Source organism: Saccostrea echinata, unplaced genomic scaffold (assembly GCF_033153115.1).
Source record: "Saccostrea echinata isolate AGI-Se365-2 ecotype Australia unplaced genomic scaffold, CSIRO_AGI_Sech_v1 ptg000003l, whole genome shotgun sequence".
In the NCBI taxonomy this organism is placed as follows: Eukaryota; Metazoa; Mollusca; class Bivalvia; order Ostreida; family Ostreidae; genus Saccostrea; species Saccostrea echinata.
Window position 1 is genome coordinate 2,611,050 of NW_026889752.1, and position 51,036 is coordinate 2,662,085.

General features: G+C 31.3%; 2 protein-coding genes across 2 annotated transcripts; one reads left to right on the forward strand and one right to left on the reverse strand.

Moving 5' to 3' along the window:
• Nucleotides 1-8,242: 8,242 nt before the first annotated feature.
• Nucleotides 8,243-13,387, forward strand: LOC133178663 (uncharacterized; the record flags this gene model as incomplete). The annotated part of the gene is made up of 5 exons (XM_061313384.1): nucleotides 8,243-8,462; nucleotides 9,111-9,374; nucleotides 11,203-11,215; nucleotides 11,845-12,116; nucleotides 13,074-13,387. Coding segments are annotated over 5 exons (1,083 nt in total), but the record flags the coding sequence as incomplete, so codon positions are not given.
• Nucleotides 13,388-20,141: 6,754 nt separating this feature from the next.
• Nucleotides 20,142-25,457, reverse strand: LOC133178665 (glutamic acid-rich protein-like; the record flags this gene model as incomplete). The annotated part of the gene is made up of 4 exons (XM_061313385.1): nucleotides 20,142-21,082; nucleotides 24,098-24,104; nucleotides 24,216-24,289; nucleotides 25,406-25,457. Coding segments are annotated over 4 exons (882 nt in total), but the record flags the coding sequence as incomplete, so codon positions are not given.
• Between the last annotated feature and the right edge of the window lie 25,579 nt (nucleotides 25,458-51,036).

The following is a 51,036-nucleotide window of genomic DNA, read 5'->3' on the forward strand; positions in this document are numbered from 1 at the left end:
ATTTCTTTTTGATATTGCTAATGGCTGGGTTGTATTTTGTAACCATGACCAATGGTATATCAGAATTACTGTTAACTTTCTTTTTTTGATTTAAATGGTCTCTTTTGTAGTTTTCTAGAACATTGTTCATTGAACTGTTAATCTCATTTTCATTATATCCTCTTTTCAACAGAGAAAATTTGAACTTCTCGATCGCATTGTGAAAAATATTAGAATCGCTAGTATTGCGTAAATGACGAATGATTTCGCCTTTAATAATTCCCTTGAAAACAGAAGGGCTATGTGCACTATTGCGTTCCAGATACTGGAAAGTATTAGTAGGTTTTATGAAAGTTTTGACATCAAGAATTCCTTCTAATTCAAACCTTTCTCCCTTAAATAGGGTGATGTCAAGGAAGTTCATTTCTTTGTCAGAAATTTCATATGTGAATTTTAAAAGAGGATGATGTGAATTTGCTATTTGGAAAAATTGATGAATTTCATCCATTTCCCCATGATAGATTATAAATCCATCATCTCGATATCGACCGTGATAAACAATATTATGTTGAAATGGAAATTTGTTAAGAATTTCCGAAGTGACTTCATACATTCTGATATCGCACACTTCAGGACTGCATTTTGAGCCCATTGCGCAGCCTATAATTTGTTTATATTTCTTAGAATTAAATTCAAAGACATTATTTTCTAATATTGTTTGTAACAACCACAGAGGATCATCTGTAGGTGGCGAAGGAATTTTAAATTCTCCTTTGTTGAATTTAGAGTATGCTTCACTGACAGCTGTGAGTAATTCGTTGAACTGCATATTTGTATACAGGGATGTTACATCATAACTGACCATTATGCATTCTGCTTGCGGTCTAAGTTTTTCTATTTTTATTATGAAATCAGAGCTATCTCTGATGTAAGTGGATTGTGTTTTGACTATTGGTATTAGGAAGTAATCAACATATTGGCTGATTCGTTCCGTCGCCGACCCGCATTGCGAGATAATAGGTCGTGCCGGGCAAATGATTTCTTGATTGTAGTGGCCCTGTTCTTTGATAAGATCAAACATCGTCTGATCTAATTTGTGAAGTTTAGGTAGTAAGTATAATCTACCTATTCGTGGATACGTAATATCCATTAAAAATCTATATGTAACTTTATCTAGATACCCATTTGCCTTAAGTTCATTGATTTTATTTTCAATATTCCTTTGGAGCAATGATAAATCAAAATCGTCAATTATTTCGTAATATTTAGTGTTCAATTGGCGATCGCCCTCCTTAATATAATCGTGTTTGTTCATAACAACACATATGTTGTTTTTGTCTGCCTTTTTAATTACAATATCGTGGCGATATCGTAACTGGTTAAGTGCTCTTCTCTCAAGTTGAGATAAATTATCAGAGCATTTTTTTATCTGAATTGAGGAAAGTTCAAGTTTGGTCTTATCGATGTAGGTTTCAAGTGCACCAATCATCTTAGGTGGTTCATATCCACTCTTTGTGTAGAAAGGATGAATCTCATCGTTATTAGTCTTGAAATTGAACTTACATCTCATTTTACGTGCAAGTTCATCAAAATCTTTGAGTAAGTCGTTTTTTGCGACTTTTGTCGAAGGTGTTGGGATGAATTTCAGCCCTTTTGCTAATAATAAGTATTCACTATCTGTTAACTTGTTTTTGGTCAGATTGAATACATGTTCTCTTGCATAAAGAACATTGGAGTAGAACTTTCTATTTTTGCGGGCTTTGTATTTCATTGCCCTAATAGATCGTTTTCTTCTTTTGATGTTTCGATCGAAACGACGTGCCATTCTGTTGGCTGTGTATGTGAAAATGGTAGTAAAAAAGTGACTCCCATCAAGCCACGAACCCCGTTTTCACTTAGATCCGACACTAATTTAGTGTTTCGGCGGTGTGATAACAGGCCAAGCAATAAATAGATATTCTATACTAATTATAATTAGTTATATAAGTCCGCCATCATCAGGAATCCACTTATATATATCAATATTGTATATTCATTTTATTTGTTTTATTATATACCGGTATGTTCTTTTTAAATAGTAGAACCGGTAAGGGAATTTCCCAAGGTCACGTAATGTTTAAATAATAAACACAGATGAAAGTTGTTTGTGTAAATAAATATGCAAGAAAGCGATAATTTGTTAACTGTCTCTGACTGAGATATGTCAGTAAATGATATGGTTGATTACATTGTAATTGACCAGCAAGTGAGGCTTTACTAACTTTTATTAAAGTTTAGAACTTGTTAGGAGATCTCCTAAACTCCTGTGTTTTTTATATGCAATAATTGGTTTGTCTTTGAATATATCTTTGAGTTCGGGCTCTCTTGATAGAGTGTGCCAGTATTTTAGCAATTTCTTTTTGATATTGCTAATGGCTGGGTTGTATTTTGTAACCATGACCAATGGTATATCAGAATTACTGTTAACTTTCTTTTTTTGATTTAAATGGTCTCTTTTGTAGTTTTCTAGAACATTGTTCATTGAACTGTTAATCTCATTTTCATTATATCCTCTTTTCATGTAGTAAAAAAGTGACTCCCATCAAGCCACGAACCCCGTTTTCACTTAGATCCGACACTAATTTAGTAGTCCTATATCTCAGTCAGAGACAGTTAACAAATTATCGCTTTCTTGCATATTTATTTACACAAACAACTTTCATCTGTGTTTATTATTTAAACATTACGTGACCTTGGGAAATTCCCTTACCGGTTCTACTATTTAAAAAGAACACACCGGTATATAATAAAACAAATAAAATGAATATACAATATTGATATATATAAGTGGATTCCTGATGATGGCGGACTTATATAACTAATTATAATTAGTATAGAATATCTATTTATTGCTTGGCCTGTTATCACACCGCCGAAACACTAAATTAGTGTCGGATCTAAGTGAAAACGGGGTTCGTGGCTTGATGGGAGTCACTTTTTTACTACCATTTTCACATACACAGCCAACAGAATGGCACGTCGTTTCGATCGAAACATCAAAAGAAGAAAACGATCTATTAGGGCAATGAAATACAAAGCCCGCAAAAATAGAAAGTTCTACTCCAATGTTCTTTATGCAAGAGAACATGTATTCAATCTGACCAAAAACAAGTTAACAGATAGTGAATACTTATTATTAGCAAAAGGGCTGAAATTCATCCCAACACCTTCGACAAAAGTCGCAAAAAACGACTTACTCAAAGATTTTGATGAACTTGCACGTAAAATGAGATGTAAGTTCAATTTCAAGACTAATAACGATGAGATTCATCCTTTCTACACAAAGAGTGGATATGAACCACCTAAGATGATTGGTGCACTTGAAACCTACATCGATAAGACCAAACTTGAACTTTCCTCAATTCAGATAAAAAAATGCTCTGATAATTTATCTCAACTTGAGAGAAGAGCACTTAACCAGTTACGATATCGCCACGATATTGTAATTAAAAAGGCAGACAAAAACAACATATGTGTTGTTATGAACAAACACGATTATATTAAGGAGGGCGATCGCCAATTGAACACTAAATATTACGAAATAATTGACGATTTTGATTTATCATTGCTCCAAAGGAATATTGAAAATAAAATCAATGAACTTAAGGCAAATGGGTATCTAGATAAAGTTACATATAGATTTTTAATGGATATTACGTATCCACGAATAGGTAGATTATACTTACTACCTAAACTTCACAAATTAGATCAGACGATGTTTGATCTTATCAAAGAACAGGGCCACTACAATCAAGAAATCATTTGCCCGGCACGACCTATTATCTCGCAATGCGGGTCGGCGACGGAACGAATCAGCCAATATGTTGATTACTTCCTAATACCAATAGTCAAAACACAATCCACTTACATCAGAGATAGCTCTGATTTCATAATAAAAATAGAAAAACTTAGACCGCAAGCAGAATGCATAATGGTCAGTTATGATGTAACATCCCTGTATACAAATATGCAGTTCAACGAATTACTCACAGCTGTCAGTGAAGCATACTCTAAATTCAACAAAGGAGAATTTAAAATTCCTTCGCCACCTACAGATGATCTTCTGTGGTTGTTACAAACAATATTAGAAAATAATGTCTTTGAATTTAATTCTAAGAAATATAAACAAATTATAGGCTGCGCAATGGGCTCAAAATGCAGTCCTGAAGTGTGCGATATCAGAATGTATGAAGTCACTTCGGAAATTCTTAACAAATTTCCATTTCAACATAATATTGTTTATCACGGTCGATATCGAGATGATGGATTTATAATCTATCATGGGGAAATGGATGAAATTCATCAATTTTTCCAAATAGCAAATTCACATCATCCTCTTTTAAAATTCACATATGAAATTTCTGACAAAGAAATGAACTTCCTTGACATCACCCTATTTAAGGGAGAAAGGTTTGAATTAGAAGGAATTCTTGATGTCAAAACTTTCATAAAACCTACTAATACTTTCCAGTATCTGGAACGCAATAGTGCACATAGCCCTTCTGTTTTCAAGGGAATTATTAAAGGCGAAATCATTCGTCATTTACGCAATACTAGCGATTCTAATATTTTTCACAATGCGATCGAGAAGTTCAAATTTTCTCTGTTGAAAAGAGGATATAATGAAAATGAGATTAACAGTTCAATGAACAATGTTCTAGAAAACTACAAAAGAGACCATTTAAATCAAAAAAAGAAAGTTAACAGTAATTCTGATATACCATTGGTCATGGTTACAAAATACAACCCAGCCATTAGCAATATCAAAAAGAAATTGCTAAAATACTGGCACACTCTATCAAGAGAGCCCGAACTCAAAGATATATTCAAAGACAAACCAATTATTGCATATAAAAAACACAGGAGTTTAGGAGATCTCCTAACAAGTTCTAAACTTTAATAAAAGTTAGTAAAGCCTCACTTGCTGGTCAATTACAATGTAATCAACCATATCATTTACTGACATATCTCAGTCAGAGACAGTTAACAAATTATCGCTTTCTTGCATATTTATTTACACAAACAACTTTCATCTGTGTTTATTATTTAAACATTACGTGACCTTGGGAAATTCCCTTACCGGTTCTACTATTTAAAAAGAACACACCGGTATATAATAAAACAAATAAAATGAATATACAATATTGATATATATAAGTGGATTCCTGATGATGGCGGACTTATATAACTAATTATAATTAGTATAGAATATCTATTTATTGCTTGGCCTGTTATCACACCGCCGAAACACTAAATTAGTGTCGGATCTAAGTGAAAACGGGGTTCGTGGCTTGATGGGAGTCACTTTTTTACTACGTGGCAAGCATGAGAGGCCTAATGAATGAAATGAGTCTATTGGACTTATCTGTTTGTTAAAGATATGTACCAGAGACAGGTTATCAATGAAAAGTATGATTTTATTTTATTTTATTTTATTTTTTTTTTTTTTTTTTTTTTTTTTTTTTTGCAATGTATTTCCCCAAATCAAAAAAAAAAAATACTATTGGCACCAATTCAAAAAAGTGATTTTTTTTTAATTGGGGTATTAATCCAAGTAGTAGGCCATGGCAAAACATGACACTGAAAGTAGCACTCACAACCCTGTTTTGTTGACCCTGCACTGTCTGTAAAAAGCTGCAAAGTATTTGGAGTACTCCATTCACAATCAGGAAAATAAACCATACCATTGAATTTATGTAGAAAATCTAGCCATAAAAGCATATCCTTGCGCAATTGACTAGCTATCTAGATGTGGTGTGGTTTTTGCAAAGAAAAATAATAAATAAATAAATAAACAAATAAAATAATTTTCCTATGAGAATTTGCAAATTTTTAAGCTTTATTTTGTTTTGTGACGCCAAATATTGTTAAGTAGCTATGAGGTCACCAACCTTTGAAGTGGTATACTAACCTGCATTTTAACAGTGTCGATGCCTACACCCAAGAAGATTAACACGTAGTAGGTACCTCTGTTTTGTCTCTATTCAAGGGCACTCCAATTTAAGCATGCATCTTGAAAAGACTTCGTAAGCTGATTGTAGTTGGGAGTTTTAGCCTTCCCCGCAAATAAAAATCATCAAAATAGTGATGAACAATTACTAAAACAGATTTATAACGCGTTAGCCACTCTTAGAATGTTGAGAAGGTCTCAAATATTTGAAAAGATGTGTAATATCCAAAGGGTAAGCATTTGTCTATGTAATATCCCCCCTTAAAATATATCCCCAATAGCTCAAAATTCCCAGGACATTGGAATTAGACGGAAAGCGTTCTTTACATCAACTTTAACAAAAATAGTCCCTTTCTCAACAGGCTTATCATTTGGACTACCGAGTCAAAGGATATGTAATTCATTAATGTTAAACTGGGTAAATAATAAATGCAGAAAGCCTGTGGGTAAGATAAATGCATTATCATTCTCGAACCACCATCAGCTTTTGGAACCAAACCATTGAAGGGGATACATGTAAACTGTGCAGAGGTGGCTGTAATAATGGATTACTCATGCAATCTTCCTCTACCTCTTTGTTCGGATTCTCTTGTACAATATCCTCATGTTCATATGCCGACACTAAGTTGTTTGAGAATACAGAGTTCCAAGACCAAAAATCCTGCAACTTGAAAAACTTTTTTTAAGACTAATTGTTAGAAAATTAAACAAGCTGCTACTCTACCTGGATAAATTTATAAGTATTCTGAAATAAACTTAATATTTATTAATAAATTTCACATGGCCCACAACTCTTGGCTGAGTGCGATTTTGCTTTGGGATGTAGGTTTGTTGTTTGTAAATTGGGGGTCAGGTTTTTGATTCACATATAAGAGAAATACCTCACTGTCAACCACACCCCAGTCTAGTGAGGAATATAGTGCCATTTTTTAGCCGAAATCGCTCAACATAAGCAATCCATCCTTGTGACATTTCTACCCCTAAACTTACATCATGCATATTCTTCAGCATTTGATGATTTTTTGGCAGGGTGAGCTGTTGTGTATATGCTTAAAAGTATCAAAAATGCATCTGATCACCTTTCTATAGTCGTTAATTTGTTCTACTGTTTTTGTTGGGCTACAATTAAACCTTGTGCATTCTAAGAAAATTCATCTGAAGCATAATTTGACACGGTATTTATTTTTTTTTAATTAATGAATTTTCAAATAAAATATAACCAATGGATCACAGAATTAGGTCTTTTAATCGACAATTTCCCAACTCTGATCATGAACCTAATTGCTCGCATAGTTAAACGGCGGTCTTCACGAACAGTGTATGTCTTTCAGGTCCTGATCTTTCAGTTTGTCTTCATTTTTGCTGGTCTACCAAAGACCTGTTCTATCGGATAACCAGTCGAGGCATCCTCAAAGCTCCTATACTAGGTATAGACCTGTGTCCGTTGTTTGTTTCGTATTCTCTTTTCCTGTATGGACAGTAATTATATCCTGCTCTACACAGTACTGTTTGATAATTTGAACCTCTGCATCATTGCCTGACGTCACCATTTTTGACAATATCTAAAAAGTGTTTTATAGCCTCATAATATATTATCGAAAGAAAGTGCCAAAAATTATTAATTATGGTAAAATAGTGTGTTTTCCTCGTTAATCGACTGTTGGAAATGTGAGCTTGATAATAGTAGAAAATGATATATAATTTCTATTTAATATGTTATATGTCTGAAAAAATAGTTTAGTTATCTCGAGTAGAAATTTGGATTACCAAGCAGATATTTTTAATAACTCCCAACTGCAATTCAACTCATTTACCTTTACTGGTCAATATGTAAATTGCGTCGATGCATCATTTAGCATGCAAATTTATTCTGTCATCAGAAAATATAGTTTCCTCAACATGTTAAATGACCATCAAATTTAGCAGCGGTACTTTATGCTTACTGTGCAATAGAATGAAATGCATAAAGAAAAACAAACTGTGGAAAAAATTCAAGGAGGAGTGGCATATCTATTCTTATATACCTAGGTGATAGTATATATGTAGTAAAACAAACTGAGTGAACAATGTGGTCTTTAATTTTCACAGAAAGGGTTTTGTTAATTTTTTTCAACGTGGATTAATCATGAACAAATAAAACTTACTGTACATGAAAGGAGTAATAAGTCGCTGATTCACTAATCATTTGTTAAACAGAAACTTGATTGTAGTTGAATCAGTGTAGTACATTGGAAGAAAATCTTTAGATTTTTTTAACGGTCTGAATTTTTATCTATCCCGTCCACAGAAAACCTGAGTAAAAAACCCACAACGATTGTATCCCAGAGTTCCTTGTATGAAAAGAGAAAAGCAACATACGCCAATGACGGTAACCTGAGTACAAAATTTCGTTATTGCGCCCATACTGCTGTCGACCAGGCTATTGCTTGGTTCCAAGTTGATCTAGGAATACCTCACAGAATAAAGGATATCAAAATATATTACAGAAGAGAAGGTATGATTAAAATAAAAGATTCCAATATATATTTGTTTTATAAGAAAACAGACATAGAATTAGTCAATTATATTTGTTTTGTAACAGGATCCTCAATATTCAATGAGTACTGTTCATGTATTTTTTCAAAAAGGCGTATCTATAAAATGATGTACATGTAATATGAAAACACATGGAAATGAGAGCATAAAATATATAAAATTACAACCATGATGACATCTATTTGGTAGCATTTAAGCGTTTTACCTCATAAAAGATCTTTAATTCCAATAATATAGAATCGGCATATGCTTACATGAGTGTTAATCTTCAGATTAAAAGGAAAAAAGGATCTCTGCAAGTAATAAAGTATGTCACCCTAAACTGATCTTTTCGTTTCCTTGGCAATTGCAGTGATTTTGAGTCTTGCTTACATATAATTGTTACTGGTGAAGTTTCATTAAGATTGTCTGAGCGATCTATGAAAAATATCAAGGACAAATTATGTGGAACAATAACACTATGCTTTCCAACCGACTTCTTTCGGGGTTACATTGTTATCGAAATTATATTGCAAATAATGAGCAGATCGACATTTGGTTATCAATGATTGATTGTATGTATAATTATGTTTACACTATGAAGAGATTGAATAATTTCATATTTAAGGTCATGAGCCTGAAGATTGGAAACAATATAGATTTAGACAGTTTTATTTGGATGTTTCTGACTCAACAGCTACTGAAACTAACACGACACAAAGGACTCGCTGCTATACAGACAATACCACAGGACTGGACTTACCTCCTAATATCATTGACATTTCCTGTGAACAATGGGCAAGATACATCATTGTGGAGTCCACTTACACAGCTCCAGAAGATCACCGTTCGACAGGACCAATACTGGAAATTTGTGAGATAGAAGTCTATGGTAAAGAATAACTTACCGGTAGTGGTGCTTTAAGGGGTTTAAAGGGGATTTAGGGGCTTTTTCTGCTTCAATAATGTAAGCTTAGTATAATTGAAAAACTTTAAGTTAAATTTGTTACATGTAACCATCTGCTTTGAGGTTGTACGATTTTTTTTTACTAGAATATAAATACATCAAATCATATTCTTCAAAAAGATGAATTACATAGATTGCTTCAAATATTTCAAATCCCGGGGCCCGTTTCATCAAAAGTCGTAAATTTAAGCCTTAACTTAGGTGTATTTCCGGGGCTTACGCCAAAATTTAGTCGGGCGTAATTTGCTTTTCACGAATTGGCATAAGTCTAGTCCTATACGAAACGCTTAGTCTCAGGACTAAGTCCTTGACAACGCTGCATTGCACATGCGCAAAAAACATAAACATACGTATTGTGTACAATGTATGTAGAACAACACACATACATAAATTTAAATGAAACATTACATGAATTTTAAGGACCTTGTAGAAAACATGCACTTTAATCTAATTATTATAGAATATTAACTTCTTACAACATACCTTCCGATTAAACTCCAAAATTTAAGGTCTGAGAAAAGAAATAAATGTTCTTGTAAATGAATGGAGAGAAAATATTTATTATACCCCCGCTCCGAAGGTGAGGGGGTATATTGTTTTACCCTTGTGTGTCTGTCTGTCAGTGTGTCTAGCTGTCTGTCTGTCATTGACAAATTTTTCCTCACAGTTTTCCCAGCAACTACTCATTGCAGATGCCTAAAATTTTAGCACACACTTTCCATATAATGGGATTCATTTTTGTACGAATCCGATGTTAACTTCCTGTTCATCTGTGCATCTGTCCGTACATACATAACAAATTTTCGTCGCAGTTTTCTCATCAACTACTGATTGCATATGCTTGCAATTTTCGCACACTCTTTGTTTAGGCATTCCATATGGTGGGAATCATATTTGTACGAATCTAATGTCAACTTTTTATTCATCTCGGTGTCTGTCCATAACTGAACTTGTGTACATTCACATCAGAATGTGTATTCACATCAAAGCGGGGGTATTACTAGTGAGCATTGGCTCACATACTTCTTGTATTGGATGTTTACAGTACCCCCCCCCCCCCACCCCTTTTATTTTTGATACAGGAAGAGAAAAAGAGACAGAGAGAGAGAGTGAAAGGTGGAGGGAGAATCCGTTACAATTTTATGTACTTGACTGTATATTTATGTAACTGGGCATATGATGGACTACTAATTAAATTATTAAGAATCGATAAAATAAAACAAAATATGCATCATCATCAGGGTCATCAGTACACAAAAATTCAATCTGAGAAACTTGTTGAGAAGCTAAAAATCGTAATGGAGCACGATATATTTTTTTTTTTTTAAAAGCCTACTTGGTTTTACGAGTTTAAAATTAGTTTTTTTTTTAATATAGACATTAACCAAAACTAAAGAAGATAACTATGCTTTTGTGAAAAAATACTCCCCCCCCCAAAAAAAAAAATATGTTGGGAAAAATAGCTTTTATGTTAAAATTATGGCACAAAATGTATATCGTAAAGTCGATTTACAATACCTTATCCTCGAAATACAACAATCAATTGTGTTTAACTGCAGGATTGTCAAAACTTAGAGATTTTGTTAAAATGAATCCCGAATACGGCAATTTTTTTATTAAGAATTTTTTAAAAGTAAGTTATGTAGCTAAATATTGCATGTCAACTACCTCCCCGAGTGGGTGTAACCCCCCCCCCCCCCACCAATCTTCATATTTTTTTGAAATTAAATAATGCATCGTTTGTATTAAAAAGACTTCCTAGAGCCGTAATTCTTCTTAAGGAATGACTAAATCGTTCTCAAATCAATAATATCGCTTTATTTTATGTTTGCGCCGGAACGTACGCCTACTGTGCCCATGAGAAGACGTAAAATTTCGGCCTAACTCTGGTCCGGTGTAAAGATACGTGTTTAATGAAACGCAAATCTTTGTGCTAGTCCCGACTTTATACCAGCGTAGCGCTACGACTGGGCGTACGACCTTTGATGAAACGGGCCCCTGGTTTCTTTAACTGATTTACATTTCTTCAAGTCCATTGAAGAGTTTTTTCAAAGCTGATTTTAAAAAAAATCTTTTTTACGTTTCAATTTTATTTAAACACTAGATTTCTTTTACCGGTAAAGTCAGGCTTAGTTTTGGATGTCCACTTATATATGAACTTAAATTATCTGCAAACAAAACTTTCATAAATAATTGTTAGTTCTAAAGTACGTTATACAAATGAAAAAATAATTTAGTCTTTAATTTACAGGATGTAATTTCAGACGTTATGGAACTAATTGCTCCAAAGAATGTAGTGTAAACTGCTTCCAGGATATTTGTAACACAACCGATGGTTCATGTATGTTCGGTTGTAAAAGCGGGTTTATGGGCACATTTGTAATGACTCGTGTAGTTTATCATGTCCATCTGAGTGCGACAGATACACTGGCTACTGTGTGGGGATATGTCCTGTTGACTTCTTCGGACATTTTTGTGATAAACTATGCAACGCAAATTGTGTAGGGGGATGTAGCAAGGAAACAGGCCTCTGCGAATACGGTTGTATTGACGGAAAATTTGGCCTGACATGTGAAGAAACTTGCAGTATAGGATGCAATTCTAGCTGTGAACAGTACAGTGGAAATTGTTCCTGTAAAGCAGATTGGAAAGGAGATAAATGTGATGGTAAGTAAGGACAAATGGTGTCGTCAAAACATAAGACAATTTAAGATTTCAATTAAAATGGACCTTAAGAGCAGCATTGAATGCAAACATATTGAAGTAAACCATAGATCCTTTTAAAATCTATTCAATATTATCAGAGTAGGATCACACAAAAAAGAGAAATAGAATAATTTACCTGAAAGTCAAAGTAAATGTTAAAAACATTTTTACTATAGTGAAAACATAATGCTAGTAAGCATGACATCTTGTTGTTTTTATGTCTCGCTTCAGAAGTACATGTAAGTCAGAATAGCTTAAACAGACATCTTGAGACGTTCGTAGGTGCAGGATTGGGAGTGCCGGCATTAATACTCTTAGTAGTTGGCATAGTTACTCGTCTTTTAAAGTAAGAGATTATTTGTAAACTATTTCTTTAATATCTTTGTTATATTTTAATTATATTTTAATTAAAAAAACAAAATTAAGAGTCTTTTCCCATAAGTATGAGTATTTGTCTATCTAGGCCCTATATTTTAAAATTTATTTTCTTATTTATTTCTTTTTTTGCACTTGAGCAAAGTCAGAGTCAAAAGAGTAATACTTGTTCTGGATTTAGTTTAAATCCTATGGATACCTTTATCTTTTTTAAATGATTTTGTTGTCATAGGATGAGAGGACGTAAATTTCGATTCTCTAAAGAACAAAGAATCCAAACAAATGTCGATGATACGATACTTTACGGTAAGCATTTTTCTTTCCTACGAAATTATTTTTTGAATAAAATATGAAGCTCAACAATGTAATAAATCTGAATAAAAATTAGAAGAGGTATGTGATCATAAAAAAATGCCTTTTTCATCATATCTGAAGTCTCTTTCATGTATGTGTCTATACATAAAAAAGCAGCAACATCTTGATAATAGTTACTTGAATAACTAATACCTCCCAAATGTATCATAACTTTCCATTTCATTACAGAAAATGAATCGACTGTCATTAACAGAGAGGAAGACATCCACGAATCCGTTTCACAAGTTTATATGAATCAATTGTTGCCTAATATAAGTACACAGAGTAACGAAGAAAAAACTATTCAGAAAGATCCTTATGTGGAAAATCATGGAATATATGTTAATGATACATTTCAAAGTTCAGAAAGTCAAATGAGTACTAGAATAAATGAAGAAGGGGGCAATAACAGTAGGCATTTCGTCGAGTATGAAGATGTATATATGGCAATTCAGGGTTTCAATCCGGAAGAATCCATATACGAAGAACTCCAAAAAACGTAATTGGGACCCAATTTAATTCTTGTTTTTTTCATTTGTTTCAACCGTGATTGAAATCTTTCAATTCATGTAAGATACATGTACTCCTCCTGCAAATGAAAAAAAAAATGTATATATTAATGATTGCTAGGTTAAAACAAGTGTTTTTCCTTTTCCACACTTTACTATTTAGTCCTTATAATATTGACATCATGAACTTTGAGGCATAAATTGATAGAAAAAATCATGAAAATAACGTTAAGGTTGAATTCCTTTAAACCAAACGTTATGACCCAGATTGACTTTTATAATACCATTGCCTAGCTAGTTGTTATGATTTTAGATCATAAATATATACGTACTTTGTTTTGAACATATTCAAACAAGAATTCTCGAGTTAAGGATCGGACATAAGTTTGTGACGAAACAGGAATACGGTCATGCTAAAACCCATGCTAAAACCCAGTATGTATCCTTCTGTTTATGGATGCATAATTGTAGTGAAAGTGAACGAGGTCTAAATACAATACATACGTACATGTACATCAAATAGTTAGATAAACTTATTCAGAACTCATGCGTGATGATTGAAGAATACATTAACCGAAAATGAATTTCAGTAACTTCCTTGCTATATACGTGTAAAGTGTTTTCAATGTGACACGCCAGAGTTTGTGCATGTCTCATAAGTTCTAAAATGTTAATTCAAATATAAGACATGAATGTAGTATTAAGTATATTTTTTAATATCTGGAGGAGAACAGAACACAAGTCTTGCAATTAAAGTATCTATAGAAAAAAACTGTTAAGGAACTTAAAGATAAACTTGCAACTAGTTAAAAAATACTGACAGTGCTCGTTTTGTTTAAGCTTTTATGTCCTCTTACGACAAAAGATTTTTGTATTTTTCTTACTTGGTTCATTCTGTATATGCAGGGTAAAGTTGTTTTTTTTTTAACCAAAACTCTTCCCAAACAGCATATTCTACCAAAACTAAGAGAGAGAGAGAGATGGGGCACATGAAAATATTTTTTTGAATTTGTACTAAATGATAATCAAAGTTACATTCGTAAATAACTTTTAGGAAGGAAATGTTATGTGTGTGTGTGTTTGTATAAGCTATATATATATATATATATATATATATATATATATATATATATATATATATATATATATATATATATATATATATATATATATATATATATATATATATATATATATATAAAAGAAAATCTAGCAATCTTGAAGTGAAACATGAAAATTGTTATGGTCAACAACATAATGAAATTGATAAATTGATATAAACCCCAATTTTTTTTTCGACATGTGCATGAGAAATGTGTTTGTACTCAGTTTTTCCATACTGATTAATTATATATACCTTTTTATTCTTTATCATATGAGGTGCATTGCTATTGTAATATAAAGACACTCATTACTGTACGTATTATCTGAGATACAATAGATATTAAATTAAGTCCGTTGTTATTATTATATATTTACACTTATTTCCTGATCTATGAAAGTTGTTCACAAAGTTCAAATAATCTTTAATGAGATTTTTTCCCTGCCCTACGTGTTAAATATTATGAATAATACTTTTTAAATGAAAGTTTCTTTTTTGAATCAGGAAAAAATCCAATACATATAAAAGCTTAACCTGACATCTTGTTACACAGTGAAGTAAAGAGTGTTCTGAAAGAGCAGGTCTCCGTCAACTGATTAAATAAAAAACAATTATCTCTCATTCCATGTTACTGTTTAGACAGGACAGATGCAAAATTGATTCAACAAATGAAAAATTGTGTCTCCATCTTTTATCGCCTCCAGGTACAAATGCATTTGAATTTTTCTTCGTTTCTCCATTCCAAGACACATTCCCATATGTTATTATAAACTGCTGATATTTTTGAGATATATAGGAAAGAGAATACTTTATGAAAGCATATGTTTGTTGTCTTAAAATGCACATTTTTTCTGCTATATGTTTATAATTTCCTTAGATATCTTGAAGAGTGACTTATTAGAAGACAATCACCTGTTATATATAATTTTCTATATTACGTGTTTTAGGAAGTATTTATGAATCTAGCCTTATATAATGTGAATAATAAAGACTACTCACTCCACACAAAATGTACTTTGGAACGAAGTTCAGAATGTATTAAGTATTAAACCATCGTGTCAAATTGCAATGAATTCTATTGTTAGTATTCGGCTGATTGACATGAAAAAATCTTTTACCTGTCACTCGGCATTCCTTATGAGATTCTATTATCCAAATCATCATACACCCCCTTATCAGTGTTTATAGTTATGAAACCGATTTTAGAGTAAATATCAACAAGAGATTGTTTTATAAAGATAAGTGTCTAGCATATTTCAAATACCGCTATTAAACTTGTGGTGGATATCACTCGTTGAGTGTAGCTCAGCATTACATCTGTTGACATTATTCTTAATGAAAGTGCGATACAAAATTAAAATAAAAAGTTTAAATATTTTAATATATCTTGGTGATGTATAACACAAAATGTCCTGCGTAAGCGATTGAGTTTGAAAGTTTATATTTCGTGTTTTCAAGGGGTTATGGCAAAATAATGATTTTGAAGAAGACAAACTCATTTGAGATACCTAAACTTATAATCTTGTGATAATTATTTCCTACTCGTTAAAATAGCATATATGCTATCGACAATCTTTATCAATGTCAAAACAAATTTAACTCCCCAAATAAAGCAAATATACAGGAACATAGCATAGATATACCCATCCTTCATTTATGAACTTTTAAATTGAATGACACTTTACCGAGATCCATGGCAACAAAAATTACATTGAAACCTCTCGCCTTTTTCGTGGTTAGCTGCATTGTCGTTGAAATATCTTACTTTAGACGTTTAAAACAAATGGCGCTCCTGTCTACATGTATGGAACATTTGTAACAATATTTCTTCAATTTATCAAATCGTTCTGTTCGTATCCTTTCTTTTTAGTGATCTATCCTATTTGTGAAATATTTCCACCTTGGGCAATAGTACTGACGAAATAAAAGAGGTTTTTTTGTCATATACATAATTATTAAATAAATGGATTCGTTTCCCAACTGGACTCAGATGCATTGAGGGTAAACTACGAATCAAATCAATTTTACACTAATTCTCAAATGAACTTTGAAATATATATAACATCTCATTTCATATAAACCAAATGTAGATTATATTTACCAACAGGAATGCAATTATATCTAAAACATATTAGTCCTGTTTCCAAAGATTTCTTTGATTTATTTATGCAAATATAGGCACTTGATAAAATGCTCGTATGAAAAAGGTATCAATCATGTAAATTTTCTGGACGGAGGTAAATGCTTTATATTAATTTTGGTTATTTTTGTAACCAAGCAGACTTACTTTTCGTACTTTTCTGTTATATAATTACAGAAATATTCGGGCAATAACTAACAAAGGTAAACTTATATAAATGCTCTTAAAGTAAGAAATTAATGACTTGGAAACCAGTCCCGGCTTTGATTCGAATAAAACTGAAGTAATTGGGCAAATATATAACACCTACTCACTACTCGCTTCATCGCACCTACGTCAAGCAGTTAGTATTATAAAGGTTAAAATTCGTATTTGTGACTTCTTTAATGGTAAAATTAATAAACATTTCATGTTATTTTGAATTAAAACCGAAAATTGCTTGATAAATACTTAGAAAGTGTATTTCCCTATATATTAATATCGACCATTGGGGATATAGATTTTTTGTGGGGGGAGGGGGTGAAGAGAAAATTTTTGCTTGCTATAGCATATGTTGAAGCATAGGAATGCTTACAATCAATAAAAAATAAACATTGGTTGAATAAAGAAACTAAAGCAAGATTTTACAATTAACAGCCATGTTCTATAAAAAAAAATACAATTACTCCCATTTGCCTAAAAGGAGATTTTTATTTTTTTATTTTTTTTTTTTTAATGGTTTGGGAAAAGACAATAAGAGAAAAAGTGAAAATTTTTGTTTTAATGCCTCCACCGACATTTAAATCCTTCCAAAGAATTAATTCTACACAAATAATGTCATTTATATAACCTGTTTTCATTCACAATAATTTAAGTATTTTAAATTCAACTTGAAATGCTTAAATTGCTTGTCCTAAAACAGTGACAAAGTTTGACTTTACTTGCGTGAATGTTGAATTGCTTTAAATGTTTCATCCTACGACATCTCTTTTTTGAGGTTTTGCGTTGCGGAAAAATAATGTAATAAAAAGCAAATAAATATGTTTTCCCAAGTTATGAAAATAAGGTTTCCCAATGATCATTTAAAATCTCATGATGGAATGATTTCCTGTATCTTGTTAATCAATTTATTTTTCTAATCTCTAAAAGGCAATCCATAAATTTTCAATATAAGATACAATTTTATTTATAAAGAAAATATGTTTTAAAATAAAAAAGGTACTCTCCGTGCAAATATATTTTTCAACATTAAATTGTTTTTACAATCTTAATCTCATCAACTTAACGATTTCTTGAGAAAAGTTACTCTTATGGTGATTTGGTGAAATTTAGAGTATATTCGAATAGAATTTGCCTTTTGAACCAGGACTTATTGGAATGAAGATCTAAGAGCCCTTTCTGATGAAGCTATATCTTTAGGTGTTCACGAGTGCTTGATCAATTACGCATCCTGTATATATTAGGGTACGTTTCTATATTGCTACTGTTGATAAACTTAGTACAACAAAACACAATGGAAGCAAATAATAGCTTGATTATTAACATGTTCACAGTTGGTAAAATAGATGTTATAATTATGAAACATCTATATAAGGGAACGAGTTTTTTGTTTTTTTTAAATACGAAAACTGGATTTTATATCTCTATGTAGTATAAGAAGACAAGAAAAATGCTGACATTAATTATAATTTATGATTTTTCCACAGGTACTTGTGGACAGCCCCCCCCCCCCCCGATATTCAGCCCCGGGGCTTGTTGGACATTTTTTTCACAAATTATATTTATTGCACATTATAATGTATAGTGGGGTATTTTTGTGTGGAACGATTATTTTGGGGTTTTCACGATTTTTTTCCTATTGTACACATGATGAATAAGTGCAATAAATATAATTTGTGAAAAAAAATGTCCAACAAGCCCCGGGGTTAAATATCGGGGGGGGGGGGGGGTTCCTGTCCACAAGTACCTGTGGATTTTTCAACCTTTTTTTCGTACATTTTAGTTTGAGACTTGTTATCTACTTTGTTCTTTATAAATTAACTTGTGATTATAACCTCTTCCATCTCATAGTTGAAGTTTGAATTATAAATGCTATTTTATAAATTAAATCATTTTTTATCGTATCTTTCCCTTAACAATAGGTGTTGAATCTGATTATGTAATATTTATTTCCTCCCTGATATGATTTTATATCAGTCGATGTTGTAAAAGTACTTTTGGAATATTTTTCGATTATGCCAGGGTAGAATTTAATATAAACCATGAAATATTCTTAAGTCTCATAGACTGCATGTATTTCACTATGTAATATTTAAAATTATACCTTTTCCAAGATTTTTTTTTAAATCTAGGCATGTATGGAGAACAGAAGTTGATTAAAGCTGTACTTATCTATTTTAACTCAAATCTATTTTTAAAAAAATTGCCGACAAAGTTAAAATACATTATATTTGAAATTTTGATTTTTAGTGCTCTTAATTTTTAATTCTATGAGCATTTTTCTTTATTTAATTTCCCAATATTTTTTTCTTCTTGATATGGTTATTACATGTATATCAGTCGATGTTGTAAAGGTTTTTTTGGAATTTTTTTCCTATCATGTGAAGGTATAAATGTAAAAATCATGCTTTTTTTCATTTTGAGTACCGAATTAATTTAGATAGTTCCTTAACAATGCGGAAAAAGTGGGGAATGCCTTGTACATAATTCCGTCAGGCTTTCAATCAAGAAAAGCAATATTTTGAAATTAAAACAAAAAATAACTAAATGAATTAGAATAAATAAATTAATCAAATTTAACTACAATTTAGCTTTGTTCCTCAGAACTGGCTCGACACGATCTATTTTTTTTATTATTGAAAATATGACCACCAGTGTTACTTCTGCATTTAATTTTGTCCCTTTTCTGATTTATTGATACATAGAATATAAAATTTATCATCTAAGAGAAATTAAAATGGGGTATAAAAATATATTGTTATGAATAATATGAATAAACGGGGGCTGATAAAAGTTAAAAAGTGATAAATAGATCATGCTGAGCTCGTGTTGTTCCAATCAAAGTATTCAAATTACGTTTTGTCAATAGTATCCAAAATTGATACATTATTAACAAAACATTTTCCATATGAATCCAAGTGAAAAATGAGTTCATACTTTTGAGCAATTATAACATGTAGTGGTAATATATATAAGTCGCCTCCTCATGTCTCATAGACAAATTGTAATAGGGTATCATCCCCATACCTTTACACAATTTTGCACTGAACATATGCATATATGTTGAAGTTCAAACACTTCATTCAATGGAAGAAGATGCATTTTAAGCAAATTCCATAACTGAGGCTAAAACCGTCATTCAGAACAACACTTATTTCATTCCATTCCCCTGCGTGGGTCTTTATTCAATCAACTAGACAAGAAAAGTGAAAATTCTGCAATTTTTATTTTCAACAAAAATTTAATGTTGCATATTCGAAAGTTGACATTTTTTCAAAATAAATTATTTTTTTAATTAAGAGCAGTTGCATATAGAAGAGTAATAAAAATTAAGTGTATCACACAATCTTGTTGTTCAACTTCGTCTCAATACCTAAATAACTATAATAAAATTAACTAATATTTGTACAGGTTGAGTATAATTTTACATGAAAGTATAAATTTTAAAGTATAAAAAGTAAATGAAGAAGAGATTACTTATTGCTTTTGCAAACAGATGCTCATCCCAGTTTTTGAAGATATCTCTTCAGCAAGTTAGCGGTCCTCTTCATCTCCAGTTCTTCTTCTTCCTCCTCTTCGATTGATTCTTCTGTCTCCGATTCCTCGGATACGGATTCTTCTGAAACGGATTCTGCTGACACGGATTCTTCTGAAATGGATTCTTCCGTTTCAGATCTTTTGACTTCGTCCTCTTCTTCTTCCTCCTCAATTGATTCTTCTGTCTCCGATTCCTCAGACACAGATTTTTCTGAAATGGATTCTTCTGAAATGGATTCTTCCGTTTCAGATCTTTTGGCTTCCTCCTCCTCTTCTTCTTCCTCTTCGATTGATTCTTCTGTCTCCGATTCCTCAGACACAGATTCTTCTGTTTCTGATTCTTCAGATATAGATTCTTCTGAAACGGATTCCTCGGTTTCGGATCTTTTTGTCTCTTCCTCCTCTTCTTCCTCTATTGATTCTTCTGAAACTGATTCTTCTGTCTCGGATTCTTCTGAAACCTCCCCAGTTTCTGATCTAAGATCTTCAAGCAATCTTTCGACATTTTCCTTTAAGGTTTCTTCGAGAATAGCCCGATTCGCATTATCCCTTCGCTGTAAAGGTATGTTCTGGTTTCCTTGCTCGGTTTTGGAAAGGTACACACTTTTTGATGAAACAGTCGCAACAACAACCACAAGAAGTAAAATTATGTTTGCCCTCATCTTGAATTTTGGGCACAATGATTTTTTGTGTTTGCAACAGGTGAATATATCTTCAATAGATCCGGGAAATGAATATACTTGATTTCATTGGTATGAAAGTTAAACCAACCGTAAGAAAAAGCTTCATCACCATGGGTGTTTAAATGCCACGTATCATTTTCTTTAGCAAAAGAAAAGGTGACCTTTCATAATTTTCAAAAAAAAAATCTTAATGGTTGTTCTTCATTGAAGTATAAGATGAAAAGACTAAAAAATGGATTCGACATTGTTACATAAATATATTCAATACTAAATTGCGTCTCAAGTGTTTTCCGTTTTTACTTAATGTAGGCTGAAGGGGCTATAAAAAATTTATTTTATCGATGTCAGACTTCGTTGAGATGATTTAATAATTTCCTTCCCTTCCCTTTTCTTTTCAGATTATTCTAATTTGCTGAATGTGACATAAACAAGCATTTATTGTTGAAAGAGTCAGGACAATTCAGATTGTACATGTATGTACAAGAAAGACAATTACAAAATGATTGATGTGAATTAGAATACTATTCAGAAAGGCATTTATATTGATCTGTAATGCACAGAAGAAACAAATACATTTTTTTAAGGAGTTTAGAATTGACTCCTTAAATTAAATTGCATTTCTATACATCTTAAACCCCTGCAGAAAGGCAAGGTTACCTATCATTTTATGAAATGATACAGTGGCTGCAACGTTATTGTTGACAAACCAATCGTGCAGAATCGTTCGTGAAACGTGTGTGATCTTTCGTGTAACGTGAGAGATCGTGCTTGTATCAGACTCAATGATTTGCGGTTTTAATCGTGCGTGATCGTGCAACATGCAAATTTCGTTTTGTAAGTTTTTATCGGAATGTTATTTGTTAAACAAGTATTTCGTTTGTCTCTTTTTTTAATCCAAATAAAATAAATGAAGCGCGATTTACATAATTGAACGAACTAATTATCACTAGTAAATAAGCAATATAGTAAGTCGTACAAAATTGTATTCTCTTCAAACAGAGTGTCCTTTTTTTATGTTAATTATGTTTACTGCTATATTTGAGGTCAACATATTTTTTATATCAATACATCAAAAATGTATATTTTTACACATAAATGAATAAATAATTCCCAATGCTTACAAAAATATTTAGGCGGCGAATGTATTCTACATGTTTGTAGAGGTTAATTTTATCAGTCTTTATCTCTGACACTTACTTTATAATTTTTATAATTTCTGCAAATGAATGATTTGTAAAATAATTATTGATTTTAGATATTCATAAATGGAAAGATGGATATAGTTTTGATTTATTTTTATGCCATTTTTATTATATCCCTCCTCTTATTGCATATCATAAAATTCAATAGAACCAAAATTCACGGCCCACCTGTATTATCTGATAGAACATGTAGCAATCGATCATGAATTACATCTTTACGTATCGATAAAAAAGAAAAGAAATCAATTTTCCTGAGTCGGACTATTAGGTTAATAATTATTTGTAATCTTAAATAACTAATAAGTTCTACTTAGTTTAAAAAATTTCCATTTCTAAATATTTTTTTTCAGTTTTCCAAAGTCGATGAATTGTATCAATAATTGTTTGAAATCTAAAATGACTATTAAGCCTTATTTCGTTTTGAAAATATCCACTCCTAAATATTTTTAACCATTTTGCGTGAAGAATCGTGTATTTGCGTTAGCAATCGTGAAAGATCATGTAACGTGTAGAATCGTGTTCGTGAAGGATCGTTCGCGTAACAGGTTTAATCGCGCGTTAATCGTGCGGAGTCGTTCGTGTAACGTGATCGTTCATGTAAGTTGTCAACAATAACGTTGCAGCCACTGTACGGCACATTCCTTGGGACCTTTTAAATCTCTTCTAGTGATTGAAATATATTTTTGTAATAAAAATTAATAATTAGTAATTAATCAGTAATCAAGTTATCATCTCCTTCTCTCAATAAATCTGTATAATTTATGACTACATCTGTACCGTAAAGGTGCTTAGCCATAGTCGTTCAGATATATATTTAGGGCGGAGGAGGTATGGTTTTCAGCATCTTAATTTTGCGGTAATTGTTCATAAAAACCCATATTGTTTTTATATAATCAAACGCGTTTTTATTTTTACTGTTAATCACATATGTAATGAAGAAAAAATAATGCAACAAAACTATTCGGTAAATAAGAAATAAGAACACGTAGGATAAAACTGTCCTTTCAGATTATATATTTTCTCTTTTCGTTTTTTGTTTTGTTTGTTTGTTGTTTAACGTCCCTCTAGAGAATTTTTCACTCATATGGAGACGCCACCACTTGCCGGTGGAGAGCTGCAAATCTTGTCCTATGCTCGGCACTTACGGTCATTGAGCAGTGAGGGGTCTTTTTCGTGCCAACACCTACTGCGACACGGGACCTCGGTTTTTACGGTCTCATCCGAAGGACCGGTCTCCACGTCCCACAGTGGGATTCGAACCCGCGACGTAAGAATCTACTCCTTACCTCGCGACTCTAGAGCAGACGCTCTAACCACTGCGCCACGCGGGCGACTTCTCTTTTCGTAACATAATTCATCGAAATTACTGAAGGCGAGAAGTTGTCGAATGGATTAATGTTTAATTTGATAAAGGTTGTATAGTAAAATCAGCTGCATATTAAAATGAAATTAACAAGGTGACATATAAAAAGATGTGGTACCATTTTTATGGAAGTATGTGTGTCTAATAAAAAAACAACAGAAGTGTAGTACCGGTAAAATTCTTCCAGTTGTAGTTATTTAAGACTCTTGAGAAGTAATTTTGAAAACATCTGTGAAGCTGAATAATGCCTGCTTCGTCAAGGTGAATTTTCTCAAATCCCAAAAACAAAGGGAAATAATTTGTATCTTTCAGAAAACTCGCTATTATATTTAGACTATTTTTATGTAGACTAATTTTCCTTTCACAAAAATACATGATTTGGTCACATTTCTTTAAGAGAATTAACACATTATTAAAAAAAAAAAATCACAAATATTAAGTATAAGTATTTATGCTTTTGGTTATTAATTACAGTGTACGTAGTTCCTGTAGCATTAATGCCACTTCTTAAAATGTTAGTACAATTAGAAAGATTAGCATATATATACTTGAAAGAATCAGAAAAGATCATCGGACATTTAATATAGAGAACTAAACTTTTGCGAAAATCAACATTAATGCTGCAATAGGGAAAAAAAATCCTCGTGTTATGATGTCATGTTTTGAAAGCATATAAAGGTTTTGGTACATGTATATATTCCATCTGTAGACATGTAAAGTATTATTGAAAATGAATTCGAACTAATTGAAAAAGAAATGAACTTGAAAATATTCTTAAAAATGAACTAAAGATATGTTTGACAGGATTATTGGAACTAATATTATTTGAAATCATATCAAATTTCAAAAGTCAAAAAAAAGTAAGATTCTCAAACAATTTATTTTTCTTTTTAGATATATGACTTAGTCAAAATTATTCAGTGATAATATCCTAATTACAACCGAGTAGAGTACTAGTTGATGTATTTTTGTATAATTTAAAGATATTATCACTGGATGTATAGTAATCTCAAAGTAAAGACCCTCTTGTATGATTCAGGATGAAAAATATAAAGTGTTTTTTTTTATTATTTACATTATACAATTTTTAGAAATTTTTTACCCTTTCTCTTCCATTTAATTTTGTGTTTAATCTATAATTTATGTTCAACAATTATTACAAAAATACCTCCCCCCCCCCCTTTTTGTTACTATTTAAAATTTTATCTTAACTCTCATCTTTATTTCCCCTATTTATTGAGTTGACATTGTATTTCATGCATGGTCGGGCATCAAAAATGATAGCTTCAGTCTCCTCGGCTGGGTAACACGGTTGGTCATTTATTTTTAAAAAAATATAGTAGATATACTTTGTATATCTACACGGTCATACAGAGGCCTGTCCATTTCTACTTCACTAAGGTAGTTTTGAAAAGACGAAACAGAGATTTGAGGCTGTAGCACAAGGTAAACAAATAAGAAAATAAATATTCTTATCATTAGCTAATGATTTATCATCATCAAGATTTCTCAAAACAACATAAATAAAAATCAGAGTAAGAACTTTAAGATAAAATTTTCAAGTATAACAAGCATTTTCCTCTAGTTCATTATTAGACCTCAAATAAGATCGTTTACCTCGTTTGCTCGAATGACGTCAAATGGAATTAAATGCTGTAAAATTTTTGATAAAATTATGAATAGTAATGTTTATGCTTTGATCATATCTAATGGCATTTTAAAACCCTATCGAATTGACAGAGTGTCACGGCACGGAACACTTGTAGAAAATATTTATTATGGTGATAAAGTCTTTATATCAACTCTAATGTTTCTTTTTTGTTCATTTTTGGCAGCAATGTGTTAAAAGTACAGGTTGTATTTTGCCTATATGTGATAATAAAATTTGAAGTTCAATTTTGAACTTAATATCAATTAAATTGATCAGAATTAATTTGGTATGTGATGAATATATATATATATATATATATTTTACATATGTTTACATTCTCCCATGCATACTCGTACATTATATAAATTTGAGTGGACACGCAATGAACAAAATATTACATTGCGAACACAAAGGATATTATTTACTGATCTTCGAGAAAATAAAGGGACATCCTCTTCTTGCTTACCCACCATTTCTTACATTGAATTTTTACAGGGTTTTCTATGTATTTATGAAAGTAAAATAATATCACATGTCCATTTTTTCCAGGATTGCCAAGTCCTACTAATGGAAGATGTTAAAGGCTTTCAATGTTTGCTTTGTAAATATCAAAATATCCGTGACTCTATCTCCCATGTAAATTCATTTTGTTAATGTACACCCCCAACGCATACACAGGCACAATTACGCACATTAACCATCAAAATCAAAGTAAACAAATACTAGATATGATAAGACCGGACTTTTACTTTAATGTATAGAATTTATTTATTCATTTTTATTAGTATCATACCTTGGTGTACTTTTTGAGACTTCGATACTTAAATTAGAAAATAAGTAAAAATTTCGCAAGATGAAGTATTTTTATTATTCTTTAGAGAAACGTAATTTAAATATGGTTAAAGAATAAAAAAGGATTTTTGTCATTTTAAATCTCCACTGAACTATCTCTATGAGTTGATTTAATATCAAGCGACCTGTGGCGGTACATATATTGTCATTAAGTGCAGAACTACATTAAATATACTGTAATCCATTCTCACAAAGAACAGGCATTCTACGCCAATGACAAGGTGTGCGGACACTTACCACACTTATTTTAGTCGAAATCTACATAGTTTACAGATGAATATTGACATTTTCAATTACGCTATCGATAAATGAACAAAGTGTTGAGACTGATGATTGCAACTGAACCGTAACACCGCCTATAAGATTTCATTCGATTAGAACTCCCAAGATAAGCAAACATAGAGTATTGTTCGTTACACTGACACTAAAAAACCAAAATGTTCTGATTAGTCTCAAATATTGAACTTTACTTCTAAGTATCTTTATCGGCAAAAAGTTGAAATAATCGTACTTTTTTTAATGAAAGCTAACAATTCATCAATTTACGAACTGTATTCGTTTAACTCCATACAATCTTATGTTGAAGTTTCATTAATAAAACAACATCATTTTACAATAAATGTTTTTCTTCAAAGTGGCTAAGCTTTACCATTAAAAATAAAACAAATCATCTTAATTTAGTTCCAAAAAATTATCTGTTTCATCTTAGTTATAATCTTCCAAAAAGGGCAGATATTGGGTAAGGTCATTCATCACAATAGGTAACAGAGTGATATATCGTGAAACGAATATTGTAGAAAGTAAAAAAAATGTGTGTTAAGACTGTGCATCCTAGAACCACTGATAAGCTCTTCACAAACAAAAACATAACTATCATTTTTAAACAGTTTGAACCAAATTTAGAATGAAAAACACAGGAAAAAATAAAACAATTTTCACTAGAAGTTTACCAGTTTTATATCTATGCTTTTCTTAACGCCCAGATCATATTTCAAAATTCTAAATGAACATTTAAAAAAAAACAACATTAGCTATGCAACTTCCCATTTGCAATATTAAACAAGAGGCCCATGGGCCAAAACGCTCACCTGAGTTACTTTGGCCTTGCTGTACTTCACAAGACCTCCCCTTTGTAATATTTATTGCGGCCCCGCCCTACCCCCGGGGGCAATGAATTGACTAATTTAGAATCTACACTACTCAATGATGCATCCACGTAAGTTTCAGCTTTTCTGGCCCAGTGGTTCTTGAGAAGTAGATTTTCAAAGGTTTTGCCTATGTATTTCAATGTAAAACTTTGATTCCCTATTGTGTCTCCGCCCTACTCCCGGGGGCTATGATTTGAACAATTTAGAATCTACACTACCCAAGGATGCTTCCACATAAGTTTCAGCTTTTCTGGCCCAGTGGTTCTTGAGAGGAAGATTTTTTAATGACCCCAACCAATTTTTGTCTCTTCATGATTATCTCCCCTTGTAAGGGGGGATGGCCCTTCATTTTAACAATTCAAACTCCCCTTCACCCAAGGATGCTCTGTACCAACTTTGGTTAAAATTGGCTAAGTGGTTCTTGAGAAGAAGTTGAAAATGTGAAATTTTACAGACGGACGGACAGACAGACAGACAGACAGACAGACTGACGGATGCCGGACAACAGGTGATCAGAAAAGCTCACTTGAGCTTTCAGCTCAGGTGAGCTAAAAAGAGAAACCATGTTTTAGTATTGACAGATTTAATTTATATTTTATTTTGAATAGAACTTTATATCTTATTTGACCTGTTATTAACAATTTCATATGTTTCTCATTTAAATGTCTATTTTTCATTTCGTATTTTGACTCCATTTCTAAAAAAAAAAAAAGGAATATTCATATTATAGAGCATCTAATGTTCTTTGAAGGTCTCCAACGACACTGGTTCTGCCAAAAATAACAATATCAGCTACATGCAAATAGCACAATCCGAAATGTTATTTCAAGGCCATGAACATGTTAAAAAAATATAGTAGAAATTTTTACATAAGTGAAATGACTAATTTTAACCATATTGATTTTAATTATTCATTCACAAGTTTCACAATTCTGTCCTACAAAGTAATAAATGTTTTATAGATTCATTAGGATAATTGCAGAAAGGTAGAATTTTGAACATGATTGAACGTTTACATTTTCTTAATATTTTAGAAATTTGATATTTGATATTTCCACCATTTACAACCAAAATAGATCCCAAAGTACATATCAATCAAGGCATTCCTTTTTTGTTTGTATCATTTGGCTTTAATAAGAAGGTCATGTTTAATAGCATAAAATCCGTATAATATTGCATACTAACTGAAATGAACTTTTGTACTATATATTAACTTTAAAAAAAAAATAGCACCTAATTTGGGTGAACTGCTGTCTTTCTTTTCTCCTTTAAATTTGAAATATTTTTTTACGCGTGAATTAATGTTTAATTTACGGTCTGGGTGTACTATTGGTTACAAGCGAGACTTGGTCAATACTAGACTGTATGACCTTTATATAAGGAAGAGCAAAATTAATAGAAATATTCTCAAAATTTTACAAATTTCCTTTCTTTTTCTTCAACTATATCCATGAATAATACCTATGAATTTATGATGTACAATAAAATTGTGCTTTATTCACATACTATTTCAAATGATGACATGACTTTTTATAGAACTTATAATCTTCATAAAGTTACACAACCTATACAGACATATGCAAAGAGTAATTTAAATTGCAGTCGTCTTCAGAAGACTTCACTCCCTTGACATATAAGAGTATTTTCTTATTTCGTGTTAGCTTTTTTTTTATATCTATGAATTCTTACATTAAATTTTGAAATATTTATACGGTTAAAAACTCTAAAGAAGAGATCATTATACCTTCTTCTCTCATACAATTTAAGAAGTCATCTATGAATTCTTACATTAAATTTTAAAATATTTATACGGTTCAAAACTCTAAAGAAGAAGAGTTCATTGTACTTTCTTCTCTCATACAATTTAAGAAGTCAAAGTCAGATTATTAAATTTTCCATTCCAAATAAATAAATGAATAAATAAATAAATTAAATAAAATAAAATAAATTTTTAAAACTTAAAAAAAAACTTTCAACAGTATGGATAATCTCTTATCGTCTGTGTTTTTGCAGTCTTATCCATATCAGCAACGAAAAAATCAAGATAATTACAAAAGGAAAACTATTATTTTTTTTCTGTTTTTGAGGAAAATTCTATAAATAAAGTAAAACCGATTTTAATCTCTGCTGGTATTATTTCACTTCAGACTGGTAGATGAGCAAAAAATTATACTTCACGATGTAAAAACTTTTTTACTTTTCTTGTGTGCAGAATAAGTAAGTTCAATTGATAGATGGATGCAATCCTATTTTGCAGTAGTACACATTTAACCAACATCGCCCATACCGTAATTCTGCAAATGTAGTCCGTCAATCTTCAGTCTTGAAATACATGTTAAATTTTAGACATTTATTGACTCGGTTTAAGAGCAACATGTATTTTGTCGGTCCCCAGAACCAAACTGCCCGAGGCTTGAGAAATGTCTGCTTCCGTACATAAAAAAAATCAAAATTACGGTTTATGCAGAGATTGCTTGTTTTCTGGGGGAACAAAAACCCATGTTGATAGATGCTAATGAATTTCAATATGCATTGCAGCACCATGTGGGGTAATTTAACGCTTTGTGTGTACCAAGAACTTAAAGTTATATAAGCGATAAAGCGATTGTTTCTTGATGACACACATAACCGTCATATTTAATGAAATAGAGTTATTAAATATAATAAGTAATTTTGTAGGCGGAATTAGTTATGATCATCGAAAAGAATTAATTTCGACTTAAAATGCACACATGTTTAATAGACCCATATTCTGACATGAAACTACATTTAACACTTCAATCACAATTAATTCTTGATAAGGTTCCTAGATTCCGCAAGCTGTGCTGTTATACGGTTTGTTTGAAATTGTTTAGAAATTTCATTTAGGACAGTTTTTTTTTAATTCTTTTCATAGCTTTAACTTAAAAAAAAAATAAAAAAAAATCTAGCATTAAACAACAGCGAGTATATATATCTTGTAGGCTGCTAGTTTTTGATTCAAAAAGTTAGGTAGTTATTTGTTATTTAAGTACTACATGACTTCACATATTATAAACCAATATGATTACTGAATGCAGTCAAGCCCCGTTTTAGTTATCCAGTGTTTCTATAGAGTTTCGCCAGTTAAGAATCTAGCGGCTGGATTGTGCTTCATCCCCCCCCCCCTTTTTGCTTCATCGTAATATTTTCCTTGCTTTGAGACATTTCTATTTCATATCCTCTCTATTAAATTTTCTGTCCAATATATGTAGATATTCGAATAGTATTTTTAGCTCACCTGAACCGAAAGCTCAATTGAGCTTTTCTGATTACCCTTTGTCCGTCGTCCGTCTGTCTGTCTAGCTGTTTGTCTGTCTGTCCGTCCGTCTGTCCGTCTGTAAATTTTTCACATTTTCAACTTCTTCTCAAGAACCACTGGGTCAATTTCAACCAAACTTGGTACAAAGCATTCTTGAATGAAGAGAAGCTAAAATTGTTAAAATAAAGGACCAAGTCCCATTGCAAGGGGAGATAATCAAGAAAAGGAGAAAATAGGGTGGGGTCATTAAAAAATCTTCTTCTCAAGAACCACTGAGCAAGAAAAGCTGAAGCTTATGTGAAAGAATTCTAGGGTAGGGTAGATTCTAAATTGTAAAAATCATGCCCCCGGGGTTAGGGCGGGGTCACAAAAGAGAATCCAAGTTTTACATTGAAATATAAGGAAAAATCTTTAAAAATCTTCTCAAGAACCTCTGGGCCAGAAAAGCTGAAACTTATGTGGAAGCATCCTTGGGTAGGGTAGATTCTAAATTGTTGAAACATGACCTCTGGGGGTAGGGCGGGGCCACAAAAGAGAATCCAAGTTTTACATTGAAATATATAAGAAAAATCTTTAAAAATCTTCTTCTCAAGAACCACTGTGCCAGAAAAGTTGAAACTTATGTGGAAGCATTCTTGGATAGTGTAGAATCTAAATTGTTAAAATCATAACCCCCCTAATAATGCATCTTGTTTCCCCTGTTTCAACAAAAAATGAGCTTCATTCGGTCTACATTTTTATGCAGAGTGTGTTTATTAAATTGCATCTGAAAAGCCTCTCTCTCTCTCTCTCTCTCTCTCTCTCTCTCTCTCTCTCTCTCTTATTTTCGATTTGCAACAGTAATGAAAACTATTTTGATATAATTATAAACTTTTGATAATATATTTACAACAGTAACAATACTCATTGCTAAACAAAACTTTAAAAAGACTTGCATAAAATATATTTGATTTAATTGTCTTCCTACTATTTTTTTGTCTATAAGATCTGTAGATTGCTGACTAAAGTGATTTTTCTTCAAGTATGAAATAAAACTTTATCGGTAAAGAAAATAAAGCATATAAATCTATACCCTTTCCTTCACTGCATTTGAAATATTTATTTGCGTCAATACATATTTGTCAGAAGGTCGAATGTAAACATTAACACTCAATATAGTTAAGGTTTTTGTGCTCTATTTATCTGTCGCTAATTTCAACTTATTTCTCGTTAAAAAAGTACATTGTAAAAAGGGGGGTTACATAAGTTATAAATGATATATTAATTTTAGTATGCCACAAAAATTTCAATATATTTTTTTTTTTTTTTTTTTTTTTTTTTTTTTTTTTGGGGGGTAATATTACATGTACAAGTATTGTTCGAAAAGACTTAATATATATTAAATTTGCTTCAAAAAATTAAAAGGTTAAATAATAACTTTTTTTTTTCTTTTTTTCAGGAATTTCTTTACTAACTCTTTGCTTTTGTATATCAGTGTTTTTTTTTTTTTTTTAAATCTTTGATTTCTGAGAAAAAATATACAATTATACATATACACAACATTGTTTATATCCCTTCTTTCAACAAATATTTTATATTTCTGCAGATACTGAAATTATGATTAAGTTTTTTATAAACAGTAAAAAATATCATATGAGAACTCTATTTTAACTCTAATTTAAACTCGTTTAATCCAAAAGTTCACAGAACCAGCGCTTGAAATGTTATAATAATTTAGCTAGTAGCGCGCAAGTGAGATCGACAATATATTTTTCCCAAAATATACTCTTAAATTTCATTAAATCTGCATTGTCAAAATAAATAAATAAATAATAGATAAAAAAAAATAGATTTAAGAAATTAAAGATAAAAATAAAACATATACAAGAGGTTATATACAAAAGTTATAAGTGTTATGTAATTAAGTTTTCTTATATATAAAATTTACTGTTAATTTGCTAATTTTTGGGATAAAGCCTTTAAGTTTTTTTTCTTTGCTATCTGACGTATGTTTAATTAACAGAGATAACGCTTAGCATTTTCATGTTTTCGATATTACACAAACAAAGGTTTGATACATACAGTCCAGAACTTGAAGTAATTGACAGCTGTTATACGATGTTAACGGAATGCGTTATATCGGAGATCTTAGCGGATGTATAACATTATAGAAAAAGACGGGACAATTCATCATATTATATTCCAAATGTTTATTTAGATGTTTTAAATGCTAATTCTCTACCTGGTTTTTTGGCTTCTCAGAATAACAAACAGAAATCACACAATTGTACACTACAAGGGTGATACATCTCACATCCAGAACAAGCTAGGCAAATATATGTTTGCATTTATTTTTTAGTAAAAAAAAAATATAGAGGAATAATTTCAATTATATAAGTAATATCATTAAAAATTATCAACACAATCCTATTAAAACAAATAAAATAATGTTAAGTTTCCACTGAACAAGCAATAATATATCAAGATCTTGTACTCTGATTTTGGGTAACAAATATGATCTCGCCAGCCCATGTTGATATGAATGTCAAAATCACCATGTATTGATTTTATTTCAATAGGAAGAGACATTAAATTATCATTTAGAAAGGGAATGTAATTGATATTAAAAAAAAAATTGTCTTATGTAATATCAATTTTTTAAACCCTCCTGCAATTTGGTATCCAGTGTGGATTCCAATATGTTTCTATGGCACTACATTATGACATTCAAAACGATATCCGGTATGGGAACTATATAAGAGACATCATCTCAAGCAACTTCAACCTATAGTCATCATGTTGAGAATAGCTGTCCTCTCATTATTAATTGCAAGTCTAGTTGCAAGTCCTGTGGGCAAAGATGGACTCGGTAAATTTGATGTAGAAAACCTTTAGGAAATATTTGACGATGTCATCAACAAAACAAATCTCGAAGAGGAAAATGTACAAGAAAATGAGATTGATTCAAAACAAGAAGAAACCAGAAAAAGGAAACTTTACTTAGTTGAAGACAAGGAAAAAGCAAAAAGAATTAAAGTATCATGCATTTCGCAACTAGATGAAATGATAAGCATAGCAAATCCTGGATTAAAGGTAACAGATAGTATTTTTTGAAAATACCTCAAATGTCATGTACACAATAGTGTATGTACGTTGTTTTAATACCTGTAATTATACAACTTTAAATACAGATAGTGATCAGAATGTCTTATTGAAAATTCAATTGAAGTTCAGGGGTTTCTTCACTGAAAATCAACGAAATATTTCTATTTTATTTGAAAGGCAGCGTCCAAGCGAAGCTTCAAAGATATTGAAATGATTGGTGATATCAAGTAAGACGAAGATTCTGCAGCAAAACTGCTAGAGTTTTACAGAAGGAATGCTCAATATCTAAAGCTGGGTAGCAACGGTGCAGAGACATCTGTAAGCAGGGACATATTTTCCATCTTTTAAAATACTTACATTAAGAAGCAATTAATAAGCCTTCAACAGAAAGAAGCTTTAATTAAATGAAAGAGTGATCATTTGTACCAAAACATTTTTTTTTATTTTACAATAGTAATGAAAAATTATAATGTAAGTTATAGGAACTTGAATGAAATGGTTCCTAACAAATTACAATTCAAGGTAGACTATTAATTAATGATATTTCTGAATACTTATAATGATTTGGAGATATCTATTTTTATTTCATAGGTACCACATAATTTTGAAAAACGTAAGGTGTTCAACAGTACGAAATGGATTTTTCCAATTAAATACCAAATACAACTCTCTTTAAATGAACATAGTAAGAAATTTTATGTCTGTTTCTATGTATCATATATTATTTTCATTTGATTTTTAAATGAAAGGATATACGCTAGTGAGCTATAATATAAGTAGCTTGTTCAATAATGCAAGTTTAACAACCCCCCCTCTCTCTCTCTCTCTCTCTCTCTCTCTCTCTGGGTCTTTCTCCCCGTTTTTTTTTTTTTTACGAAATCTATCCTGAAAATGATTAGCTTACATTTTAGATTCTGAACTTAAATAAAAAAATTGCAATGTTGTATTTATTCCTAAACACAGAGGAACTGGTGCGACAGGCAATTCATATCTGGGAACAGGAGAATTGTGTTTCTTTTACGGAAATTCCGGACACAGAGACACAAAGTTACCCAGGGATTAGATAGGGATTAGATTTAAAGAAGACGAAAAGGGGTAAAATCTCATAAAACAATTAGTCTGTATTGAAACTTAATGGAAGACCATGAGAACAATTTCTTTTCAAGTAGGGTATAAGGCTGATGAACTAATTACTATAACTTTAATTTATTGCTTCCATTTTACTTTTACGATCATAGAAAAAGTTAATTCAAAATTAATTAATAAACTAAACCTTTAATATTCAAAGAAGTAAATCAAAAATTCTTTTCCATATTCTGGAAACAGGTGCTGGTCTTATGTAGGAAAAAGACATTCTTATATTAATGAAATCAACCTTGAAGACGGCTGTAAATATGTAAGTCATTGTTTTTGCGATTGATGTCTTTTTCGAAATAAGTAGAAAATTGTGTAAATGTTATCCTTGTCATTTTCCTTACCCTTAGATATGGTAAAGGATGTCAAAATATTCTTTTTCAAGTATTTAGGAAAGAGTTACTAATGATGTATTCACTCAAACGCTGATATATTTATGGCTTACAGTCCCTGAAACGTTCTACTTTCCCACTTGAACGGTGAGCGAACGCTGAACGAACGGTGAACGAACGCTGAACGAACGCAGAGCGAACGGTGAGTGAACGATGTGTGAACGCTGAACGCAACTTGGTGAACGATGTGTGAACGGTGAACGGTGAGCGAACGCAGAACGCGAACGGAGCGCAAACGCGAACGCAAAGTGAACGGTGAACGAACGATGAACGCAAGATGAACGATATATTCGGAATGCCTCTGATCTTTTCCTTGCATTGAAACTATTTTATTGTATTACAATGTTGGGTGCAAAATAATAATAATAATAATAATAATAAATAAATAAATAATAAATAGGTAAACCAATAAATGAATGAATAAATAAGTCAACAAAATAAATTCTCCAAAATTGTCCTAAGAAAGACGATGCATGCACATTAAGTTTTTAATCACACGATTTTTATCGCATTAAAACATTGTAATTGTTGCCGAACGCTGAAGTATAAAAGATGTTTTTTTAGTTGGAAAATAAAAATGTTTATTCTTATTTGATAACAAATCAGAGAAAACTTCTGACTTACAGAATGAATTAAAGCGGTTGTAACATCCATTCATATATCTCTGTGTCAATGCGATTTCGTGTAAAGTAATGAAAAAAAATAATAATTACAAAGGTCAGTGGACGTTTTGCATTTATACGCTCGTATTTTAAATGTTTAATACAATAATATATTGTGTCACTTCTCTATTTTTCATGATGATCTATTGAGCAGACTTCTACATGTATCTGTAGATGGCCGTGATTATACTCGGACAAGATAATACAAAGATGCATATTCATATTATTTGTTATAAATTCAATTTTCAGAACTTGATATTTAAGTAATATGCTGTTATAGTGTTTATTAAACAGACAAATGAGAGAGAGATACCGTTTTAGCCCCCCCCCTCCTTTCAGGCTTTACTAAATGTTTGTACCTATATCAAACAAAAACTCTGAATTTTTTTTTCTAAATATATCAGACAGTGAAAGTAACTTTTTTTTAATCAACAAATCATATCCATTTGTTTGACAGTCATACTAGTTTTTATTTTCCTGCTTCAAGTTCACACGAAGTCCACGTGCTTGTGCTGTCAATCAAAATCATTCGACACTGTGCAGGTGTGAAAGTTTCGTCACATCGAAGGCGAAGTGCGAGTATTTCCAACAAGTTATAACATTTATTTTCATCATTTCTAGATTTGATTCCAACATTTAGATAATAAATGAATAAAATACATTGGGCATTAACACCTGAATTTGAAACATACTCTCTGCCAATTTCAAATACCACCGCCGACATGTGTACATTTTGAACTACTATTGTTTTGTGACTTTTTTTAGATGCATGTTTGTTTTGAGACTGAAATTTTTGTTCTAAAAAAGACCTTAACTTTTTTTTTTTTAAATGTTAATTAAAATATTCTGGAAATACAGTACTGTCTAAGTAACCGATTTGAGGGAAAGGGGGGGGGGGTATTAATCATATCGAATGGCAAACATATAAAGTTACGGTGAAGAAAGAATTTTTTTCTCTATAACTATAAACTTAACATATTATAGTAGAGAAAATTCTGTAGTGCATTACATTTTAAATAAATATTTCCTTTAACCACACTATCAATTTCATTCGCTCCAAAGATAATAAATTAACAGGATATCCGCAGTACTATGTATAACTCTCAGAACTAGTTCTATCATATTTTCTATAGTAATTGAAAAAAAAGGTGTTAGAAATAAATATTTTCGTAATTTTGCTGCCTAATTATTTTACTTGGATAATTATATCACAAACATTTAATTTAACAAAACAACAAATTGTTGCAGAGCTTGAAGTATTTGCACATTGCCCTTAGTTAAATTTAATATTTCAGCATCGGTCTACATAGGTACAGAATGTGCTTATAACAACATTTATTTTCCAGAGTAATTTAATAAATAACCGAACAGCTAAGTTAGAATAATAAATATATATATCGTAGATATTTTCCCCCATTAAATAATGATTCTTCAAACACGATATGTTAGTTATTAAATTAAAAAAAAAAAACCTGTAACTCCTTACCTACAAAAAGATGAGTCCTTTCACTTCGGAGTTCCGAATGACAATCAAAACTGAACGAAAGGTGAACGCTGAACGCAAGGTGAACGCAAAGTGAACGGAACGAAGAGCGAACGCTGAACGCTTTGTGAACGGTGAACGCGAGCGCACGGTGAACGGTGAACGCAAAACTGTGAACGGAGAGCGAACGGTGAACGCACGGTGAACGAACGGTGAACGCACGCTGAACGAACGGTGAACGAACGGTGAGCGAACGGAAAAATGGGAAAGTAGAACGTTTCAGGGACTGTAACTATCATAGGCAGATATTACCCTCCATGAAATTGGACACATCCTTGGATTTTATCACGAGCAATCCAGACCTGATAGAGACAGTTATGTCAGAATACTGTGGAAGAAGATTGCAGTAACATATTGGCGTAACTTCATGATAGAACCTACTTTAACCCATGAAACGCCATATGACTTTTGATCGATAATGCACTATCCGGATGCGGTGAGTAAACTTCGTATCTGCTGAAGTAATATAAGTAACAAAAATTTATGTGAATTTTAATTATTCTGCTTATAATGTAAAAAAAAAATGAAATTTCTTACATGAAATTTGATAGGCATTTACAATAATATTAAAACTGAAAACAATTGTTGTCAAGCAAAGCAACTACGAAATGACGATGGGTCAAATTATTGGATTGTCATTTTACGACATCAAGGCTATGAATTACCACCATTGTCAGAGTAAGTAAAGATAGCTTTTATCCTTTATTCTAAAATTTCATCTCTATTTAGACTTATTTAATCATTCAAATCTATTTATTGAAATCGTTAACAAAAAAGAACAAAAAGGAAGCAAATTTATAGCATAAATCATTGATAATCCTATAAAATGTCATGAAATAGCAAATGAGAGCACAGACAGCCTTTGTAGAAGAATGAAAAAAAAATAAATGTTCATTATAAAATTGACTTTCATGTACTTTCATTGTCTACATAAGAAAGGGTAGCGAATATTATGAAGGAAATAAAACCAATATTCTTAAAACCAGACAAAATTTTACTACGCCACATACATGTATTGCAATGTTGTAGGAAAAAAGAAAACAATTTTTGCAATTTTTTGCAGATTCTGTTGCGACATAAGGCCATCTGACATATTTACATCCACCGGTCGAAAAATGCTTGTCCTTTTTAGGACAAGTTCCAACCCTGCAAGAATAGGTTTCAAAGCAAGATATAGATATGTCTAAAAAAAACCCGAAAGGTTCGTTTGTTTTAATTTCTTTTGTATATACCGTTCACGGTAGCTCAGTCGGTAGACCGCTCGCTCCGTGATCGGGAGGTCGTGAGTTCGAATCTCGGCCACGACTGACCTAAGTCGATAAAAAATAGGTAGCAACTGTTCCTTCGCCATGCGCTCGGCACTTTGAAGTGAAAGTTGCGGGTCCTTCGGATGAGACCTTAAAAACCGAGGCCCCGTGTCACGGCAGATCCCTCACTACTCAATGGCCCTGAGTGCCGAGTAAAGGTCAAAATTTGAAGCCCTTCACCGGTATATGGTGACGTCTCTATATGAGTGAAAAATTCTCGAACGGGACGTAAAGCAACATACAATCAATCAATCAATCTTTTGTATATTGCTTGATTGTGAAATAAGTAACTCCATAATTTTTCAGTAACCCGCTTATGCTGTAATAAATACATTTGCAAATATTTTTTTTTCTCAGATGGACCTTTTGAGTTGAAAATATCTTCATTGCTGTGTGAATTTATTAGGGAGTCAGAGGTCATAGCTTGTCAGAATCACACGACGCGATTTCTAATTAAAATAATTCTGTCACAGTGGAACTGGCTAACTTCTAACAATAGAGAGATTAAGCAGATGACCGTGTACGTCTACGTGTACGCGTAGCTAGGAAAATCCCCTAATTTAATGCGATTTACGTCATCAGTTTTGCATAGCGCGTAATTCTACAAGTTGTACACAACGTGTAGATTCATATGTACACGTAGGAAAGAACTTGTAGCTTCTTAAACCCAAATTATAGAATGTATATTTTTCAGGCGGTGTTTGTTGTGATATTGAGAGTTTATTACGTACATCTATGTATCTTTTTTAATCAAAGTAATAGAATTATTTGATACAAATGGATTGTAAAGTGACTTGTTGAAATGAATTTTTACACGTACCGCTACACATACAGATTGTTAAACAGAACACGATGTTAATTACGCGTACTTGTAAAAACACTTCTAGGTTTACATGTACACGTAGACGCAAATGCTTAACCTCCCTATCATATCGATTACAGAGATTATCTTTTTTGAATGTTAATGATAAAAAATTAATTTAAAGAGAATATACACGTATGCATATTGTGCAGAGTTACTTTTCTAGATATAAATATACAAATTGACACAAACAAGTATAGTGCTTCGTTCACTAACAGTGTGATTTTGTTACATATGTAGGTTTCCTACTTTGCATGAAATATATGGAGATAACGAACAGTATTCAAGCTCAAAGGTCCATTATACAATACAAAATAGGAGCAGAGCAAACACGGACCTCCAAACATCAGAGGTGGGATCAGGTGCCATGGAGGAGTGAGCATCCCCTGCCGACCGGTCACACCCGCCGTATGTAGGGATGCGATTATTGAAATAAATCAAAATGAAAGAAAAAGATAGTAGGTGTTAGATTTTCTTTTATAAGAAAGGATTGAAAAACATGTTAGCAAGTTAATTATTGAGCAAAATCAGTCACACTGAACAATGATAAAGTAGAAATGCTCACTTTAATTTGCAGAACACCGAATAGATTTATTTATATATTGAACAGATGTATAACTGACTGGGCAGAAGTGACCCAGCCTCTGTTTTTCACTGTTGTATATAAAGTGATTATTTTCCCTTCTTTTATAATTTTTTGAAAAACCAGTACTATTTGTTCCATTGTGAAGATTTTTTCTCTTGATAAGGGAGTTTCTTGTACAGATTTTTGTATTATTTTAAAATATCTTATATTCAAGTGTACAATAACTGATCTTTAAAAAAATTATTGTGTTGAAATTACTTTTCATTTGAGTCTTTCAAATGAGGGATGACGAAAAATTGTTCTGCATTTCCTTCAGTTTACGCTCTTAATACATAATCCCTACCTTTTTCGACCACCAAAAGAAATTTTCTACTGAAATAAGAAGATAATGAACAGTAATCAAGCTCAAAAGTCCATCGAAAGATTACGAATTTGGAGCAGAGCAAATACGGACCTCTAAAGCATCAAGGTGGGGATAAGGTACGAAGGAGGAGTAAGTATTCCCTGTCGACCAGTCACACACACCGTGTTCTCCTTGTCAATTTACCTAGACTTCATTTGGAAATATACGAGGGGCGATCAAAAGGTTCAAGGACTTAACGCGATAAAACCGATAATAAGTAAGATAGACAACTTTGCACATTTTATGATATGTTCTTTATACATATTATTATTGATTATAGTTTGATATGTAGATATTTTAAAGACAGTCTTGTAATGTGCAGCCTCAAATTATGTTAAGTACTTTGAAGTAAACCATCTAAAATGCACAAAAATATCATTTACTACTCAATTTTCAAGAAAAAGGAAATATCAAATTTATGTAATGCTAGCAATTACATCGAGCAATCTACATGTATATAGTTTTGTGACTCTTCTCACAAACGACAATGAGTGTTGAAAATATTTATAATTAAACTTTTTACTAAGTTATGCCCTTGCAATTTTGGAATTAATACTGGAGGTATATTTGCTAATATTAGGTGACTGCCACATCGAGTAACAAGTCTAAATGAAATAAAAAATGGTACTCAACATGTAGTTCTTAACTATCTTACATTTGTCCGATATTAGTTAGGTACGAAAGAAAATCAACTATCCTTGTAAACATTGTATTTTTAAAAAATAAAAACCTGTATTTCTATTGGGCACCTTAACTGTACTGCGTTTCGTTGCTCAAAATCTTTCAGTAACAAGTGGAAGTGTGAAGATATTGAACGACAAAAATGCTCAAAAGTCAAATAAAACCTGTCAATTTAAAACGTGAGCAGAACAAACAGTGACCTATGAATCAGAGGTAGAATCATTTGCCATGTCGGATTAAGCATTCCCTGTCGAACGCTCACACATGCCGTGTGCCCCTTTTTATGATCGGGTAAACCAAAAAAAAAAGGTAGACAATTCCAGAATGACAAAATGGTCTAACAATTTGTATAAAAAGACGTAATTCAATATTCTTCCTAACGATTGTTTATGCAAGCAATGGTATATATTTATCTTTATCGACTATAGAAAGTTGACATTAAACAAAATTGTTGATATGCGTGTATCATCAAATTATTTGTAAGTAGCCTGTTTCGTTTGATAATTATTCCGTAAGTAGAACATACTCTTGTGTGTCGAACAAACTGGGAGATATAAACACATTATGAGGATGCTAATGGTATATTGCTGCATAACTAAGGGAAGTTGACCATAGAAAAATTGAAGTCGTCAAGCTTATCATCAAAATATGAATTGTTCAAACTTCTACCTGACTGAAATCATAAAAACAATCCATATAAAGCTACAAATTTTATATCACATTGTGAAACTGTGAATGAAAAGTTAAAATCTATTTTAACGTAATTAAACATTGCCTTAATTTTTTTATTTTCGTAATATTTGATAAAAAAAAATGTACTGTCTGTCCTTAAAAAGGTATGATTTTATCTATTCAATATACCTTAAAACAAAACTTTATACTTGTAATTGTAGCTGAGGGAGGTAATATAACAGTTTTACACGTATGTCGCTGTGCTTTTCAAATTTTTATTTGAACTTTTTGCAGAGTGGAAACAATGTTGTAGCCAACATGTAAATAAATCACAGGAAGCAGCAGGAAAACGAAATGCTTCCTCAAAGTGAGAAAACAACATATTGAGTTCATCTTCCAAAATGCATTGTAAAAGATTTTCTTTAATACTATGTTTATTTTACAAGGATTTTACAATAGATCAAAAAAATAAATGCCATTTTCTATGTAATGTAAAGGACAAAATTCTAAAAAGCTGATTTTATCTAGATATGAAATGAAAAGAGATCTTTTATATTAACGAAATAATTTCCTATCTTATTGCCTTGGAAAATCTTGAATTATTGGAAAAAGGGGTTTCCATTTAAATAGTAAATAAAAAACATTCACGTAAAAGATACACAAGGTAACAATTCATACTAGGTTCAATGCGGAAAATGTAAATTAGTAATATTTCATTTAATATGTGTCTGTTACAAATCAAAACATAAAAGCCCTGTAAATAAACATTATTTAAAAATGCCTAGAGCTATTAATATTATTTTAGCCTCCTTTTAATCTTACAAAACCAGGATCATATATTTAATCAGAATGATGTTGTTTGGCTTTGCCCAATTTGTAATAACTGGAAAATCCACTTAGAAAGGTAATTGCACGTTAAGCTAATAAATAAACAGATTTTTGAACAAGTCCTATAAATAACTTTACACCACATACTTTTCATTTTTATTTTACACTGTTATTACTCTATATAAAATGAATACCATAAAACTGTCTATTTCCATGAGAAGGCACTACTTCTCCCATCTGGGCACTACTACCTGTAAAAGTGATGTTACACCCTGGAACTGCTCCCTCATTGATATTCATTAATATTTTAACCAATCGAAATGAACAGTGAGTGGATTGTCCAAGGGAATTCCAGTCTTTGACGTTGATGCTGATAGTAATGTAACTATGACTTCAAAGTATTTCGAAATGCGATGTCAAAATTACACTAGAATTAAAATGACAAGCACGATATTTCTTTGAAATATTTATGAAAATATTTCATCTTTGTAACATATTATTTTCCTCGATATTGATGCATTATAGATATCTAACATAATTTTAGTTACATCTAATTGTGTTTATTTAAATGCCTCTATGTTGTCAAAAATATCTGAGTGTATCTGGTTTTAAAAATCTCCTTTAGATTGTTTTGATATTAAAAAAAATAGGTAAACGGGAAATAGCAAATGTATGGTTCCCCTCGGCAGAAAACTATTTCCCTTTGCGGTTTTGCGACTTTACTTTGGAAAATAGTTCCCTCCTTCGGCGAACCATAAATTTGCTATTTACCTCATACCCATTCCATTTCTGTATAATATTATACAATCCAAACACTATCTCAAATCCTGGTATTTATCTTTATGATTCTTTTATATTTTCTTATAAACACTTTCCTATTGTTGGTTTCTGATCCACATCAATCAAGTACTAAAAAAGTACCAAAAGCTGGTGTTCTCGATTTTTTTAGTCTTGCATTTCTGAAAGTTGACAATATAAAGAAATGTCGCACCTGAAGCATGCAAAAAATAAAGGGGAAATTGGTGAACTGGAAGTAAGTGTACCACATTGTACATTTGCAAGAGGTTTTAATGGTGCACAAAACACCATATTGCACCTAAAAAAAAACAGATACCATACATCGTACAAATGATCTCCTACAATATGGCAGACCACAGGTGACATCACCAGCACAGGATCGCCCTATTGGTTTACAACATCATCATCAATTTTCCACAATGATATCGTGTAGCTATCCCTGAACTTCACAGAACATGAAAATTTATTGCAATTTATATGCAATTTATTGCGGTATGCTGGTATTAGAGTCAGGGGACTTATTCGTGCCATTGTTCTGACCCCACAACACTGCCAATATCAACTTCAGCGTTTTAAAACTTACAGAGTACAGACAAAACAACACCGCTGAAAAGTTTTGTTTAGTACAGATTTTGTTATTGCAAAGCCGAATGGTAGAGTCAGTGTACATAAAATTCGCAATGAACGTTTTGCAGAAAACTGCCCTCAGGAGGTTGGATTTGTTTGTGGTTGTGTTATGATGTGAGAAACGGTATTCTATTTTCTATTGTATAGAAGCAAGACTTATTTTGTTCATATTCAAAGGACTTTGACGGCACAATGGTACTCTGACGACGTCCTACCTGCATATGTCTTTCCAAGATACACTATCCTGGAGCTGTATTTCAATCTGATTATACAAAATGCCATCTTGAACTGTCAATGATTGTAAAAGTCTTAAGTAATTATTATATTTAGATTGTAGAAATATTGTTTACCACATTATTGTTATCATTACATCATTTACTGTATAACTTTTATGTCTTCATATGTCACAAAAATTTGACTACGTATTTCTTCTTTCTTTCCTTTTTTTTTTTTTTTTTTTTTTTTTTTTTTTTTTTTTTTGAACAGAATATTTAAATAATAATGTTGATCTAAATAATAAAAAAAATCAGAAGTATTAAGCTTTAGTCTCCTACTTTAATTATAAACTTTGATATTCCTACATTGTATCAAAAGGGGAATGTTGCCTTCTCATTTTGGATAAAAATAAAAGCAAAGGTAGATTTTTATCAAGGAGACGTATAATTTGTTTATACAAGTAATATATATCCGATTAATAATTGACAAGACTATCGTGGCATGCATCAACTGTATACATCAGATTATTGAATATGTTTGCTTATTCCTTTATTTATTATCATTATTTATTTATTTATTTATTTATTTATTTATTTATTTATTTATTTATTTATTATCATCATCACCATTATTAGTGATTGTTGTGATCCTTGTGAATGAGAAAAAATAACAACGTTGTTCACAACCGAAGTCCGTTATTATTCTTTGTAATTGTCATGAACATCCTACATCCGTCTCCTAAAAGATTCACATCCTATTTATCATGGGGATAACTATTTTCTCCAATTTAAATCAAATAGACGCAACCAGCTATGAAAAAACAGTCTCATAAAAAAGAAATTATATTTCTTTCATCGTTTGAAGAACAATAAAATGAATTTTAAAAAGTTCAAAAAGAGGAATCAAGCTACTTGCAATTTCACAGGCGCATGACAAAGCAAAATGTATCAAGATTTTTAAGAGTTGTTGTAAATGATGATTGATTAATAACCATAAAAGAGAAAAAAAAATCAATCTAATATTTCAGTAATGTAGAATTTTATAATATTAGAATAATGTTCAAACATATTTATTTGTATCAAAGTATGTTGCATAATTATTATGCAGCACTGTGGATAGATTTTGCGATATTTCTTCTAGTTTTCTTTTCTCAATGGTAGACATTGCTTTCATTAATATATATGCACCGATATATGGCTGAAATATTGCTGACTCGGCGAAATACAATATAAAATCAATCAATGAATCAGAAATGCACATAACGATAATTAGAATTGATTTCATTAAGAGACGTGAAAAACAAAACAAGAAGAATGCAGTGTACTGTATATTAACTTATAATGGTGAATTCAAAGAAGGTGAAATTGAAGAAGTGAATATGAATTAAAGTATCTGAGATTTATATTTGCTAACTATGTCCCTTACATTTTAAATAAATTTTAAAAAATCAGAAAGCTTAACAATTCAATAGGAAGGTAGGAGAAAGAGGTCTGGATTTCGGTGAAATGAGGTGCTAAATAGAAACAAGGTGAATTCAGAGAAAAGGACAAAGAGTAAGGAACTGGGAAATGTGAATGGGAAAGAGGCAGCATATTATTAGTAATGTAGACACTCAGAGGGGTGATACGGAAATATATGGGGTCCTTGCGTATTGGGCGAGTTTTCGTTTCCATTTTCATTTTAAAATGTACAAATATTCGTAATTATGGATGTAAAAAAAGAAATGGTATTAAAGTACAATGACTCTTGATGGCTCATACTTCGATCTCTCGAAGTCCTTGATCTCTCAAAGTCAAAATACAGTCCCATAATGGATATTCTATTGTACAAATATTTACCCTCGGTACCCCTAAAAATTTCAACATGACTCCGTCCCCGATTTTTTTCCAGTACAGCTATGCAAATTTATTCTGAATTTCTCGATCTCTCAATCTCACGGAACCCTTAATTTGTTGAAGTGAAAACGTTGTCACATAATGCATATTCTATTGAAATCTACTAATATAAGCTTGACCTAATTTACCTTCACAATGAAATTGTTCCAATAAAACCGTGAACATGGATGTTCCAACAAGTGATTTTTTTTTAAATACATATTAAGAGATGAGGCAAGTGAGACATATATGTGATTAAACCTTCTGAAACCAAAAGAGAACACAGTGACATTTCACAATGTTAATAATCCAGGATTAAAAACTCCCAATATTTTCATATTTGATATAAAACAAGCGGCCAAATAATGAAATATCATTAATGATTTAAATTTACTTCTCCAATAATAAAAGTAAGATTTGACGAAAAGTTTTGCTTTTGTGATTTTTTTTTTCTTTTTTTCTTTTTTTTTTTTTTTTTTTTTTTTTTTTTTAATTTTAAGCTCTTTTGTGAACAAAAGAAATCAGTATCTGAAATTGGCAGTAATTAAATATCTGTTGGTTCTCAATGGGTATAAACAGACATGGAGTGACTGAATTAGAAATGATTTTTTTGTAAATGAACACATAATAAAATACATGTATGTAAATCAAAAATCGAAAGATATTAAACATTTCATGTCATGGTTCGTGCATTGTTTTTGTTTTGCTTTTAATCGTTCGTGTAAAAAAGGAGTTAATATTAATAAGTTTATTCAAGATATATAACCTTGGGCAATACAGCCCATCAGTTTACAAAAATAACATAGAATAACATATATGCGGGTCAAGTTTGTCAACACAGTATCTGTACAGAATAAGCAATAAGATTTTAGAATGGAAACGAGATTTTATTTATTCAAAATCAACTGTACAACATATGTATCATGAACGAGTTTTATTTATCGTTCTTTTAAAACATTCCCTTTATCAGCATTTCTTTTATAAATGTGTAAGTTTCGCTTTATGTCCATCAATAGCCCAAGGACGTGATTTTTTAAGACATAACCATGTTTGTTATTTCTGATCACTTTGTTAAGAAACGTTCAAAGAGCAATTTACATGAAGGGAAATATTTGATTGTAAAGTTATGAAAAATTAAAAGTGTTAAAATTTGCTTGGCATTGTATTAAATATCAGTAGGATTCATGATGACTAAACTATACTCTATTTATAAAAACAACGATCATTAAGGCATTACAAATGTAAGTATATCTAGTTCTTTAAAACACCACCATTTCATGTTGAAACATGCATGTGTCATTTTTTTAATTTGTTTAAGAATTAATTGAAAATTGTTAAACAGGTTTTCACGGATTAGTATGCACTTTATGAAATTTAGTTGTTCATGCCTTTGCATACCAAACTTATTTGGATGTTTCCTTGGCACCTGATCCTACCTCTGAAATTTCCGGAGGTCCTCGTTACAGAGTTGTATTGTTTCTAGGTTTTTTGAGATCGATCACTAATGGTAATCACATACATGTATTTTATTCCTGTAATCTGAGATATGGCCGGAATCATTCATTTGTAAGTATTGCTCAGTGCATGAGGTGACAAAAATTGTATGATTAATTTTTGCCATGGAGTTTTAATTTCCTTTGGGCTGTTTAATTTGAGAGACCTGTACTTCTTGGTGTTTTGATTTAAGACAATTTTATTTGGAGTAATTAAAATGCACTTCAATGTAAATCTTTATTGATACGGTCTCCTTATGGTGGTTTGTTCTTCACAGGGAATTTAACTCCGTCCAAATACTGTATACTGTATATATGCCTGAAATAATAAAATTCAAAGTATTAGACGATTCATTGTTTTTCAAATCAAATTTCTATTTTATTTAGCCCATGAAAAGACATCACCTAATTCTTCTGAAGTGCCACAGACTTTCGACCGACGCTGAAGGATGCTCACTCCTCCATGGTACCTGATCCCACCTCTAAAGTTTGAGGTCTGTGTTTGCTCTGCTCCAAATTTGTATGTTTCATCGGACTTTCGAGATTGAATTCTGTTCGTTATCTTCATATTTCATTAAGGATATATAATAGTGCCAACTTCAAGAGGGCGGAACATTCACAGCCTTGTTAAACATTGGGAACGAGAATCGAACCCGGACTTTTCGATCATGAAGAGAGCAGCAATCCGGCTAAAACATGTTTTTATATCAATGTTCATGTGTATGTATTGGGCAACTGTTTTACAAACTTACAAACTGGAAAAATCACAGCCAAAATATATATAAACAAATAAATATTAAATAAATAAATGAAAAAATAAATATATTTAAATAAATAAATGAATAAGATTTTTTTAATGATTTTTTTTTTCTAAACGTGAATTTAAAGAATATAAATGACACATGTGATTTGTTTCTGTTGTTACGAAAGTATTTTAAAATTTGATTATTATACCAATATTATTTAGTGATTCAGATAGCGATAACAAATTTTTTTAACTGAAATAAAAAAATGTTATGAAAAGAAATTTTGATAAAAGTGTCTGAAACTGTTGAGTGCCCCCCCCCCCTTTTTTTTTTAATCTTTTTTTTTTTTTTTTTTTTTTTTTTTTTTTTTTTTTTTTTTTGCTCTCACTGACCTTGGATATATTTAATTAGAATGTTGAAATGTTCACCTCTGGAAAGTTCAGGTAGAAAAAAATTACATTTTGCACTGTCAGATGGCAGGTAAAGGGTAATTTCCCCAAACATATTTTGCGAAATGTGTACTTTTTATTTGGCATTTATTTTTTAAAGGAAATTTTGTACTAGTTCAAAATAATACAGTCATTTATTGAGGTGATTGAAAATACAAGTCTCTATAGGCAGATTTTATCAATATATCAAGGAAAATAATGTTCTATATTCGCGCAGAAGAATGTAAATCATTGCCTTGGAAAACATTTTATCAGTCATTGTTTTGTTTGTTTGCTGTTTTAACGACACCAATTGCCGATGGAGGGCTGCAAATTTATACTTACTTTCTTAATAGAATGTAACAATTATATACTGATATTTATATCGATTTTATTATCATGGAATAGTGAGATTTTTATTGTTCACAAAAAGTTTCCAGTATGAATAATCCGCTATAGTGATATACACTTGTAAATGCTCTGGAAACATAAACTGTTTATTTATGTTTATTAACAACATCATTATCCTCACTCTCATCATTATTAACTACATTTCAAAAAGTCTATTTATATTAAATGTTCTAAAAGTCTTCTTTTTATATTTAATGTTCAAAATGTCTATTTTATATTTAATGTTAAATCATCTTTCCATTTCTAGACATAAAGTAAAGTAAGAAAACAGATGTAGATCAGAAAAAAACATGGTTTTTTTTAACTAAACAGCAGAACATTAGATGTGATTTAAGTGAACATATTGATGGGGGAATAAAATCCCTCTGATGAAAGAAAATTGATGTTGTAAAACATCAGCACATCCCCCCCTTTTTCTATCAATCACATGGTAAGATAATTTGAAGCATTTATATTTTGTTTGCATCTTACAAAGTATAATAAAAAGGAATGGGAATAAACTACTTTTGATCATAAAATTTTATTTGTCTTATTTTGTCTGAATTAGCAAAAAATATGTTAGTTTCGGAGGGTATTTAAGACGTCACAAACTATGTGGATTTTGTTATTTTTCAGAAAAAGGACAAAATGGACACAAAATATGTTCAATTTTCACCATATAATTTATAGAATGCAACCCTGCCTCAAAACAATATTTACATATTTCATCGATATTATCAGTCTACACATTATATCGATATTATCAGTCTACAAATTATATCGATATTACATGTATCAGTCTACACGTTATATCAAAACATTAGTTGGAGCAGACCTGTGCTTGGTGATTTGTACTCCAAATATGGACGAAACCTACATATCTTTCTTAATAAAAGTGGAAATTTTGAATTTACATCATTTTCCTGAAGGCATATCAAAGATAAGGCTGATGAAAAATTTTTAATGCTTTGAGGTTTGCAGATATTCCCCTGTTTAAAATCATTATTATATATTTATCCGTAAAAGTTTGATTTTGGTGGCAAGCAATCGTCAATACCGAATAAATTCCTTTTTTACTTGGTCGACATTGCTTTATTTTGTTCTCACTAAGGCTCTGATTTGTCATTTTTATGGTATTTTACATTATATGGCGAAATAGGTGACTAAATATATATTATTAAGTTTCTTTCTTTAATTTAAAAAAAATGTAAAAAAGATAATATGCGTCATGCTTATATCACCGCAGTATATGTACGGTATATAATTTATCTTTATTGAGATTTTTAATGGGTTGTTTTCTTTATATATATTTCATTTTTGCACAAAGAAACTGTATGCTACTTTTATGGAAACACATTTTTTAATCAATTTATTAAATTAGATCTTTTTATATAATTCAAAATTATATATATATTAAAAAAATATTGCATTAAATGAAGTAGGTAAAAAGCTCATCATTTGAGGAAATCTGATAATAAAATAACATTAACCACACATCTGATATATACAGTGGTGTGTGTTTGTAAAGCAAAATTTTAAAATTTTAATATAAAAAAGACGTTCTGAGGATCAGTATATGGGTTTGAAATTTCAGAAATTTCGGTGGCAACAGTTATTGAAACATCTACTGTAATTGTAGAGAATGGTTTCTGGTCAATTGTGATTGTTTGATAAAATCATTTGTACCGGTCACGGTAGCCTAGTGGTTGGACGCTAACTTCGCGCCGCGCCGCTTCAAACATAAGTTACTGTTCCTTCCCC